Source organism: Nicotiana tabacum, chromosome 1 (assembly GCF_000715075.1).
Source record: "Nicotiana tabacum cultivar K326 chromosome 1, ASM71507v2, whole genome shotgun sequence".
NCBI classification, from domain to species: Eukaryota; Viridiplantae; Streptophyta; class Magnoliopsida; order Solanales; family Solanaceae; genus Nicotiana; species Nicotiana tabacum.
In genome coordinates this window covers 200722833-200794921 of record NC_134080.1, presented here as the reverse complement: position 1 = coordinate 200794921, position 72089 = coordinate 200722833, and the positions used below count along the sequence as shown (strand labels likewise).

Sequence of the window (72089 nt, the reverse complement as noted above, 5' to 3'; positions counted from 1 at the left end):
AGGCGACTTGCCAGTGGTTTCTTCCTTAATAGGGAAATTCTATACAAGAGGACCCCAGATTTAAACTTGTTGAGATGCATAGATGCTACATAAGCAAAGCGGATCATGAGTGAAGTGCATTCAGGGGTATGCGGACCTCACAAGAATGGATATGTTTTGGCGAAGAAGATTCTACGGACAGGGTATTACTGGCTTACCATGGAGAGAGATTTCTTTAGATTTGTTTGCAAATGTCACCAGTGCCAGATTCACGGTGACCTCATTCACTCGCCTCCTTCGGAGTTGCATCCCATGTCCTCTCCTTGGCCTTTCGTTGCTTGGGGAATGGATGTTATGGGGCCGATCGAGCCAAAGGCTTCAAATGGCCATAGATTCATTTTGGTTGCAATTGATTACTTCACCAAATGGGTGGAAGCCGTCACTTTCAAAGCAGTCACCAAGAAAGCAGTGGTAGACTTTGTTCACTCCAACATCATTTGTCGTTTTGGTATCCCAAAGACCATTATCACTGACAATGCAACCAATCTAAATAGTCATTTGATGAAGGAGGTATGCGAACAATTTAAAATCATGCATCGCCATTCTACCCCTTACCGGCCAAAAGCCAATGGAGCAGTCGAAGCGGCAAACAAGAACATCAAGAAGATTCTTAGGAAGATGATCCAAGGTTCCAGGCAATGGCATGAAAAGTTGCCTTTTGCTCTTTTGGGATACCGTACGACTGTTCGCACATCTGTTGGCACAACTCCGTATCTGCTTGTATACGGAACTGAAGTTGTAATAACCTCTGAAGTCGAAATTCCCTCTCTCCGAATTATTGTGGAATCAGAGATTGAAGACACTGAGTGGGTCAAGACCCGATTAGAACAACTGATGTTGATCGATGAAAAATGGCTAGCAGCAGTGTGTTTTGGCCAGTTATACCAACAAAGAATGGCACGCGCTTACAATAAGAAGGTGTGCCCAAGGCAGTTTGAGGTAGGCCAGCTGATTTTGAAACGCATCCTTCCGCACCAGGTAGAAGCTAAAGGAATGTTTGCCCCGAACTACCAAGGACCCTACATCATCAGGAAAGTGTTACCAAAAGGGGTCTTGTACTTGGTAGATGAAGAAGGACGGGTACCAGACATGACTATTAATGCAGATGCAGTCAAAAGATATTATGTCTGATATATACACATTGTAAAATTTTCACGCATTGATTTTCTCAGATTGAAGTGGCGAAGGCTATCATTTGCTCGCTATTCCAAATAGGTGTCACCCTTTTTGTTAATCCTTTTGAGCCGTATTTGTATTCCTTGTTTCTCACTTCTTGGAACTTGTGTACTTGTAAAAAACAACAACAACAACAACAACAACAACAACAACAACAACAATAACAACAACAACAACAACAACAACAAATCTCTGAGTCATTGAACTACGTCCGACCTGATTTCGAAAGGATATGTAGGCAGCCTTACCCTGGGTTCGGTCCCATCAGAACAAAAAATCCATATTCCCAATACTCCAAAACTGGGGCAGAAGTTTGTTTTATTTCACGGTTTTTTCTGTAAAAATGATTCCAAAAGTTGTAATTCAGTTCAAGGTTCATTTCGCCTTTTTATCTTTCAAGAACTTCTGATCGATGTTTCTTAAGAATGATTGAAGTCCCCATGCCAAAGGCATTGGATAACCTCCCTCATACTGTATCTTAGTCAAAAAAAAAAGAAATGAGAGAGTCTTATCAGTGAAAACCCGTACGGGCACTATAAGGCGATAGTGAGCAGAGAAATGAGAGAGTCTTATTGGTGAAAACCCAGATGGGCACCATAAGGTGACAGTTAGTAGAGAAATGAGAGAGGTTAGTTAGCGAAAACCTGTAATGGGCACTACTAGCCGAATAAGGGTCTTTGATTCTCCGGCATGAGCACAACCAAGATAAATTCAAGATGAACATTTGCGGCGGATTTTTAGAATTAGACAGCTCAGACAGATCAAGCATTCAGTCCAAAATGCATGTCATGGCTCATTAAAGTCGGCACATACCTCCAGATAAGTCTCCTTATTCCTTTTCCCGAAAGGGACACCTTTTGTTTAAGCACAATTCTTTTTTGCTTCCAATTATTATCCTATTTTTACCCATAATTTTTCTTTGCGTCCCCTTCGGTCTAATCCTGCATCAAAATCGAAGCAAAGAAAGGGCTGCAAAACTGGCTACAGATTCCCCGTAATGTCGAGCACAATTTGGTCCATATATGGCATTGACGAAGGCACGAATCCATCTCTGATCTCATTCGATAAGACAAACAAAGTGTCTAAAAAAGAGCTGAAAAGGTCGCCTAAGCAAGACCTGCTTTATGAGAAAAGTTGATGAGCACTACGGACACAAACTGATACTGGGGTAAGACAACTGAGTTTGATTTTAGAGAAAAATGCATTGCCTTAGAGACAAGGGTAGCGGTACCATGGACATCTGGGTATGAAACAGTTGGGGTCAATATTGTGAAGCCAAGGTCTCTAGAAAATGATCCAGAGCGGCATAACATCTCGGTACCACGCTGACAAAATCGGTTCTTCGACAGCAGTGGTCGTGAATCAAGCTACTCAGGGCATCAAGGCCACAAACCAACCACCACTTTAAAAACTCACAAGTTTTTTTTTGTTTAAAAAAGGAACAAAGGAGTGCATAATGTCGGTCCTAGTTCAGGGTGTTTTACGTAGCTTAACCCAGGTAGAACCATTTCGCCTAAGGGGATCTAGTTCGACATTCCAGGTAGAAGTAATCTTCGCTTAGGTTGTTTAAATACAATTTAACTCAGATCGAACTGTTTCGCCTAGGGGGATTCAACACTTTATCGATAATACATGGTGTTAACACCCGATTTTATTTCCTTCCAGTAAGAGAGGGTACCAGCTTATGATTACATTTCCTTTCAGTTGCACAAGGTACCGATCCTTGGTTAAACTATCCTTCGTTACCAAATTTTATCTCTTTCAGCTAGTTTATACTACTGTTTCTATCTGCCTTTTCAATAAATTAGATAATTTACAGATTTCTCTAATAACTCACAGAATTTTCCTAGTGCCAGACTGGGGAAGAAAAATTTTGTTCATTTTTGTTTGTCTTTGATGGCTTTGCAGGATCTGCTGTATAGCACAAGTGATGATTAAAGCTTGCAGTTTCAGTTTCTCATCAGAAGAAAGAAATCCTTCGATCACAAGATAGTCGGAGTTTAGCTTTGATAATGTGTCAGCAGCCCAGCTTCTCAAGATTCATCTTCTCAAATTCTGATCCAGAAAGCAAGCCATCGAGATTGAGTCATAATCTTTTCTTCAAAAGAATTAAGATCCAATCTAATGTCAACACAAGCGAGCAGGTCAAGAATCAAGATTTGACTCTAGAAGACACGTGGATAGGAATTTTTGTACTCTTAGTTTGTAGACAAATGTAGTGCTCTTCTCTTTTTCTTTTGATGTAAGAAGCAGTAACGGTAAGAGTAACAGCAACAGCGGCAGCAATAGCAGTCTTAACTCCAGTGTCTGGTAGTCCCACCTACCAAATTTTCCCAAACTACACTGACCTGATTCCTTTATAGCCAAAGATATGTAGGCAACCTCGGAAACAAGGTTCGGTCACCACCTTTTTCAAAATGCTTCCACTAGAGTGAATGTGAGTAAAAAATTATTCATGGCATTTATTTGTCTTTGCACGAAAACTTTTCATGTTCTCGAGCAAAGAGGGGCAGCTATAAATGCCTAATTATCGCGTTATATATATATATATAAAATATGTATGTGTGTGTGTGTTTGTTCTTATTTGTGTATGTATAGGTTTTAAGAGTTGAGTAATGGTTTGATAAATGGGGTGGGGTTTGGGCTAGTGTAATTTAATTAAAATTGTGCCAAAATTGGCCCAAAATTTGAGCCCAAAGAGCCCAAACCTGATCCAAAAGGGAGCTGCCAAGAAGAGCTAAAAACGACGTAGTTTTGTCTTGAAACTACGTCGTTTTGGTTAAGTGACAAGATTCAATCTCATCCACCCATTTTGATTTAATCCAACGGTCCTAGTTTGATCTTCATCCTAGGTATTTAAAGCCTAAAATCCCCAAAATTTTCTCCATTTCCCCCTTATTTCCTCTCTCTTCTTTCCCTCTCCTTCTTCTCTCCTCTCTCTCTTCACTCTCTCTACGCCGCCCCAGCTCCGCCCACCGTCGCCTGCCGGAAATCGCTGCCGCCGGCGAACCACCTCCAAACACCTCCAAATTCACACCACGTAATCTCCACACCTTCCTCTTTCCATATCTCCAAACCAAATCCTAAAAAAATCCCTCAAACTCCTTGAATCTTAGATCTGGAAAACTTTCCCGTCACTTTTTTGCCCAAATTCTTGAAGCTCCAACCACTACCACCCCAAAATACCTACATCAATGGATAGAGCTCCTCAAGACCAAACTATTGATGTCAATTCTACCCCAAAAATCGGGCGACCAAAATCCGGCCTAATTCCGGCGACCTCCCGGAACACCCTCTTTGGAATACCACCATTTTTTCGGCCTTTTGATGTGTAAAATGGTAAAATACTATTCTTTTTCATGGCTGATTTTTTTATTTTTATTTTTAATTTTCAGATTTATTTTTGCCTATTATTAATTATTTTAGCATTAGTTTTTGAAGTTTGAAATATTAAATTTTCTATTTTTGCACTTGTTGAAGTAGTAAAATAGCTTTGTATTGATAAAAGTGAGGTAATGAAAAATACTTAAGAGTATATGGTACTTGTTTGGTTGTTTGTTTACTGCTTCAAGACTCTTTGAGTACAACACTCAAAAGTCAAATTGTTTGGTAAGAAAATGTAGACCTTTGGACATTATTTGAATAAAGTCTATCTTTGAATAGTGGAGAGCAGATTTTGTTTGAAATACTTGACAAGATTTGAACTAGAAAGTCTTGCTTTTTGAATTTAAGAGCAGATTTTGTAGAAAAATCTGTCAAAAAGATTGATTTTTAATTTTTTGAAATAGCTGGTTGTTTTGATATATAGAGGGGACTCCATCACACTTCCTCGGGGGCATTTTTTATAATTGCTTTGTCACAAAAACCAAAAAAAATTCAGCAGTTGAACACATGAAAAGTAAGCTAAAATGGTGAGCTTTGGGAGTGAATCTTAGAGTGAAAACTTTTAAAAAAATATAAGTCCTCTTTAGAGTTCGTTTCTGGGTTCCCTCTCTAAGTTTTCGGTTTGTTTTAACACGGATTTGCTGCTGGTTTTGCTGTTGTTTTTATGCTGCTTTAGTTGCTGAACTACTGTTTATTCTTTTGCTACCAAGTAATCCTTTAAGACTCGTAATGTACGTATTTTCAGCAATGGGAACAACTTGAACATGCTGCACCATTTAAATGTGTTTGATGTGATGAATAGTTTGACAACAAAAGAGCTTGTATGTTATTGTTATGTATCAAGCATGTGATAATGTGAATATAGTCCTTCATAATACTTAAATATTGAGTTGTAAGTTTTTGAATGTGATATGTAAGTCGTTTATGGATTTTGTTTAAGCATGTTTTCAAGCTATTATATCCGAGTAACAATTGCTAAGTATGCCATGAATCACTTTAGGTGTATAACATATAGCATGAGTTCGTTTTAGTTGCTGAAATTTCACTGCCAACATATGCTTCTAGGAATGCTGTGATAATATCTTTGTGAATCTGGCCATTTTGCCGGATTTGCAAAAATGGCTATTTTTGTAAAGTGGGCGTTTATACAATTGTGACTATGTAGTTAATGGTCATGAACTCAAACTATGTAAAGAGCTAAGATTGTATCAACTTTGGGCCTTATTGAATCAAAGATAAAAGTTGGCCCATTTACCTTTAAACAACAAAATTACCCTTTTTCTTCTATATAGCATTGGGCCAATTGAAATTCATTTCTTGGCCCATTTTAATAATAAATTCCAGCAGCCCAAAAGCTTCATACAAGCTAGCCCATTTTTTTAACAAGAAGTTGGCTCATTTCTTTTAAAATAGATAAAGTTGGTCCAACATTTATTTGCATAATTTTTTCCAACTATAAAGCTCGAAAAAATAATAATAATATCAGATTTTTCTGCTATTTTAATTAACTTGTTTCCCTTTAATTAATTTAAATGTTAGGCAAATAGTAGGTGCGCTTTAACTTCACGGACTCACTTGTGTAGCGTGACCCTTAACTTTTAATAAGTTAATTCATCAATTTCATGTCATATTCAATAGTTTTAATTAATTTATAAATCTTTTGTCATAATTACGGATTCGCTTGCGTAGCGTGGTAGTGACATTTAATAAATTTTCTGGAAAAAAAGAGGGTTAATGTTTCCTCCAACACAATTGCAGCAATTTTTCAAAAGTAAATAACGTGCTAACAATCGTCTGTCATGACTGCGGATTCACTTGCGTAGCGCCGTTATGACTAAATAATAAATTTCGTCGATCGCGCATTCGCTTTCGTAGTGTGGTTATGACATCTTATTATTCAAAAATATTCTTTAATTTTTTCTAATAATCAAGAGATAAAAGAGGATAGGTAAAACATGAAAATAATATAAATCACAGTTTGTCCAAAATTAATTCAAGCCAAGTTTAAGTCAATAAAGCGACCGTGCTAGAACCACGGGACTTGGGGAATGCCTTATACCTTCTCCCCGGTCAACAGAATTCCTTACCCGAACTTTGTTTTCGCGGACCGATTAAAATAGAGTCAAACCTTCCTTTGACTAGGGATCCAAATAAATGGTGACCTTGGAACACCGAAAAACTCAATTCTAAGTGGCGACTCTGAACAATAAAATAATCCCTATTCAAATTTTGTCACTTTAATTGGAAAAACTCTTTGACTCATACACATACTATTATTATTTTGAGAGGTAGAAAAGGAGGTGTGACAAACATATTTCTCAAGCAGGTCTCTAGCTATCGCCTTTGTAAAAGAATCAGCTATCATGCTTCGCATATGAATGTAGTGTAAATTTATCTCTCTACTTGTTACCATGTCTCTCACAAAGTTATACTTGATGTCAATGTGTTTGGTCTTGCTATAATAGTTACGATCTTTTGTGTATGCAATAGCCGCTTGACTATCACAATATAGAGTCAGGGGACCCTGAGAGTTCTTTATAATATCCAAATGATTAAAGAATCTCTTCAACCAAATAGCTTCTTGTACTGCAGACGCACAAGCCATAAACTCATCTTCCATCATCGAAAGGGCTGTACAAGTTTGTTTCTTACTTTTCCACGAAAATGCACCACCATTAAGTAAGAAAGTATTACCAGATGTTGATTTTCTATCATTCCATTCACCAGCCCAATCAACATCTATATATCCTCTCAAGTATAAATCATTTCAATTATAACATAGTGAATAATCTGCAGTTCCCTTCAAGTATCTGAAAATTCTATTCACAACTTTCCAATGATCTCTTCCAGGATTGGATTTATACGTGCTAACCAGACCTATGGCATTATAAATGTCTGGGCGAGTACATATCGTAGCATACATCAAGCTCCCAACAACACTTGAATATGGAACTCGAGACATGTCTTCCTTTTAATTTTCAGTGGGAGAAATTCCAAGGCTCAAAGTTTCACCTCTCACTATAGGAGTATCCATGGATTTGCAACTATTCATGCGAAAAAGCTCCAAAATTTTCTTTATATAAGTTTCTTGAGATAGACTCAATAACTTTTTGGAACGGTCTCTTTGGATCTTAACTCCAAGGATATAGTCTGTATCACCCATATCTTTCATGTCAAATGACTTTGAAAGCCATGACTTGATGGTTTTCTTACTCTAAATTATTTTCGGACAATAAAATATCATCCACATACAGAGAAAGAATTACAAACATCTCATTGGACTTCTTCACATAAATGTAATTGTTGGCCTAAGTAAAGGTGAAGTTTTGAAGACTGACTAAGGAACTCAGACATGGACCAGGTCCATATTGTGAAGCACAGTTATGATCAACTCAAACATGTGAGATGCATGTGAAGGAGATAAACCTAACTTAACAGAAATGATATCTTCGGATCATGATCGAAAAGGTTGCATATTGGATAAGGAGAAAGACTCCTTACACAAAGAGAACACGGTTTAGGAAAAGGATAGAGTTAGAGTATGAGATCAACTAGAACTCTTCCACCATGGAAGAGTAGCATCTGTATCCTAGTCAATCTCTAATTACTAACTCCTTAAATATTAGTGTTGTTCTCTTTTACAGTAATGCACATAAGCAGAAGTTAAACGTGAATTGAGAGCAAAACAGCAAGGCAATTTTGCAAGCAATTTATGTGTGATTAAAACGTGCAATCCTGAAGCTACTTGAACTAGATAGAAGAACCAGTTCCAAGTGTCTATATTTTATTCTAGTTCAATTGTAGTAGGTGATTTTACATTGTACCTTTCAACTTATATAGAAGCAATTGTATTAGGTAATTAGAGTTTTCAAGTTAGAGTTAACTTAAAGTTGTTTCAACAGTTAAGACTGTGTGCCATAATGGGATTAGAGTTAATCCTAGGTTTACAAAAGAGTTTTTGTAAATGCAGTGTTTGGCTTAGTGATTTTAGTGGAGAGTTTCGAAAAATCCTACTGGAAGGTAGGTCGTGGTTTTTTCACCTTTTGAGCCAGGTGTTTTCCACGTAAAATCTCTGTGTTCTTTGTTTTTTGTATTTATTATTCCGCAACAGTAGTAGTTGGAACATATAGAAGAACCAGGTCCTTCTATAATCAAGTTAAGCAAAAATTTGGTACCATACTAATCACCCCACCCTCCTTGTGCGGTATTGAAGTATAAAACATCAATTGGTATCAGAGCAGGTTATCCTTTAAAAGGCTAACACCTTAAGAACAGATCAAGATGATTACACCACTTGGAAACTGGGAAGGACAATCCACTGCTAGGCCTCCACTCTTTAATAACCAGTGCTATTCATGGTGGAAGAACAGGATGAGAGACCACATCATAGGAGAAGACTATGAACTTTAGGACATTATTACTGATAGTCTCCTGGATACTACAAAGAAGAATGCTGAAGGAGTGGAAAAGAATGCCAAGGCCAAGAAATGGCTTGTGTGTGGACTAGGCCCAGACGAGTACAACAGAATTCAAAGCTGTACTACTGCTAAGGAGGGACACTCTACAAGTGGCCCATGAAGGAACTCCTCAAGTAAAGAGATCAAGAGGAACAGTGTTGTATTCTCAATATGAAAATTTCACCATGAAGGAAGAAGAAACCATCCAAGAAATGTACACAAAGTTTATAACACTGACAAATGAACTTAAGTCTCTTGGAAGAATTATTCTTGAAGAAGACAAGGTTGAGAAAATCTTGACAAGGGTCTTGCCAGTAACTTGGGAAAGCAAAATCACTGCTATTCAGGAATCAAAGAACATTGCCACTCTCAAGTTGGATGAGCTGATTGGAAATCTCATTGCCTATGAACTGAAAAGGCAAACCATGAAGATGGATGCACCAAAGAAGGAAAGAATCCTAGCTCTTAGAATAGATGAAGGTGCAGACTTAGAGGATGGTGAAATGGCTATGGTCACAAGGAATTTCAAGAAGTACCTAATGAGAGGAAAGGGTTATTCAAGAGGTGCAACCTTCAACAAGACAAGGTCCCCTAAAAAATATACCAACGAGGGCTACTACAAATGTGGTAAGACTGACCACATGATCAAGAATTGTCCTCAGCGGGAAATTGAATGGAAGAAAGAAAGGGCTTAACGAAGAAACAGGAAGAAGAAACAGGCTCAACCCAAGAAGAACAAAGGATAAACAAAGGCTATGGTTGCTACTTGGGAAGAAAGCTCAGATGAAGATTCAGAAGATGAAGCTGGAGATGAACAAGCACTTATGGCCATTAGAGAATCAGACGATGAATAAGAGGTAAGTGTGATTCATCTCAATGACAAGATTAAATTTTTGTCTAAATAAAAGCTATCTAAATTACTACTAGACTTCATTGATGAGACTGAGGTCATAAACAATGAGAAGGAACAGATGTCTAGGGAATGTGTTATCCTAAAAACCAAGTGCAAAAATATGGAACTCAAGGTAGTGAAAGTGATAGTAAAAATACTGAGTTGAAGAACCAGGTTCTTGAACTTGACACCACTATCTTAGAACTTAGATCTGAAAATTTAAAACTGAATTTAGGAATAGGTAAAAAGAAAGCTGATCATACACATCTCACCTTAGAAGAAAATCTAGGAAAAATGAAGGATGAGTTGTACAATGAGAGATGAGTAGATAAGAGTCCTAAAAGTAGATCTAGGCAAGGTGAAACATGAACTAGAAAGAACTTGCCAATGGAATAAGTCCTCTGATGCACTATCATAGCTGCAAGAGCACCACAGTAGCAATAAGAGAGGACATGGCTATGGGACCCCAACACCTAAGTGGGACCCCAATATGATGTACATCACACTTCCTGAGAACAAAATTTGCACACACTGTGACAAGACAGATCATTACAAAAGTTAATGTAATGCAAAAGAAAAGGCCATTCAAAAGAACAAAATCTTTGTTCAAGAGAAAAATAGGCTGCCTAGATGGGCTAAAAGGAATTTAATTCACCCCTTTGCCTATAGAATGGGACCAAACAAGTTTGGGTTCCTAAGACTAACCCCTGATTTTGTTTTGCAGGTCCAAGTAAAGGGAAGTAGCCAAATATGGTACATGCATAGTGGTTTCTCAAAGCATATGACTGGAATTAAGAACCAGTTCCTTTCACTTGAGGACCTAAAAGGAGGTAATGTCTCCTTTGGAAATGGGAAGAAAGGTGAGATCATTGGGGTTGGAAAGGTAGGTAAGACAGACTCACATTCCATTGAGAATGTCTACTTGAAAGATGGCTTGAAATATAGCCTAATCAGTGTATCACAACTGTGTGACAGAGGTAACCTGGTAGCATTCACCTCGACCAAATATTTTATGATTAATCTTACCACCGACAAGATTGTTTTGTAGGGAAAAAGAGTAAACAATATTTACATTGTAGATTTTTCCACTCTTTCAGAAAACGAACTCACTTGCCTAAGTATGTTGGACAATGATCCCTTCCTATGGTACAAAAGAATTGGTCATGAAAGTCTAAATCAACTCAACAAATTAGTCTCCAAGGACCTGGTGATAGGGTTTTCTAACATCAAGTTCAAGGAAGACAAAGTTTGTGAGGCTTGTGCAAGGGGAAAGAAGGTAAGATCCTCTTTTAAAAGCAAGAAAGTGGAAAGCACGACCAGGTCGATGGAACTGGTTCATATGGATCTTTGTGGTCCAATGAGAACATTGAGTAGAATGTGGTAAGAAATATGTGATGATACTTGTTGATGATTACTCTAGGTTTACTTGGGTATTGTTTTTAACATCTAAGGATGAAGCATTTGACATGTTTACTGCCTTTGTTAAAACTTAGAAACAACTAGGCAATCAACTTGCATCAATTAGGTCTGATTATGGAATTGAATTTAAAAATGCTAAGTTTGCTGAATTTTGTGATGAGCATGGTATATATTATAATTTCTCTGTCTCTAGGAATCCTCAACAAAATGGAGTAGTTGAAAGAAAGAATAGGACTCTTGAAGATATGGCTAGGACTATGCTTCTTTCTAGTAAACTACCCCATAGCTTCTGGGCAGAGGCTGTAAATACTACATGTTACATTATTAATAGGTGCATGACTAGACCTCTTGTAGAGAAGACCCCCTATAAGTTACGTAAAGGTAGAAAACCAAATATATCCCATCTTAAGGCATTTGGATGCAAGTGCTTTGTGTACAATAATGGAAAGGACTCCCTAGGTAAGTTTGATCCCAGAAGTGATGAGGGAGTATTCTTGGGATATTCTTCACATAAAAAAGCTCATTAAGTGTACAACAAAAGAACTTTGTGTGTAGAAGAAAGTGAACATTTAGTTTTTGATTAAACTAACTTTTTTCTGAGAGATAAGAACATGAAGATGAAGCTATTGGGCTGGTAAAAGAATTAAGTGAAGTCACAGCTCAAGCTGAAACTACACCAAAAGAAGGAACAGGTAATGGAACAAGTTCTTCCATCCAGGGCAATCTAACAGGGGGAACTGAATAAAGAAGAAGTGAATCTAACTCCCAAATGGAACCTGTCCATGAGCCTATTCCTCAGCTACAGAACATGGGAGAAACTCCAAATAGAAATCAGTTGGTTGTGAAACCTTACAAGTATCAAAGTTCTCATCCCATTGAGAACATCCATACTGGCCCAACTTCTGGAGTTAAAACCAGATCTTAATTAAAGAATCTGTGTGCTTTTTGATTTATTCTTATCTCTTATTGAACCTAAAAATGTTGCTAAAGCTTTGCAGGATGCAAACTGGGTGAATGGAATGCAAGATGAACTCAATCAATTTGAAAGAAGTCAAGTGTGGAATCTGGTCACAAGACCCAAGGACAGATAAGTCATTGGCACTAAATGGGTCTTCAGAAACAAACTTGATGAAGATGGAATGGTTACAAGAAACAAGGCAAGATTTGTGGTCTAAGGTTATAGCCAAGAGGAACGCATAGATTATGATGAGACCTTTGCTCCGGTTGCAAGACTGGAGGCAATAAGACTCCTCATAGCCTTTGTAGCACACATGGAATTTACCCTTCACCAAATGGATGTGAGAGTGCCTTCCTAAATGGCTACTTAAAGGAAGAAGTCTTTGTCAAACAACCTCCAGGGTTCGAAATTAAGGAGTGTCCAAATCATGTATACAAACTGGACAAGGCCCTATATGGACTGAAGCAGGCTCCTAGAGCATGGCATGAACACCTATCCAAATTCCTGCTTGAACATGGATACAAAAGAGGTAAGATTGACAGCACTCTATTCTTGAGGGAAAAAGGTAAAGATCTACTAGTAGTTCAAATATATGTCGATGACATAATTTTTAGGGCAACCATTGAAAAACTAACTAAGGAATTTGCTAAATTAATAGGGAGTGAGTTTGAAATGAGTATGATGGGTGAGCTTAACCTCTTATTAGGCTTACAGATCAAACAAAATCCAAATGGAACCATGATTCATTAGCAAAAATATGCAAAAGAGTTGATTACGAAGTTCAAAATGGATAAATAAAAAGAAATAGACACACCCATTGCAACAACTACTAAATTAGACATAGATGAACCTAGTTCATCTCTTGATCGGAAGTTGTATAGGGATATGATTGGTTCACGTTTGTATCTTACTGCTAGCAGACCTAACATAGTTTTCAGTGTAGGGCTTTGTGCTCATTTTCAGGCAAATCCTAAGGAATCCCACTTAACTGCTGTCAAGAGGATACTGAGATATTTGAAAGGCACTACTGATCTTTGCCTTTGGTAACCTAAATGTAGTAACTTTAATCTAGTAGGATATACTGATGCTGATTATGCAGGTTTCCTTGTGGATAGGAAAAACACCTTAGATATGGCTCATTTTCTTGGTTCATGTCTGGTATCATGGGCCACTAAAAAGCAGAATTCAGTGGCCTTATCCAGTACTGAGGCTGAATATGTTGCTACTACCTCTTTTTGTGCTCAGCTGCTGTGGAACAAACAACAACTGATGGATTTTGGTGTTGAAGTTGGTTGCATCCCTATCTTCTGTGATAACACTAGTGCTATAAGTATGACCAAGAACCCAGTTCATCATAAGAGGACTAAGTACATAGATGTTAGACATTACTTCTTAAGGGACAACTATGAGAAACGATTGATTACTATAAAATTATGTGCTACTGATAAACAAATTGCTGGCATCTTTACTAAAGCACTGAGTAGAGAAAGCTTTGAAAGGAACATGTTAGAATTAGAGATGATTAAGATCACCTAATGGGACCAGCTCAGAATGCACAATGAAAAATAATGAATGAAAAAAATTGAAAAAAATGGAAAATGAAAAAAAATGGCTAGGAAATCTGGAACGTGTGTAAATATATAGATTAATTTTTACTCAGTTTCATACTGTAAATAGTATACTCTTGTGACATGTGTTGATATGACTCACTAATCTCTAACAAAATTTTCTCTATTTTGGTAAATTGAGGCATGATCAAGAGAATTCTAAATGAAGAACCTGGTTCATCAGAATAACGAGGTATGTTTTCAATACTCTGCACAATTAGAAATATAAATATTTAAATCATGAGCAGAGTACTACCTATGTTCAAAAACATCAGAAAATCCTATCCGTTTATTCAACCACATAAAATGCCTAAAATCTAGGGAAGTTTAACCATTCATTCAACCTAAAATTTCAGGTTGATTATACCTCTAATTGACTGCTAAAAGCTACCATTAGTCATTAAATAAGTTTCTTTCTTTAAATACCCATCATCACTCTCTACCACTCTTATTATTCCAAACTGTCAAAAATCTCACAAACTCTCTCAAGCCATCCGTTAAAATGTCGAACCCTCAATATAATCTAGGCACTCTTCAACCACCATCCCCTTCTGGTTCCTCTAAACCTCCACAACCCAGCACAAACCCCCAACCTAAGAAAAGATGTGTCAAAATGCTCGCTCGAAAAACTGTAGCCACAGGTGCACTGTCGAAGAGATTAAACGCACAATTGAAGGCTACCTAAGCCTAAGAATCTGAACATTCAGATGATTCCTTCAAGTTGGCAAGTGAGGGGGAAGGACCTGCATCTTCTGACTCTGAGAAGATTCAGAGTTCCCCTGCTGAGGTACGTTCTGTATTGGTTGAAAGTGTAGAAAATAGGTTTTTTCTTGTTGGGATTGTTAGAGATATGGAAATGCCTGAATTGAGAAGGAGAGGAGGTAAAAACAAAAATGAAAAAGAAAAAGAGAGAGATGGTACAAGCAGTGATGTGAAGGGACCATGGGTAGAAGTGGTTGATTCGTCGCCCACCTCTGAGATGATTAGACCAGTAATTTGTAGGGCTGGGGGAGAAATTGTGGGAGAAAATGGCAAGAACACAAGGGGAAGTGGATCAGGGGAGGCTGCTGAAGGTCTGGTAAATTTGAGCTCTCATATGGATGAACCCGCTTCATCTATTGAAGAAACACTAGTAGACCTTCTGAGGAAAGTAGGTGCTAGTTATAATCCCAAGAAAAGGATAACTCCAACGGCCAAGATTCCAAGCACTACAAAGAACTCCAAGAAAAGAAAGGTCAATTCCCCAACAATTGCTGAAATTCCCTTGGCAAAGGGCAGAGCCACAAGAAGTATGGTGAAACAGAGTGAGAGTGAATTACAAAAGGCTTTAGCTGAAAGCAAGAAGAAGCGGATAAATAAAGGAAAAACAAAGGTTGCAGAGACTTCTGAGGCTATTAATGTTGAGGAGATGGAACAGGTCCATCAGGAGGAACATACAACTCTGGAGGTTCAAACTTCCAAGCCTAAAAAGACCAAGTCCTCTTTCAAGAAGTCTTCATCGGGGTCTAAGGCTACTAAATCTTCATTGGATAAGAGGACAAGGTCTGGAATGAAAAACAAACCAGTTAGAATTGTTGAAGATAAGGAATGGAGTGGTGAAGAAGAGAGTGAGCCTAATGGTGAACAAGACAAGTTGGCCAAGTTTGGAAAAAGAAAATTTTTGAACGGTAGATTGCTGAAAGACTTGGTGGAACCAGGAATGGTTCGTTTGGTCGATGCACTAGTTGTTCAGGGCTGGAAGGACATGGTCCTTCAGATGGATGGAAGGCTAGCTAGGAATGAAATCATTGAATTCATGGCCAATGCAAAGGTCAAAGATGGCAGAGTCACCAGCCAAGTGAAAGGAGTTCAAGTGACCTTCGATGCAGAGAAGCTGGGAGAGATTCTTGACATCCCTGCTGAGGGATTTGATGACTACACTAGGCAAAGATGGCCAAGTCTGGATTCCCTTCCTCCTGCCCTTGAAATCACTAGGAGATTATGTGATGTTGAAGAAGTGAATGAGTCCAAGTTTGTGCACAAGAGTGAAATGAAGCTACAACATAAAGTCCTCTTTGAGTTTGTCAACAAGTGCCTACTGCTCAGGCAGGAAAGAAGGCACATTGCTAACTATATGGACTTAGTTCTGATGGAGTGTCTTGAAAGCGGAAGGCAAATCAGCTGGCCTGCATTTATCATCAAGCTACTGGACAGGGTTATCAATGGCTCCAAGGCCCATGCCACCCCTTATGGATTTATTCTAACTACTGTTCTGGATCGGTGCAAGGTGCCTATGAAGAAGTGGGAAATGGCCACAAGCAAGGACCATTTTGGCATTAATACTCTGATTGCTTGTGACTATCTAGTAAATGCCATTCCCAATGAATCTGGTTCATCCAATAAGACACCTATCAACAGTAAAGTCAGGGCTATAGTTCAGGAAAATAGGGCTAAGGATGCTGAGATAGCTAGGCTGAAGGCTCACTTAGCAGAGGTTGAATCTAAGAGAAATGCTCTCAGAACTGAACTTACCAAGGAAAATAAGAAGAATGATGGGATTCTTCACAATATGCTGAATCTTCTCCAAGCCCAAAACCAATCCTCTAGCTCCCCCAAGACTTCATCTCCTAAACCTGTCTAGTACCAACAATGACCTAGATTAGGGATTTTTCTTTATTTTTGCACATGTTTTGAATATTTTTGCTTTCTGTTTGTAGATTGTGGTAGCAACATATCTTCTATCAATGATATCTACTATTTTTGCTCTTGTTGACTGTTAATATTTCCTTGATAGTTTGAATATGTTTGCCTGATTACTGATGATTGATCCATGATTGCATTTGCAGTTGCCCCAGTGGCCATGAGTAATTGTTAAAATTCTGGGACTCACACTTTGTTTATGCAACTTTTCGATGATGCCAAAAGGGGAAAGAGATATTGTGCTTTACATATTCTGAATAAGTGATGTTTATAACCTAATGAACCTGGTCCTTGATGATAAGTAAATTTTTCTAACTTTCTATTGATGAATAAGATGAGTTATGACAGGGCCTAAGTGAGTGAAAAACACATAGTGTATCATCATCAAAAAGGGAGAATTTGTTGACCCAAGTAAAGGTGAAGTTTTGAAGACTGACAAAGAAACACAGACATGGACCAGGTCCATCTTGTGAAGCACAGTTATGATCAACTCAAACATGTGAGATGCACGTGAAGGAAGTAAACCTAACTTATCAGAAGTGATATCTCCTGATCATAATCGAAAAGGTTGCATATTGGATAAGGAGAAAGACTCCTTACACAAAGAGAACACGGTTTTGGAAAAGGATAGAGTTATAGTATGAGATCAACTAGAACTCTTCCGCCATGGAAGAGTAGCATCTGTATCCTAGTCAATCTATAATTACTAACTCCTTAAATATTAGAGTTGTTCTCTTTTACAGGTAATGAAAATAAGAAGAAGTTAAACGTGAATTGAGAGCAAAATAGTAAGGCAATTTTGCAAGCAATTTATGTGTGATTGAAGCGTGCAATCCTGAAGCTACTTGAACCAGATAGAAGAACCAGTTCCAAGTGTCTATCTTTTATTCTAGTTCAATAGTAGTAGGTGATTTTACATTGTACCTTTTAGCTTATATAGAAGCAATTATATTAGGTACTTATAGTTTTTAAGTTAGAGTTAACTTGAAGTTGTCGCAACAGTTGAGACTGTGTACCACAACGCGATTAGAGTTAATCCTAGGTTTACAAAAGAGTTTTTGTAAATGCAGTGTTTGGCTCAGTGATTTTAGTGGAGAGTTTGGAAAAATCCTACTGGAAGGTAGGTCGTGATTTTTTCACCTTTTGAGCCAGGTGTTTTCCACGTAAAATCTTTGTGTTCTTTATTTTCTGTATTTTTTATTCCACAACAGTAGTAGTTGAAACACATAGAAGAACCAGGTTTTTCTATAATCAAGTTAAGCGAAAATTAGGTACCACACAAATCACCCCCCCCCTCTTGTGTGGTATTGAAGTATAAAACATCAGCAATGATCTTCATTGATCATGGTGAAATTATACGAGATCACCTCCTTGTGAAATCTCAAATACCATTGCCTTGAAGATTGCTTCAGGCCATAAATAGATCTTTTCGATTTACATACCTTCTTTTCTTGGCCGTTAACAATGAACCCTACAAGCTATTCCATGTAGATTTCTTCATTTACTTCTCCATTGACAAAAACTATCTCCATGTCTATTTGGTGTAATTCCAAATCCAAACGTGCAACAATGGCCAAAAGTAAGCGAATTGAGGTAAACTTTACAACTGGTAAATGTAAATGCATAATTTTTGCCTATATATATATATATATATATATATATATATATATATATATATATATATATATATATATATATATGTATGTGTGTGTGTTTGTTTGTTCTTATTTGTGTATGTATAGGTTTTAAGAGTTGAGTAATGGTTTGATAAATGGGATAGGGTTTGGGCTAGTGTAATTTAATTAAAATTGTGCCAAAATTGGCCCAAAATTTGAGCCCAAAGAGCCCAAACCCGGTCCAAAATGGGGCTGCCAAGAAGAGCATAAAACGACGTAGTTTTGTCTTGAACTACGTCGTTTTGGTTAAGTGACAATATTCAAACTCATCCACCCAACTTGATTTAAACCAACGGTCCTAGTTTGATCTTCATCCTAGGTATTTAAAGCCTAAAATCCCCAAAATATTTCCCCATTTCCCCATTATTTCCTCTCTCTTCTTTCCCTCTCATCACTCTCTCTTCTCTCTCCCCCCAAGCCACTGTCGCCGCCCCACCGCTGCCGGCCGGAAATCGCCGCCGCCGGTGGACCACCTCCAAACACCTCCAAATTCACACCATGTAATCTCCACAACTTCCTCTTTCCATATTTCCAAACCAAATCCTTCAAAAATCCCTCAAACTCCTTGAATCTTAGATCTAGGAAGCTTTCCCGTCACTTTTATGCCCAAATTATTGAAGCTCCAACCACTACCACCCCACAATACCTACATCAATGGATAGAGCTCCTCAAGACCTAGCTATTGATGCCAATTTCACCCTGAAAATCCGCTGACCAAAATCCGGCCAAATTCCGGCGACCTCCCCGAACACCCTCTTTTGGCATACCACCATTTTTTCGGCCACTTGAATTGTAAAATGGTAAAATCCTATTCTTTTTCATGGCTGATTTTTTATTTTTATTTATATTTTTCAGATTTTATTTATTATTATTAATTATTTTAGCATTAGTTTTTGAAGTTTTGGAATGTTAAATTTTCTGTTTTTGCACTTGTTGAAGCAGTAAAATAGCTTTGTGTTGATTAAAGTGAGGTAGTGAGGAAATGCTTGAGAGTATATGGTAAAATCGTAATCCTGCCCCGTTATTAATTTTTTGATTTTTTTAGTTAAAGTTAGTTTCTATCTTGTTTCTTCATTTAATCCATTTTTGATTATGTTTGTCTAGTTGGTTTTATTAAATCTCTCCAGCGATAGCGTGCATTTCGTTTGGCTTTAATAGTTAATTTTTGTTTGCTTACGATTGGTTCATAACACATGTGTGAAGTTTAATTACATGTTTTAATACTTGGTTTAGTTTGAATCAACAGGGTGATATTGATGTTGTTAAAATCTAAAGTTTATGTTATTTTATCACAAAATAGGGTGCTAGTAGCCTACTTTTACTAGTTAGGGTGGTTGAAATGATATTTTTTTTTCTCTTTGTTTCTGACATAGTATATTTCCTTTGACCTTTGGACATATTTTGAACAGTGTTTAGCACACAATGTCAATTTTTGTCGGACAGACATTTGGTGAACCAAAATCTGTCCAAATTTGCCTATTTAAGGGCTGCCCTTTCCTCACTTTGGGGGAACTCCATCAAACTTCCAGGGGGCATTTTTTATAATTGCTTTGTCACCAAAAAATAAAATTCAGCAGTTGAACACATGAAAAGTAAGCTGAAATGGTGAGCTTTGGGAGTGAATCTTAGAGTGCAAACTTTTAAAAAGTATAAGTCCTCTTTAGAGTTCGTTTCTGGGTTCCCTCTCTAAGTTTTCGGGTTGTTTTAACACGGATTTGTTGCTGGTTTTGCTACTGTTTTTATGCTGCTTTAGTTGCTGAACTACTGTTTATTCTTTTGCTATCAGGTAATCCTTTAAGACTCGTAATGTACGTATTTTCAGCAATGGGAACAACTTGAACATGCTGCACCATTGAAATGTGTTTGACGTGATGAATAGTTTGACAACAAAAGAGCTTGTATGTTATTGTTATGTATCAAGCATATGATAATGTGAATATAGTCCTTCATAATACTTGAATATTGAGTTGTAAGTTTTTGAATGTGATATGTAAGTCGTTTATGAATTTTTTATGCATGTTTTCAAGCTATTATATCCGAGTAACAATGTTAAGTATGCCATGAATGACTTTAGGTGTATAACACCTAGCATGAGTTCGTTTTAGTTGCTGAAATTTCACTGCCAACATATGCTTCTAGGAATGTTGTGATAATATCTTTGTGAATCTGGCCATATTGTCGGATTTGCAAAAATGGCTATTTTTGTAAAGTGGGCATTTATACAATTGTGACTATGTAGTTAATGGTCATTCCCAAGAGGGGTAGTTTGAAGTACCTTGGATCGGTTATTCAGGGGATCGGGAAGATTGACGAGGATGTCACACACCGTATAGGGGTGGGGTGGATGAAGTGGAGGTTAGCGTCGGGAGTCTTGTGTGACAAGAAAGTGCCACCGTTACTAAAAGGTAAGTTTTATAGAGCAGTGGTTAGGTCTGCCATGTTATATGGAACTGAATGTTGGCCTGTAAAGAACTCACACATTCAGAAGATGAAAGTAGCAGAGATGAGGATGTTGAGGTGGATGTGCGGGCATACAAGGATGGATAAGATTAGGAATGAAGATATTCGAGAGAAGGTGGGCGTGGCCCCCATGGAGGACAAGATGCGGGAAGTAAGACTCAGATGGTTCGGGCACATTCAGAGGAGGAGCACTGATGTACCGGTGAGGAGGTATGAGCGATTGGCTGTAGTGGGCACGCGGAGAGGTAGAGGGCGACCTAAGAAGTATTGGGGAGAGGTGATCAGACAGGACATGGCGCGACTTAGGATTACTGAGGACATGGCCCTTGACAGGGAATTATGGAGGTCGAGCATTAAGGTTGTAGGTTAGGGGAAAGTGTGAATATTTCTACAGCACAATAGAGTGAGACTAGCCAGTTAGGAGTTAGACTAAGAATGTCATTGGTCGTCTATTGATGCAGGGCTTTACCTGCTAGTTTTACTATACCAGCCATCTATTTCGTATTTCGTATTCTGTATTTCATATCTCTTATATTGCTGTTATTTTATTATGCATTTTTATGGTACTAATATATCGGCTCCTGTTGCTTTTTTGAGCCGAGGGTCTCCTGGAAACAGCCTCTCTACCCTTCGGGGTAGGGGTAAGGTCTGCGTACATATTACCCTCCCCAGACCCCACTTGTGGGATTATACTGGTTCGTTGTTGTTGTTGTTGTTGTAGTTAATGGTCATGAACTCAAACTAAGTAAAGAGCTAAGATTGTATCAATTTTGGGCCTTATTGAATCAAAGATAAAAGTTGACCCATTTACCTTTAAACAACAAAATTACCCCTTTTCTTCTATATAGCATTGAGCCAATTGAAATTCATTTCTTGGCCCATTTTAATAATAAATTCCAGCAGCCCAAAAGCTCCATACAAGCTGACCCATTTTTTTTAACAAGAAGTTGGCTCATTTCTTTTAAAATAGATAAAGTTGGTCCAACATTTATTTGCATAATTTTTCCCAACTATAAAGCTCAAAAACAAAATAATAATATCAGATTTTTCTACTATTTTAATTAACTAGTTTCCCTTTGATTAATTTAAACATTAGGCAAATAGTAGGTCCGCTTTAACTTCACAGACTCACTTGTGTACCGTGACGCTTAACTTTTAATAAGTTAATTCATTAATTTCATGTCATATTCAATAGTTTTAATTAATTTATAAATCTTTTGTCATAATCACGGATTCGCTTGCGTAGCGTGGTAGTGACATTTAATAAATTTTCTGAAAAAAGAGGGTTAATGTTTCCTCCAACACAATTGCAGTAATTTTTCAAAAGTAAATAACGTGCTAACAATCGTCTGTCATGACTGCGGATTCGCTTGCGTAGCGCCGTTATGACTAAATAATAAATTTTGTCGATCATGTATTCGCTTGCGTAGTGTGGTTATGACATCTTATTATTCAAAAATATTCTTTAATCTTTTCTAATAATCAAGAGATAAAAGAGGATAGATAAAACATGAAAATAATATAAATCACAGTTTGTCCAAAATTAATTCAAGCCAAGTTTAAGTCAATAAAGCAACAGTGCTAGAACCGCGGGACTCGGGGAATGCCTTATACTTTCTCCCCGGTCAACAGAATTCCTTACCCGAACTTTGTTTTCCCGGACCGATTAAAATAGAGTCAAACCTTCCTTTGACTAGGGATCCAAATAAATGGTGACTTGGAACACCGAAAAAATCAATTCTTAGTGGCGACTCTGAACAATAAAATTATCCCTATTCAAATTTTGTAACTTTAATTGGAAAAACTCTTTGGCCCATACACATATTATTATTATTTTGATGGGTAGAAAAGGAGTGTGACAGCTCTGGCGACTCTGCTGGGAAATTACATAAGAATTTGAGCTTGTACATGTTGACTTTTTATTTGGCTTTATTAATTTTGTAAATATTGTGATTTATTTGTGCCTAATGTGCTACCTCTTCGCTTTTTATCATTTTGATATTGTTGAATTGTACATATAAACTGTTTTCTCACGCACCCCCTCTGAGTTTTTTTGAAATTAAAAATTGGGCATTTGCTTGACATAGCCTGCTTTCTTTGAGATAGCCGAGGTGTTCGTCCCCCGGTGAAGGATTTTAGTCACACCTGTTTTAGGTGGGGAGCACCACCAGTTAAGCCGGAAAGCAATGCTACCGGTACACTGACCCTCCTCGGCTCGAGTTGTCCGCTCGAGTAAGCCAGTCTAGATACCTTCTCCAATAGGATCTAAACCTAGAAGAACAAGCCTCATGCCGGATATCCCTAGTAGGTTCGCTTTATTTGCATCACGTGCATTTGACTTAGCAAAACTCGGCACAGGGGTCGGGTCCGTATAAGACAGGTATCCTCTTTGAGACCATCATGTTCACGTATGTGCTACTTGATATATCATTTGGAAGGCTTACTTGCATTGTCGACCGGTTTTTAAAAAACAATTAGTGTAATTATTAAAAATGAAAAAAAAAAGAGAATAATTCTCCTAGTTTAGTGCAAATAAACCTTTTTTTAAATATATATATATATATATATATATATATATATATATATATATATATATATATATATATATATATATATATATATATATTTTGTAGTAGTAGTCTGGTGAGAGTTGTAAAGATTAATTTTCATTAAAAAACAAAAGCGGAGAGTACCCTGTTTTACTGAACTATGCGGGTTTGATTCTCACCGGATATGAGATACGTAGGCAACCTCCATCGGGTTCAGCCCACATGTTTCAAAAAAAAAAAGGAGCATAAAATTTTCAAAAAAAAAGGCCTATTTTGGTCACCTTTTACTATCTGGCCCTCATGTTCCAGCTATTTTGCCAAGACAGCCTTAAAATTTTCCTGGGAAGTGTTGAAGGGCAATTTTTGTAAAAATAGTTACTTTATCCATATTTATTCACCTTTTACCATTTTGCCCTTATGTCTGGCCATTTTTGTCGAAGCAACTTTAAACCTTTCCGGAAAGATTGTTTTTGCAAAAAGTAGCTATTTTTATCTGGTTATACTCATATTGCAAAGGGTCATTTTTGTAAAAATAGTTTTTTTATTTATTATTTTGTCTATTTTTATTGTTTTGTTCCTGTGTTTGGCTGTTTTTGCAGAGACATCCTTTATGCCTTCTATGGAAGTATTAAAGGGCCGTTTTTATAATAATAGCCATTTTTCGCTTTCATCATCTCAACTTTTGTGTCCGGTAATTTCAAAATATATATTGTAATTAAAAAAAATAGATCGAGTCCTAAATTGACCAAAAAATAAAATAAAATAATGAATGATCATAATTTGTATATAGTTTAGGTAAGTCCTAACCCTTTTTTATCTTATTCTTAGGATCACCATGAGTTCTCCACAAAGAAGCAGTCAGAAAAGGGTAAGGAACGAGACACCTCCTATGTTCTTGATCAGAGATAAGACCCTGAGTAGTCTCTGTAATTGGTGGGCTAGTTTTGCTACATGGGAACAGAATCGAGTATTTAAGCACCTCAAGTTCCTCATCAACATCATGGAAATTAATCCTAATAGAGATTTAATCGAGGCTCTAGTAGGTTTTTGGGACCCCGCGAACAATGTCTTCCGGTTCAAAGATTGTGAAATGACACCCACATTGGAAGAATTAGGTGGGTTCACCGGATTGGGGAGAGACCTTCGTGGGAAAAGGCCTACTCCTCCGAGAAAAGTTGGTGTGAACAACTTTTTAAAGAAGTTATGCCTTCGTCGAATTGCAATGGTTTGCTTAAACGAAGGTTGGGTTCCGTCGGAATATTTTTATGACAGATTTGGGGACGAAAAAGGGTTTGAGAACTTCTCGGGCACAGAATTCGTCAACCAGTTGAGTTACGACGCTTGGAGGGAGTTGAGAATCTTCGCGTTCATGATATCATTTCTAGGGATCATGGTCTTTTCGGAGCATGGTGGGCGCATCAGAATTCGATTGGTTGCGGTAGTCTCGTATTTCCAAAGTAGCGAGGATCATACCATTCTTCCTATGATTTTGGGAGATATTTTTCGGGCTTTGACCCGTTGTCAAGAAGGTGAAGATTACTTTGAGGGATGCAACATTCTGCTGCATATGTGGTTCATAGAGCACCTTTATCATCATCCAATAGTAGTAAATTTCAATGATGATTGGCTGAATTACATTGGATGTCACCCAGACAGAGCTGCGAGTTGTAATCTTCTAGAGGGGGTGAGGGCTTGGCAGACATTACTTGGTTCATTGAGTGCTGGTAGAATCACTTGGAACTATTACTGGTTCCCTTCTGCTAGGGTCATGCATATGTCGACGTATCGCCCATTCTTCATACTCGTGGGTTTTAGGGGTTTCCAACCCTACGCGCCTTAACGCGTCATGCGCCAGTTAGGGAGAGAGCAAAAGAGGCCCCCGATTGAGGACATGCGCCCGTTCATGTGGGAATTCAAGGGAGAGGAACCTCCAAGGGAGTCATATGCACAGAAGATTTCGTTTGGTAGTTGATTTTCTGATTTAGACGAGATGGTAGCTGATCGTGAACGTGGGGAGGTAAGCCTCGCATACCTTGAGTGGTTTCACAACCAGGCTATCCCCGAGCAAAGGACAGAGAGATCCATACTGCACGCAGTTGATTGGGAGAGAGAGATCAAGGTCAAAGTTAGAGAAACCAGAAGGGAAGTGGCGCAAGAGTTCCAATCTCGTATTGACACTTTACAAGAAGATAAGGGCATTCTGGAGACAGCCATTAACGTACAACAAGCTGATTTTGAGCGGGAAAAGGCTCAGTGGGCACGAGAGAAGCAAGCACTCAAAGCCCAAATTCGAAAGAAGAACATAGTCACAACCGCTCAGCAGCAAGAAGAGAAAGAAGCTCAGTTCAGGGTAGTCCGTGATCATGAACGTAGAGGTTTCGCTCCATTAATCCAAGGTCTGAGGGATCAGATAGGGGGAGTTGAGTCAAGAAAAGAGAGCCAGATCGTGGAGTTTGAAATAGAAAGACACCACTACCAAAAGGTGATCAATCAATTAGAAGCGGAGTCGCTAGAAGTTCGGCGCCAGAAAGATATGGCCTTGGACCGCGAGCGTGATGCACTAGATCTAGCTGAGACCCGTGGTCGGCAGAATCAAGAACTTCACGTGGCTCAGGAATACATTAAGGGAAAGATCCTTGAGGTAGCCACATATACCTCAAGAGCATGTAGGAATTTCCAGGGCATGACGCCCGAGCGATTTGCAGAAGTATCATTAAACGTTGCTCGTCATATATCTGCAGACTTGGAGAGGATATACCGCAATGGTGGGGGTCAGCTGCAGGAACAAGAGCCTTGATTACAGTAATGCTGGTGGATTCTACTGCAGAGATCAAAGTCTTCTTTTAGTTATCAGTCCTTTTCATTATGCTTTTGTTGTTTCTAAGTCTATAAGAGTCTTTTGGTGTTGTTTTGACTTTTATTCTAAAAAGACTATTTGAGTCAGGTTTGGTCTCGTTTATCTTTATGTAACTCTTGATTTTTGAGTCTTGTATCAAAATATTATATCAAAAATCAATGAAAAGTTTTTGATGTTTGTTTTGTAAAAAAAATCAAGTGTCTTGCATATCTGAACTACGTAATGATCTGATTCATGCGGCGACATGATACGTAGACAACCCACAAAAGGCTCGATCAAGTATTCATTTTAAAATGGCTCTAAAGTAAGGGATCAAATATGGTGAGTGAAAAATAATAATAATAATAAAAGGAAAAAAAGAAGAAGGAAATAACAGTGTCAATAAGCAACAAGCTGATAGGCCGGAATGAAACATTGAAGCCTTCCAAAAGCATTTTAGAAATGGTGGCGATGTTAGGAGCATGACATATTACGTGTAATTCATATCTATAAAATGCCTAACCCTAACACGTTTGTTGTCTCTTAAACCAGTAAGTTTAAGGTGGTTGGTTTGTGGTAAATCTGGAAGCACATCATTACTTCACAAGATCTAAGGGACCAGTAGTAATGGATAACAGTGATGAAATCGAGTTGGCCAGTGACAATCCGCAGGGTCAGTCAGTTGAGCAAGAGTCTGAGGAGATAAGAAAATTGAGACAACAACTGTCAGATGTATATCAAGCTTGGGTTTCCGGTCGACCTCCACCCCAGGGTCCCTTAGAGGGAACTTACACCATACCCCAGGCTACTCAACTACCGCTCCATGTAACGAGCGACCCCATTCTATCGCCGGGGTATGTGCCGAACTACAGCCTCCATGCTGCCACCAGTACCTCTAATATGCGACCTCCAGTTGTTCCGGTCAGGAGCACCCCTCTCGTCGTGTCTGGCGCACCGGTATATACAATCCCGACACCACCTTCTGTGACGAGGCCAAATAATGAGCCACCATCTCATGCTTATGATGGACAATATTATTCTCCGAATATGGATTTTGGGGTCTCGGATCCATACAATCAGACTCCTCGATACGAATCACTAGTGGAAAATGAAATTCTTGCCACGAGGATTGAGCTAGATGAGATGGCCAGGAAAATGAAAAGTCTTGAACAGAATATAAAGAACATATAAGGACTAGGTGGTCACAAAAGTGTTTCATTCGGTGATCTATGCATGTTCCCTCATATCCATTTGCCACGAGGGTTCAAAACCCCAAAATTTGAGAAATATGATGGACACGACGACCCTATCGCCCACTTGAAAAGGTACCGCAACCAGCTGAGGGGTGCAGGAGGAAAGGAAGAGCTGCTGATCGCTTACTTTGGGGAAAGCCTTGTGGGGGTAGCTTCCGAATGGTTCATTGACCAAGACATCTCTCACTGGCATGTTTGGGATGACATGGCCCAAGACTTCGTCAAGCAATTCCAATACAACATTGATATTGCACCAGACCACAATTCCCTATCCAATATGAAGAAAAAGCCGACGGAAAGCTTTAGGGAGTACGCCATCAAGTGGAGGGAGCAAGCGGCCAGAGTTAAGCCGCCCATGGATAATCATGAGTTGATCACTGTCTTTTTGGAGGCTCAAGAGCCTGATTATTTCCAAAACATGATGTCTGCAATGTGTAGGCCTTTTGCTGAAGCAATCAAGATAGGGGAAATGATCGAAAATGGCCTAAAGACTGGCAGAATTGTAAGTCAGGCTACTCTCAAAGCCACCACCCAAGCGATCCAAAATGGGTCGGGAAGTTTTGCAAATAGGAAAAAGAGAGATGAAGGTTCTATGATGACCTCGGGATCTAGGGAAGTTCAAAGAGGGGCATCGTACCCTTATGTGCAAGTTCAGCAGGGGCGATCCAGCTACCCTCAACATTACTATCCCCCGCCAATTCCTCAATACTCTGTGGGCCCACCACAATATACAGTGTTCAATGCTCAATCATATGCTCGGCCTCCCAATTAGCAGGTACGTCACCAGCTCCAAGGGGCCCCCAACCTCAGCAACAAAATTTTCAGGCACCCTACAATGCTCGTCCAAGGAAGGATTATGGTCGAGAGCAGAGGCCAGCAGAAAAATTCACTCCATTGGCTGAATCATACTCTAGTCTATTCCAAAAGCTGAAGCAAATGGGCGTGATTGGACCCATCGCTCCCCACCACATGCATCCGAATTCACATGAATTTCAAGCAAATGCTAGATGTGAATATCATTCAGGTGCCCCGGGGCATAGCACCGATGACTGTTGGACTCTGAAATGTGCCATAGAAAGACTCATTTCTGAAAAATTAATTGTAGTAATGAATGGCGAGGACCCTCCTAATGTGACAAACAACCCGTTGCCGGAACACAATGATGTTCATTTCGTGGGAATGATTTGTCGAGATCAGTAATACAAGCCGGTCGACCAAACAGAAATGACAGTGGGAGCAATTCAAGAAGGAACAAGTCTGGAAGTAAGACCAAGCCGAGATGTGCCGTTGATTGTGAAAGGCGCCCCGAACTCAAAAAAGGTAACTTTATTTGTGCCCAAGGTCTCGAGGTTAGAGGTTCGCTCCAATGTTCCAAGCCCAAGGTTGTATGTCCTTGGAGGCCACCCCATCACAAGGTAGAATCGGCGGTACGAATGGCATAACAGAGCCGATCATAATCAAACCTGCTGTGCAACCCCATGTGATAAACACAAAAATTGTTCCTTGGAACTACAACAAAACTGTGATGACAAGGGTCCATCAAGGCAGATGTACAGTTTGTAGGGCTGAAAGCAAAAATCAACAATTGGACGGCTACTCCTCTTCCTATCTGAAGGGAGTCTTGGTAGTGGGCTCTGATTTTTTTTCTTGTTTTGGATTATTGCAGAGTTGTAATCCAGGTTTGTTTTGAAAAGTGTGAAACTCTCTTATCCCGTATTTTTATAAAGTGAAAGTTTTTCTCTTCTTATTTTGTTTTAAGTTTGTTTTCTTCTTTTTCTCTTCCTAAACAATGCTCTTTATATTGATTCCAATGACATGGCATGCACAACGGATCTTCAACTTGGTCTAAAATATCAATTTGATTCCGAACTAATTGTACAAAAGGTCAATCATGATGACGAATCGAAATACGGTGATGATGAAGCCTTCGAAGAGACAAATAGAGAGTTAAGCTAGTTGGAAGAGAAGTCCAAGCCCAACTTAAATGACACAGAAGCTATCAATTTAGGGGATGCAGACGATATCAGGAAATTTACAGGGGGACAACAAGTGTTGAAACGGATCCTCCCACATCAGGCTAAAGCAAAATGGCAAATTTGTCCCGAATTGGCAAGGGCCGTCTATTGTGACCAAGATGTTATCCAGTTGTGCTTTATGTCAGACAGATGTCGAGGGAAGATGCATCGACATGGCTATTAATTGTAATTGTTGTTTGTTTGTTTATACTTGGCATTTATCGGAGAATGAAATGACGGAGGCAATTCTTTCTTCTATCCAAACACTTTTAACCTTTGCTTTACCCCTTTGAGCCTTACTTATTCCTTCATACCCCTCTCTTGGAATCGTTAATGAAAACGAAAAAAAAATATAAAAAAAAAATAAAAGAATATAAAAAAATATAAAAGAAGGAAAATAATAACAAAAATAGAGGAATTGGGAACTACGTTTGACCTGATTCCTCAAAGAAGGATACGTAGGCGCCTCACGGCTCGGTCATAGTGTAACAAAAAATAAGAATCCCCAAGCAAGAAAAACTGGGGCAGAAGTTATGTTTGTAATGTTGGGAAAGAAGTTCGATTCCAAGAGTTGTAATAGTTTTTACCCATCAGAATTATTTTGAACCCTTTTGATGCCCCCTTTTCTTTTAGCCATAAACAAAAACCCATGTTGATGTCCAAAAAAGACCTCCCGATCAGAATCCGAGGAGTGCCAAGTCGGGCAAATGAAAGCAGAGAAAAGTCGGCGACGAATTGATAACCTAAAGAATCCCTAGGAAAGAGTCATATCAGTAACACTCCAATCTCCAGCTTAGAAAAATAAAGTGAGAAGAGTCTTATCGGTGAAAACCTTCACATGCACTATAAGGCGACGGGAGTTGAGAGAAATGAGAGAGCCTCATCAGTGAAAACCCCTCGAAGGGCACTATGAGGCGACAAGGATATAAAGGGGGCTAGCAAGATAAGATTGGCAAAAATGATCCGCATCCAGCGAGAGTTAGGCTTCTGCACATCCCCAGTAAAGTAAGGCCGTCAGAAAAATTGATTGATATAAATAGACTGGGTTGGTTAATCCGGAAATGCATGACATGATCATTGGGATTGATTATACCATTCAGATAAGTTCTTTTCTTTTTCTTTCCCCAACATTTGTTCAGAAAGACTTTTTTTTTTTATCTTTTTGAAGTCATCACTTTTCATTTCTTGGTTTAAAGTGTTTTTCTCCAGTAGTTTGTTTTTAGAAGGATTTTTTTCAGAGCTTACTACTAATTGCCAAAATGGTGCGAAGCAAAAGGCGAGGAGGACATGCCGAATATAAGGCAATGAAACGGAAAAGACGTTTGTTGCAAGACCAAATGATGAGTTGGTCTAAATGTCAAGGGGGTATAATGATAAAAAATAAAAATAAAAAAAAACAAAAAAAAAAACTGAAAAGCAACAATTGAGAAATCTGAGGATGAAGTTCCATGAAAATCCACAGCAGATCATCGAGATGCAAGAGCATCCTTGGCCGATCATCGACCAAGTTCCAAAAGGGTCGGACAACGAAGAGCGAGGAAAGAAGAGGGGGAAAACCACCCCCAGCGGGAATGTGATCACCAGCAGGAATGTGATCCCCAGCAGTAATATCATCCCAAATAAATAGTATCATCCCCAGCAAGTTCTGCTAGTGTAATGGAACACCGAGCAGGGAAGGGAGAAAGGAAAAAACCATCCCCAGCAGGAGTGGCACGACCACTCACCATGTTTTTTAAACTAACAAAATCTTTCTTTGATTTGAAGCATGGAAAAGAAATGTTACAGATGGCGGAAAGACAGGCCATAAAGAAGATCATCAAACCGGGGCAGAAAATTTTCTCATTGCGAAAATTTTCTCAAAAAATCAAGTACCCACTTGGGGAAGGAAGGAAGGCAACGCAGGTCTAGATAAAGTGATATCCCCAGCAGTTTTCGGAGGAATGAAACACTAATTTTGAGGAAAGAAGTTCTAAAGGGAGATGATTCAAGTAAGAGGAAAAATGACTAAGGAGGCAGGAAAGAATAACGCCAACAGAAGGTTATACTTTAAGGAGTGTTGAAGTTGGGAGCTCGCCCATATAACAGAGGAATACATTCAGCATTACATTTCAAGTGTTGAAGTTGGGAGTCCGCCCATATAATAGAGGAATACGTTTCAGTTTTTACATTTCAAGCAGTTGGGAGCCCGCCCATAGAATAGAGGAATACATTTCAGTCTTTTTATTTCAAGTGTTGAAGTTGGGAGCCCGCCCATAGAACAGAGGAATACATTTCAGTCTTTTCATTTCAAGTGTTGAAGTTGGGAGCCCGCCCATAGAACAGAGGAATACATTTCAGTCTTTTCATTTCAAGTGTTGAAGTTGGGAGCCCGCCCATAGAACAGAGGAATACATTTCAGTATTACATTTCAAGTGTTGAAGTTGGGAGCCCGCCCATAGAACAGAGGAATACATTCAGTCTTTTCATTTCAAGTGTTGAAGTTGGGAGCCCGCCCATAGAACAGAGGAATACATTTCAGTCTTTTCATTTCAAGTGTTGAAGTTGGGAGCCCGCCCATAGAACAGAGGAATACATTTCAGTCTTTTCATTTCAAGTGTTGAAGTTGGGAGCCCGCCCATAGAACAGAGGAATACATTTCAGTCTTTTTATTTCAAGTGTTGAAGTTGGGAGCCCGCCCATAGAACAGAGGAATACATTTCAGTCTTTTCATTTCAAGTGTTGAAGTTGGGAGCCCGCCCATAGAACAGAGGAATACATTTCAGTCTTTTCATTTCGAGTGTTGAAGTTGGGAGCCCGCCCATATAATAGAGGAATACGTTTCAGTCTTTACATTTCAAGAAGTTGGGAGCCCGCCCATAGAACAGAGGAATACATTTCAGTCTTTTTATTTCAAGTGTTGAAGTTGGGAGCCCGCCCATAGAACAGAGGAATACATTTCAGTCTTTTCATTTCAAGTGTTGAAGTTGGGAGCCCGCCCATAGAACAGAGGAATACATTTCAGTCTTTTCATTTCAAGTGTTGAAGTTGGGAGCCCGCCCATAGAACAGAGGAATACATTTCAGTATTACATTTCAAGTGTTGAAGTTGGGAGCCCGCCCATAGAACAGAGGAATACATTTCAGTCTTTTCATTTCAAGTGTTGAAGTTGGGAGCCCGCCCATAGAACAGAGGAATACATTTCAGTCTTTTCATTTCAAGTGTTGAAGTTGGGAGCCCGCCCATAGAACAGAGGAATACATTTCAGTATTACATTTCAAGTGTTGAAGTTGGGCGCCCGCCCATAGAACAGAGGAATACATTTCAGTCTTTTCATTTCAAGTGTTGAAGTTGGGAGCCCGCCCATATAACAGAGGAATACATTTCAGTATTACTTTTCAAGTATTGAAGTTGGGAGCCCGCCCATACAACAGAGGAATACATTTCAAGATCAAGTCAGAAGACAGTAAAACAGAGGGTTACAACAGGAATCCCCAGCAGGAAACAATAAAAATCCCCAGCACCGGGAAGCAGAAGGTTGCAACAAGAGGTCCCAGCACAAATTCAAGCGCCTGAGTCAAAAGGAAGAAAGGACGCATCTTAAAAGAAGCGGCTGGAGAACATTAAATCATGCCCAGCATAACAAATCTAATGAAGAAAGCCATGTCCCCATCGGACCGAACAAAATGATGAAAACTGGTATTCAGAAAAGCAAAGGGCCAGAAGCCTCGAAAGAAAAGCATCGGAAGAAAAGCACCAGAAGAAACGCAAGCAGACAAGAAAGCAGGGCAACAAGAACAAATTGAAGTATAGCCTAGCTTCTTGTTTTCTTTTAAGCACGGTGTAACAAGGAGATCGGTAAGCAGTGGTAATAGCATGCAACAACAGTAACATTGCAGTCCCACGGTAGTCCCAGCTACCAAAACTTCCCGAACTACATTGACCTGATTCCTGTTTAGCCCAGGATATGTAGGAAACCTTTGAAGCAAAGGTTCGGTTAAATCTTTTTCAAAAAATGCTTCACACGGAGTACTCGGATGGGCAAAAATCACTCGCTTTATCTTTGCACGAAAATCCTTCGTGTCTTCGGGCAAAGAGGGGCAGCTGTAAGCATGTGATTTTTGCCCTATATGAGAATTACTCCCAAAAAATTCAAAAATAAAATGATTTTCCTTGGTGTGCAATTTTGTGGTATTTTTGTGTAATTATTTGTATGTTTGTCTATGCATATTTATTTGTTAAATTATTAAAAATACAAAAATATGTCGCATTTTTGCATGTAGGATTTAATTCTACAATTGTTAGTAATTAAGTTTGTTTTACAAAAATTAAAAATTACAAAAATAGGCATCTTTTGCATTTTTAGCATTTAATGTCCAAATATACAATTTTATGCCTAATTATTACTTAATTGTGCGTTAATTGTTATTGGGAGTTAATTTGCGCTTTTATAACTTAGTTTAGTTCTTAATAATAATTTAAGTATTTTTATAATTTAGTTTTAGAAAAATAAAAGAAGAAAAGAGATCAAAAATACAAAGAAAAATCGGAATTGGGCCTCTTCTTCAAATTCAAGCCACAGGCCCAAAAATTGCCCAACCTTCCCCATGACCCGGTCCATTTTAAACCGGGTCGACCCGGTCCGCCCCATAACTAAACCTTCCGCCCAACCCCCTCCCATTTTTCATTTTTTCTTGTTGAAACCCAAAAACAAAAACCCTAAAAGAAAAAACCTAAGAGATCCCCCCCCCCTCTTTCTCTCTTCTTCTTCTCCAACTCCCCGAGCAAGCAACCATGGCAGCTACCCTTTCCCCCTCTGCCTCACCTTCGCACACACGCACAGCCCCTCGTCGGACCACCCAAGTCGACCCCCCGTCCGCCATTAAAACCAAACGACCACCTTCAAGCTTCGACATCCATGGCTGCCCCCCTTGTTTCTTCGTCGTCTTCTCCACCACGTCCAGTCATGGACGGCCACAACAGCCCCAAGCAGCCATGAACGAGTAGCCATGACGAGCAACAATGACTCCCAGCAGCTACACCATCGTCGTCGCGTCCAAACGGCCATTGTCGCAGCTGTTTCTGCGTCGTCCATGTCGCTGATGCTGCGTCCTTTTCTCTTCGCCACTGCTGCTGCTTTTTTTCCTCCATTGTTGCTGCGTTTCCACTGCTCCATCGACGACGAACAGCTCGTCGACCTTCACCAAACATGCTTCCCGCTGCTGCTGTTTCTGCCTTCATCTTCTCCATCGAAATTCTCCAGCTGCTACTGTTTCCTTTTTTCGCTACATCCAAACAGACCCCAGTTGCTGCGTCTTCTTCACATCCAAGTGTTGCTGCTGCTCACCATAGCAACTTCCACAACTACACGCACACACACGGAGGAAAAGCAAAGCAGTCCGGTTAAAGTCCGGCAAAGTTCTGTCAAAGTTTTATTGGCTTCGTTTAAAATTCGTTCGAGTTCGTCGTTGGTCATTTACGGTTAGTTGTTCTAAGTTTATTTTCGTCCGTAATTTGTTTGATATTTTCAGATTTGAAATTAGTATAAGTTTGCTTTATTTTTCTTATTTATTTTAGATAAAAATTGCTAGTTTAATTATATTGTTGTTAGATTTAAGTTGAAGATTCAATTTAATTATGTTCCAGTTTGTTTTATTAATTTTAAGAGGATTTAGTTTTAATATAGAAAGGTGTTAGTTTAAATCGTTTAAATCCATCGTTTGTTGTTAATATAGATTTAGTTCGTGTTCATCTTGTTTGAAGTTCGTTTTTAATTCAGTAATTTAATGTGAAGTTATGTTTTGGTTTTTAATTTTTTTTGGAATCACGTATCTTTGTTATAATTTTGTTGGATTTAATTTTAAAAGATCAATTGATTATTTGAAGTTTAGTGATTTGAATAAGTTTATTTGTTTTGTTTAAGCTTAATACAAGTTTAATTCAAATTTGAATAAAACTTGCTTGTTATTGTTGTTGAATCTTTTCATTTATGTCCATACTTTGTTGATTGTTCTTGAATCCGAAATTAGTATAAGCTTGATTTTTCTTGTTTATTATTTATCATTTATGATTATTTCTTGAGTTTGTCTCATAATCTTGTTTAAGTTTAATATAGGAATTGTTGGTTGTAATGTTGTTAGATTTGATTTTAAGTTCAAATGATTATTGAATTTAGAAATCTGAATATACTTGTTTGTTGTTGTTGTTGTTGAATCTGAAAGTAGGTTTGTTTGTTGCTAAAAATATTGTTCAATCAAAATTTTAGTTGTTCATCATTTAGTTTGAATTTGTTGTTCGAATTTGTGTAGAAATTGGTCATATTGGCTATATTTTGTTTAAGTTTGATTAATTGATTGGTTATAGCTGATGAGGGTAGTTTGATAAATTGCAGTACGTGCAGGGGTAAAATTGTAATTGTAATAAGGTCGGAGGGTTAGTTTAGGAATTGTACATTTTGTAATTCTTTATGTTAAGCATGGGGGACAAAATGTAATGGGGTGTGGGTGATATAGTTGTTTAATATAAATGGGGGACAAGACAAAATGTAGTGGAGGGGAATATGGTAATTGTTTATGGTAGGCATGGGGGACAAGATGTAATGGGTTGGTTTGATATATTAGTTTAATGTAGTGGGGGATGAGTGGGAAGATAATGAGTTTGGTAGGAGAAAGTGTGGTTTTATTAATGGATTAAAGGGTTTGGGATGAGAAATAAATAAGAGGTCTTGAATCAGAATAAGGAGGAAGAGAATAAGAAAAAGAACGGACAGAGAGAATAAGGGAGAGAAAAAAAAAGAGCTGAATATTTAAGAGAGAAAGAAAAATTCCAAAAAATATTTAAACTTTCAAAAATAAAAATAAAAAATAAAAAAAAATCTTCTGCTTTCTTTCATTGTTTGAAATCAGCATTAATTGTTGTTGTTTCATCGAAGCTTGAAGTTTTTGTTTTGGGATTACTACTCCACCGGTTTGCAAACTCGGTTCCTGGGTTGTTACTGTTGCTGGACTGTTGTTGCTGTGCTGTATTGTTATTACTGCTGCTGATTCTCATCTTCATCTTCTTTTGTTTCCAATACCAGGTACACGACTGTAATACAAGCTATTGCAAGCTAATAATGTGGAAGCATGAATACATATGAAGAATGAAATTTTGAAGTTTTAATTTTGTTTTTCTTTGTTCCTTTTGTTGATTGTATTTAAGCTATTTCATGTATTACTGAATAATAATTGGAATAAGAAAAAATATCATAAGTTAGTCTTTAATGAATCGGTTTGGCAAAACGGGTTAATTCACTAGTTATGAAGGTTTCAAGATTATCAACAGTAGGTTAATCACGAATAAGTAACTAAATTTAGCTAAGGCATGAATTTAAATTAAATTTCGTAAATTAGGCATTAAGGCATGATTTGAGTTCAAGCAAGATTAGAAGAACGTTTAAGCCTAATAAACTTTCTAATAAGCTTTAGTAATTATGGTTAAATCTAGTTTCAAATGGTTGTGAATAATTAATCTCAATAATTTTTTTATAACAATGCTGAGTTGTATTTGATTCTTTTGGATATTAGTTGTCGAATTTTTATTTTATTTATAATTTCGAAAATTTGAGTAAAATTCCTTTTTCATCGATATTTGTATTAATCTAGCAATTAACATGCCATGTTTTCTTAAAATAATAAAAAAAAAGCTAGTAATTAATTAGGATTTTCTTTCTTTATTTTAAAGACTAATTTTTATAGAAAAATGTAATCGCTTTAAGATTTGTCCATTTAAAATAAATGAGATGAGCCTCGCTTAATAAAATGTATAGATTGCGGGGCCCTCAATAAATGTACATTTAATTGCTTAGAATTCGGGAGGAGCCGTTTTAGCAAATTTCACGGCCCTACCCAAAATAATGATACGCTAGTCGCTTTAGGCGCGTACTTAATAATGTTATCTTCTTAAACTCGGGTGCGTATTTCATGCGACCCAAATCCAAATCCCAAAACATTGAATAAAAATGTGTTCCGGATTGCGGATGCATTTCATGTGACATAATCCAAAGACATGTTTTAAACAATGTTCACATTCTTGTAAAAATAATAATAACAATTATGAAAGCGGTAAAAGATAAAATTTGCACATAAGTTCATATTTGTATAAAAATAGATAATCAAGCCGAATATAACAGTTGAGCGACCGTGCTAGAACCACGGAACTCGGGAATGCCTAACACCTTCTCCCGGGTTAACAGAATTCCTTATCCGGATTTCTGGTACGCAGACTGTAATATGGAGTCATTCTTTTCCTCGATTCGGGATTAAAATTGGTGACTTGGGACACCCTAAATATCCCAAGTGGCGACTCTGAAATAAACAAACAAATCCCGTTTCGATTGTCCTTTAATTGGAAAAAACTCCTTCACCCCTCGGGGGGGCGGAAAAAGGAGGTGTGACATGTGTAAGGTCACGGATCAGTTCTGAAAGGAAGGTCACAACTCTTAGGCAGCGGGCAGTTTCGGACAATTAGAGAAATGAGCTTTAGATAATTAGAGAAAGGGTCTTCGGATGATTAAGAAAATGGTATTGCTAATTTGGGGTGATTTTATGGGGGTATATGTTTCAAAAAAGGGCAATGTGATTAAGTTGATGGTACTTCGGTAGTATTGCAGCACTTCTTGTCAGATCGGCTGTTGATATTCGAGTTTGCTTGACAGCACAGAAGAATTTTAAAGTATCTCTCGTGGAATGATTGAGTACTAGAGGTGTGCTATATATGCGAGCGGCAGAATTGGGATCAGATATGGTATTTTGTGTGCTTTATGGACTTAGAGACTGAAAGTTTTCATATACAGGTTAGCTCGTGGTTGTGGACGGCAAGGATGTGGGTAAGTTAATCAAATGATAGTATGTGCTATGATTCAGTCATTGTGAACTTTCGGAGGATTTTTTTTATCTGTTGTGTGTGACTAGAGTTGATGTGTGATTCATTGATAGACCTATATGGATGTGTGTTTTGCATCGAGACGACTTTATTGACTTCGAGTTGCCATTGGTGAGGGATGTGTTGATTCGGTTATTATCGAGCTATTAGTAATCAGGGGGATCTATGAGTTACCTTTCCGTGTTGCGAGCCGTTAGGATTTGTTGATTATAGGCGCATGTGGCACGGTGTTATTAGGGCCTCTCAGCGAAATTCGAGCGGGAAGAGCATGGGGTATTGCTCGGTGGATGGCATATCGGTTATGTCCTTTTGGGTTGTGTGGTGTTATGTAATTGCCTCGCGGTGGTTATGATGATTGCTTTGGTTTTAGATATCATATTGCGCACGGTTGTCGATTTTGAGCATAGTAACTTAAGGTGTCTCATGTGGACCAGGGTTTAGATGAGGTCGCGCATTGGAGCGAAGTTATGTAGAGGTATGACCTTGCAGGTTAGATTCGTGTGTTCTGTTTCTATGATGTGTGAAGGGTTCTCAACCTTGTGTTGTGGTGGTACTAGTGAGCTTGTGGTACAACTCTTTCATTTGAGTCATTTTCATAATTGAGTAAGTTCGGATTGTGGCTTATGGGTGCATGGATTGCACAAGTTGTGGCTTTAGTCTGTATTGATATGTCAATGTCACCAGAGTAGTTGGGTTAGATTAGATGGGATCATCGGGATCTTTAATGACTGCAAACGGACTTGATTTCAGCATGTTGGAAGGATAATATCGAGGTTCAGCTCAGAAATTTGCTATGGTCTCTGCCAAAGGAGAAGTGGCTTCGTGAATGGTTGATCTAAGAAAACGGTTATGGCTTACTGCGTGTTTTATTTATCATTAGTAGTATATGAAAGTGTTGGAATAAGACTTTAGCTGATAAGAGGTTTCCTACCGGTATTCAATTGTTGTGTGCAGTTGTTGTGATTAGAAGTTATCGCTACAAGTGTTTGAGTTATGTGGTATATCATGTAATTGCACCTGAGGTTGCAAGTATGGGTTATTACAGCTGATACGGACTTATTCAGAGTATAGATGTGAGATTCTTATCTTGTGGATGATTTCAGAAGTGTAAATGTGGTTCCAAGGTTAATAGGCTAGGTTGGACTATGAAATTTCAGTTACATTGTGTCATCGGACCTATATGAGATAGGGTGACATGGGATCACTCCCGGGTATATGCATGGTAAGGTTAGTCAGCGATTGGTTGGCTTTTGGAACAACTCTGGGCACGTTCGAGGACGAACGTATGTTTAAGTGGGGAATGATATAACGACCCGACCGATTGTTTTGAGCTTTTGCACTTTGCTCGTTAGTTCTCGAGTGTGACCTACCCCGTGCGATGTATTATGACTTATGCAAATCGTTGGTTTTGGTTCTCAGGGTAATCAAAATGAATTTGGAAGAAACAATGCTCAGTTGAAGCTTGAAATTTGAAAGGTTTGACCAAGATTTGACTTGTTTGTATATGATCTCGGATCGGAATTTTTATGATTTGGTTAGCTCCGTTGTGTGATTTGGGACTTAGGAGCGTGATCGGAATGCAATTTGGAAGCTCGTGGAAGGTTTAGGCTTGAATTGGCGAAACTAAGGTTTTGGCGTTTTCCGGTTGGTAGGCGAGATTTTGATGTAGGGGCCGGAATGGAATTCTGAGAGTTGCAGTAGTTCCGTTGTGTCATTTGGGATGTGTGTGCAAAATTTCAGGTCATTCGGACGTGGTTTGGTTGGGTTTTTGATCAAAAGCGGAATTTGGAAGAATTTAGAAACTTAGGCTTGAATCCGTGCAGATTTTGAGTTCCAGAAGTTGTAGACATTTTGGTCTTCGCGTTCGCGAGAGGACCCTCGCGTTCGCAAAGAGTTTGCTGAGGGAGGTGGAAGTTTAGCCTTCGCGTTCGCAAGGCAGGTGATGCGTTCGCGAAGGGGTGCGAGGTTGTGCATCGCGTTCGCGGGCATGTAGTCGCGTTCACATAGAAGGAATTGAAAGGTCAAGCTTCAGTGGAAATTAACCCATCGCGTTCGTAAAGGTTCATCTGGGAAAACCATCGCGTTCGCGTAGGTTGTATCGCGTTCGCGTAAGAGGATTATGTTCAACGTTATTTTTGTGCTTCGCAAATGCGAGGCTTTGACCGCGTTCGCGAAGAAGGAAATTAAGGCCTGGGCAGAATGTTTTAACTCGTCTTGTCCGCGATTTTGGGACTCATTTCCTCCATAGTTGGTCGTTTTTGGAGATTTTTGAAGGAGATTGAAGAGGGGTTCGAGGGGAATCACTTTGAGGTAAGATTTTTGAACTCTATACTTGATCCTATGCTGATTCCTACTTGTTTAATCATGAAATATGTGGAAATTAAAGCCTAAAATTGGGGAATTAGGGCTTGTAATTAGAGACCTAGAAATTGGGATTTGAGGGGCCATTTAAGGTTCGATTTTGATGTTCTTGGTATTTATAGACTCGTGTGAGGATAAGAATTCCATTGATGTTAATTTTATCGGATTCTGAGACGTGGGCCCGGGGGGCAGGTTTGAGCAATTTCGGGATTTTGATGTAAAATTGGATATTTTCGAGTGGGCTTCGTTCCCTTTGCATATTTTAATGATTATGTAATGATTGCGGCTAGATTTGGAGCATCCGGAGGCCGATTCGTGGGGGAAAGGCATCGCGGGCTAGAGTTTGGACCGGATCGAGGTATGTAAGAATTGTAAATACTGTCTTGAGGGTTTGAAACCCCGAATTTACACATTGTTGTGTTACTTTGAGGTGACGCACACGCTAGATGACTAGCGTGGAGTGGTGAACCATTGGGGATTGTGACTTGGTCCGTCCCGTACGACTATTAAGTCGTGTATTTGATTTGAAATCTTATGATATTCCATGTTCTAGAGATTTATATTATATTTTGGGTTGTATGCCATGTTTTGGGCCTTGTGCCGATCTGCTGAGACCCTTAGGGGAACTTTTACTATTTTTTCTCACTTTATTTGTTTTGAAAGCATATCCTCAGTCATGTTTTACGGTCTCTCTGCCCTTCCAAGGTAGGGGTAAGGTTGCGTACATCCTACCCTCCCCAGACCCCACTTGTGGGACCACACTAGGTTGTTGTTGTTGTTGTTGTATCCTCAGTCATGTTTTACCTGTTTATTGTTTAAACCTGGTTTTATCACTTTATTTCTTAAAAATATGAAAACTGTTTGGGCTGAGTTCCCTGTTTTACTGATGGTCCGAGTGATCGTGAGGTTGATGACTGAGATAGACCGAGAGTCTGATTGTGAGGTTGATGACTGAGATAGACCGAGAGTCTGATTGTGAGGTTAATGACTGAGAGAGGCCGAGGGCCTGGTTGTGAGGATTATATATATATATATATGGATTGGGCTGCAGGCCGCAGCGATATAGCGCTTGGGTTGTAAGAGCCCCTCCGGAGTCTGCACACCCCCAATGAGTGCAGTCGACCATATATATGGATCGGGCTGTACGCCGCAACGATATATGGATCGGGCTGCACGCCGTAGCGGTTACTATATGGTACCTATTGAGTATGAGTGCTAAGTGTGAGCGTTGATTGGTAAGAATTGAGTCACGAGTGACAGAGAGGCTCGCTCGAGGGGCTACATAGATATACATGTACATGAGTGATGCTTTGCGTGAGGGGCTGGTTTATGAACTTACTGTTTTCACTCCTCTTTAAGCGAGTTTCTATTGAACATGTTGATTTGATTACTGCTTTCACTCATCTTTAAACCGAGCCTCTATTGAAAATGTCGAACAAACGTTTTAAATAATCTTTCATTTAAACTAAAGTTTCTAAGTTATGAAAAGGGTTGTGAAATTTCTGTTTTGCTCGAGGGGCGGTATGCGAACTATGTTTTGCCCTAGGGGCCGATTATGGTTTTCATCTCTTTTATTATAAATGGTATTGAATCCCTACTGAAACTGTTGGGAGGCATTTTCAAATGATTTTTACCGAAAGCTGGGTTTAAAATGAGACGATTGACTCGTATTCCGATTTGAAAGTCTGTTGAGCTTATTGAGTTTATCATAAATGTAGATTCATCGTTTCCTACTGCTCAGTCTTTATTTACTCTTATTACTTACTGGGTTGGAGTACTCACATTACTCTCTGCACCTCGTGTGCAGATTCAGGTATTTCGGAACCCGGTAACGGGTGTTGATTGCTCAGACGCGGAGTCACCAGAGTTAGCAAGGTGGTTGCACGACGTTCGCAGCACTGCTTCCTTCCTCTCATTTTATTACTGTATTTAGTACACTTTTAGACTCTTGTTGTATTAAGACCTTGGTAGATGCTCATGACTAGTGATACCCCGATGTCGGGCTTGTGTAATTATTCCGCATTTTTCTTTTAAATGTTCATTATGAGATTATTGGTTTATAAATGGTATAAAAACAACTTTTAATGGAAAATGGTTGATTTCGGAATTGTGTCGGATGGCCTTGTCTTCACGAGAGGCGCCATCACGACCAGGTTCGGTTTGGGGTCGTGACATGACACCAAGCAAAGCAAGCAATGTGAGATGGAATAGAAGAAGACGTAAAGTAAAGCACACACTAATTAGTAATTTCAAAACTGCATTGCCCGGCAACATTGCCGAAATTTGATACGCTCAAATTACACTTAAATAAATAGTGTAAGGCTATCGGTGTCAAATATAATAATTGAACAAGGTTGGGGTCGAATCCCATAGGAAATATGTGTGAAAAGGTTACTTGAATCGTGTGAAACTTGACTTAAGTAGTAATTCTACTCCATTAGCTTAAAAAGAGAATGTTGTAATTGTGAATTAGCAAGATAATTATTTTGTTATGAGAGTGTAATTAATTTCATTAAGAAAATCAAGGTTATGTCCCCATTAATGGAATATAATGCTATCAGTGTTAATAAGATATATTTCTAATTGAAGGTCATTTGATATGCAAATGGTTCCTAAATGACTATCCAATATTTCCCAATAGTTAGGTAGTATTTCCTCTTTGTAATTTTTCCAAAATATAAAAGAGTTGCAATTAAGGACAACTAATTTATGCCAAATAAAACTCACTTATTCCTAAGTGATTCTATTAAACAAGGTTTAAAACCTTGAGTTTTTGTTATTCAGCTCTATCAAACCCTAACCCACTTTTCCAAGTTAAGATAGAGTGAAATGGCATTAGTCAATGTTTGCAACCATCAACATTAAATGAAGCATGAGAAATGAATAAATACCAACCAACCATTATATTTATATTCAATAGTAAATACCCATTAACATTACATATATATATATATATATATATATAGTAAACACACATTAACATTACACCCATTTAGGGTCCACAACCTTAGTATTTAAAGCTAGCTACTCATACTAGAATCCAAGAACAAAGCAATAAATAAAGCCATAAAACTTACAAAGATGACAAGATTCTCTCTTCAAAAGCTTCCAAAATAATGGTGTATTCAATGCCTCTTTTTCAGACAAGATGCCACATAAAAACCCTAGTTATTCTATTTATAATGGGCTAAAAGTCGGGGTCAAGATGTGTCAAAAATACCCCTGCAGATCACATCTGCGACCGCAGAACACGTTTGCGTCCCGCAGATTCACCATTTCCATCGCGGAATTGAATCTCCAATTTCTCAGTTCTCCATCGCAGAACCATTCTACGGTCCGCATATTGATTGTGCGATCCAATGTGACGCCGCGTAATTACTCTCGCAGAAATTTCCTTTGCAACTCTGCGATCATTATGCGGTCCGCATAAGTGTTATGCGACCGCAGAATTGACCGTAAAGTCAATTTTCAAAAGCTGAGTTTATCTGTTTCACTATACAGTTGGTTTGCGGCCCGCACATCACTTCTGCGGTCGCAAACCTGCCGCATTTCTGCCCTTCTATGGATTTTTATCGTCTTTTCCTTGTTCTTGGTTCTTGAAGTCTAGTTTGCTGCAAAATACCAAAAATACATAAGAATTGACTTAATATGCTTTAAAAGACGAGCTACAACCTATGTAATTAGTATCAAAAGTGTTGCAATTCTACGGCACATCAGTGGTATCTCCTGGCTCTTGTTGATGGCATTCCTCTTCTTGTTACGACCCTTCTTGCTAGCAGTATCCTGGATGACGTTGGCTTGGGTGTTGGCAGCGTTAGTTTCTCCGTCATTCGTCATTCCCTTAGTTGCAACCTTTGCTCTGATACCACGTTGTCACGTCCTTAGTCGTTAACTAAGTACACGTGCGGCACTTGACAACTCGCTCACAATCTTGCACAACTTGCTCACATTCTTGCTATGCCAAGTCAGCCTTACTACACTCAAGATCGCTAAGAGAATGGTAGAAAGAACACAAGAGAATTGTTAAAGGAAGCTTTATATTAGAGAGAACTGGAATTGTTTGCTTGGTGAATTACAAATGAGTGGCCCCCTTTATCTACTAGTCTCCTAGGGGCTAATGTGTAAATATTAATTGTTACACAAGTCCTTAATATTTACAAGATAAGAGCTTTCTCTAGAATTCTCTACAAGCCTAGAAGATTCCAAGAACTTTTCTAACAAATCCATAGAGATCTAGGATCTTTCAAAGGAAATGTTCATACTTCTCTAGAATTTTCTCACAAATGCTAGTCTTCCTCATAAATAAGCTTTCACATGGCATTAATATATGCCAAATGGCACCTATGTGGTATGATGAAATGGCGAGTCATCACATAGAGCTATGTAAAAGTTGAATGGAAATTGTCATTACATTGTTCACAAAAATGATGATCTAAGATCTAAATGTTTATGGGTCGTTTGGTTTGAAAACAAGCAATGTGGTGATTAGTTATAGTGAGATTAGTTATTCTGGTATTATTTTTTATTTATTGTTTGGTATGTTGTATTGATCCTGGGATTATCAATTTTACTGTTTTATCTTGGGGTAACTTATCCTGAGATTACTATTCCACTATTTGGCAGGTATGAGATTACTATCCCGCTATTATTTTTATTCATGTGATAATTTATTTTAGGATTAGTAACCAAACAAGAGATATGGCGGTACTAAAAATTTTATCCCATGATTATGATAGAGATGATGATACACTTTAATGGTAAGTAATAGTATTATCTTTCTGCGTAAATAGATACTCTCAGGGGATCTTTTGCCCTTTGACTTAAAAGTTTATGGGGCTAAACTGGAAACACAAGGGGAAAAATGGAGCTTTCCATACAAATAATTCTCAAGCGTACAAAAAATTCACTGATTTCAGATTCTCTGTTACCATCACGTCTCAATTCCTCCTCCGCGCAAGGCCATTTTCGGTGGCCGTCTCTATCCAATCGCCGGACCACTGAACTGCAATTTTCCAATAATCCCTGTATTTATAAATTACTAGCTAAAATTCATGGAGGCTCTGAGAGTACAATCATTGGCAGAAAAGGGTGAGATGTCAGTACCATCTCAGTACATACAACCACCGGAAAGCAGATCACAAAGAGAAAACCCTAACTCTAACCCTAATCCTAACGTAAATTCAATACCAGTAATTGATTTTAGTAATCCAAGAACAAACCTTCTCGAAGAACTTAGAAAAGCGTGCAAAGAATGGGGAGCATTTCACGTGATAAACCATAGGGTTCCGGTTGGTTTGTTGGATGATATGAGGCGCGTCGGTCGGACTTTCTTTGAAGAGCGTCCGATGGAAGAGAAGCTTAGGTATTCATGCGATTCTGGTTCTGCTGCTTCTGAAGGATATGGCAGTCGCATGCTCGTAGCGTCCAATGACACCGTTTTGGACTGGAGAGATTATTTCGATCACCACACTTTGCCCTTATCTCGTCGCAATCCTTCTCGTTGGCCTGACTCTCCTGCCGATTACAGGTTCACTATTCTCTCTTACCGAGCTGACTCTGAACAATATTAGAAAAGGTACTTTGTTACATCCAATATTGTGGGCTAGTGATCAATTAGGTGGATGAAAATCATGAGAGATCAGGATTCAAATCCGGAGATGAAAAACACTAGATGATTCTTTTCATCTATCTAAACTTTGGTGAATAAATTTAATGGGTACAATCAAGGTGCAGGCAAGTTGGCCAAGCCGCTACTGTTATAAAAAGTGTTTAATTTTAGTTGATGATGGCTTTACTTCATCAAGTAGCTCATGATGGCTTTTACTTTATGTAGGCTTTACCATTTAGCATAAAATACTAAGGAAATGCGAGTGTAAAGATTATGCAAATTTTGGAGGTTTACTTATTTGATTAGTAGGGAGAAACTTGAGTCCTTTTAATACCTCTTTAGATTCTCTGTTGGAAATCCTGATGGCACCCAGCACACTACTAGGCAAGCCCGACCATTATTCAACACTTAACCCAATTTATCAAAAATAGCGGAAAGAAGTATCAATTAAGCAAGATTAAAATACTGAAGATTTTAACAAAATACACAATATAATCTCACTAGGACCCGGTGTCACGAATCTGAACCTCTAGAATACAGAATATCATCCTAATACACGGTATATCCAAAGTCCGATAATGCGGAAATAAAGAGATAGGATAGGAGGGAGAAGATCAATGGCTGCGAAAGCCGTGTAGCTACCTCGATACTCCCAGAGGCTGGATCTGCTGATCAACTGGATCTACTGAGCCTGAGACTGCCCTGGATCTGCACACAAGGTGCAAGGAGTAAAGTGAGTACTCCGACCCAGTGAGTAATAAAAGTAACTACACTCCGAAGATAAGAAAATCCAGTAAACACACAAAGTAAGCTACAATCCGAATATACAGCAACATATGGAACTGAGCAGTTAAACACTAGTATAAATACAAATACATGAATGCAATGCAATGCATATGATGGTACATTCCAGTACCCACTGCGGCGTGCAGCCCGAGCCATCCATATTTATTTATCGTCGACGGCGCTCACTGGGGGTGTGTACAGACTCCGGAGGGGCTCCTACAGCCCAAGCGCAATATCTTGGTCAGTCATTGTTACCTGACCGGTCAGCCATTGTTACCTGACCAATTTATATCATACAGTGCCATTGTTACCACTATTTCAAGTATATCACACAGTGTCATTGTTACCACTGTTTCAAGTATATCACACAGTGTCATTGTTACCACTGTTTCAAGTCACTTTATAATCAGTCTAGAAAATAATATAATAAGCCCCTTGGGCATTTACAAAACAGAAGTTCCCAGCCCGGAATACATTTAAAAATATCATTTAAGTTTTCAACACTTAGAATTATGGCTGAGTTTGCAAAACAACATTTAAAACCTTGGACTGAAATTAAATGATATGCAAATCATACTAAGCAATAATATCAATCCTCGAAGGATTTTACAAATCGGCACAAGGCCCCAAACATGGCATCAAACCCAGTAATATCAATGAAGTATGTGTATCAATCACCAGTATAGTATAAACATCACACGGGATGGACCAAGTCACAATCTCCAATAGTATCCGACCCCGCACTCGCCATGGAGTGCGTGTCACGCCTCAATATAGCGTTACGATGTGAAAGTCCGGGGTTTCAAACCCTCAGAACAGCATTTACATCTATTACTCACCTCAAGATGGCCAAAAGTCTACTCCGCGATGCCCTTTCCTTTCGAATCGACCTCCTCGCGCGTCGAATCTTGCCAAAACCACAAGGAATATATTACAATAGGCTAAGAGAATATAACCCAATCGAAAAGACTCGAAAAATATCGAAAATCACGAAATTTGCAAAACCCGAGCCCCGAGCCCACTTCTCGAAAAATTACGAAAGTCACATCACCGGATTCCCCGTCTCGCCACGAGTCCGCACATTTAAAATTTACCAAAATCGGAGTTCATTTGACCCCTCAAATCACCAAATCTTATTTTCAAATTCCTAGGCCTAAATCCTCAATTTTTCTACAATTTTCATGCTCAAATCCATACATAATTGATGTACTTAACTCAAAATAGGTGGGGATAACTTACCTTCACATTGATGATGAAAATCCCCTCTTGAAGCTCCCCAAAAATCGTCCATACTTTGAAGAAATGAAGAAAAGTGAGCTAAATCCGTGTATAAAAGAATCTGCCTGTGCTTCGTCGAGTTGTGCCTTGCACTTGTGCTATACAAGTTGTACATCCTATTAAAATTGTTCCTTGTCAGACACCTTCTGTTTAAACACCCATAACGTCTTGTATAAATATCCAAATGACAAACGGTTTGAAGATTTAGAAACTAGACTCAAAGATCTTTAATTTGATAGGTTGTACACCATATAACTCTTTATATATCCCGAGATATGAGCTTCTAAAGTGCATCGTAAATTCTGCCGAAATTGCTCCATCAGCCCTTTTCGATCCATCGTAACTTTCTGAGATGATATCCAAATCGCGAATGGTTTAACTTTCCGAAAACTAGAATGTATGGGCTACAACTTTCGTGTTTTGCACTTTTTCTGATTTCTTATAGATTACAAGATATGAGCTTCCAAACTGGACTACTCGCACCTAAAATTTTCTGGGCACAGCAGAATTTTCTGCAATTTTTCCTAAGTCCGAAATCACTCCGAGACACCTCCGAAACACTCCCGAGCCCTCGGGGCTCCAAACCAAATATGAACACTGACTCTAAAACATCACACGAACTTGGTCGAGCGATCAAATCGCCAAAATAACATCAAAATCAATGATTTGAGCCTTAAATCCAAGAATTCTTTCAAATTTCATAAACTTTCAAATTTTCCAATTTAAGGCCGAAACCCGTCAAACAACGTCCGTTTGTAACCAAACTTTACAGGAAGCGCTTAACCAACATATGTGACCTGTACCGGGTGTCGAAACCAAAATACGAGCCCGATACCATTACTTTCTGATCAAATTTCATTTTCATTTTCCTTAAACATTTTCAGAAAACAATTTCACGAAAAAATTCATTTCTCGGGCCTGGGACCTCGGAATTCGATTCCGGAAACACGTTCAACTCCCATATTTTTCTATGGACCTTTCGAGACAGAAAAATCATGGGTCCGGGTCCGTTTACCAAAAATGTTGACCAAAGTCAACTTTAACAATATTAAATATCAAAATTTTTCAAATTTTTCCCATAATTCATATATTTCAACACAAAGATATTCCGGACACTCCTAAGTCCCAAATAACCTAACGAAGCTATCCAAACCATAAAATTCGCATTTCGAATCCGATATCAAAATTTCCACTTCCGGCCAAATTTTCTCAAAAACCTTCAATTTTCCATCTTTAGCCGAACGACTCCAAAATGACCTACGGACCTCCGAATTCACTTCCGATCGCGCTCCCAAATCCAGAATCACCATACGGAGCTACTCCCAGTCTCGGAATCCCAAACGGACATCAATAACACTGAAATGCATTTTAAACCAAACTGATGCAATTTCTTCTAAAATGCTATCTTCCACAATAGGCGCCAAAATGCTCCCGGGTTATCCAAAACCCGATCCGGACATACGCCCAAATCCGAAATCATCATACGAACCTGCTGGAACCTTCGGATCCCAATTCCGAGGTCGTTTACTCAAAATTCCAATCCTAGCTCATTTCTTCAATTTTAAGCTTTCAAAATGAGAATTTCCATTTAGATTTGACTCCAAACTTCGTGAATTTTAATTCTGACCATACACACAAGTCAATATACCTGAGATGGAGCCGCTCATGGCCTCAAACTGCTGAATGACGCGCCGGAGCTCAAAACGACCGGTTGAGTCGTTACAATCTCCCCCACTTAAACATACATTCGTCCTCGAACGTGCTGAGAACTACAGTGAAGTAGTCTGAAATCACTTGTTTAACACATCATGCACCTTCCCATGCTACCACTACTCCGTTGAGCACATTAGCTCGATAATTCTGTAGATATACTTATTTATTCAAGCAAATAAGCCATTAGGCCCAATTCCAACATCCTGAATTTCCCTGCCAAGCCTGTTTCCATCATACGACCACCATATCAATCTCCACACGCTGTACCCAAACATGACTGCATAACTTTGCTGAATTCACACTTTGCATCACTTTACTCATAGAACCACAATAACATTCTTTAAACATAATAGTCGAAATTCCACGAATCTGATGCTCCCATTGCATCTCATGATCTACACAGGTCTTGCTCTAGTTTTTTTTTCAACACCGATACGACTGAAGAGATGTGCCGAAATTCACAACCAACTGCTGAATCAACAATTCATTGGATCTACACTCCTGACAAGTTCCATTACCTTGTCCCAAACCAAAGAATGATCTTTGCTCTATAATATACTTCATATAATCAGTTTGCACTGACCCCAAATCTAGTAACCTCGTCTCACCCAGTACGAACTGCTCAGGCAATAAGCCACCTCAGACATAATCAAAAATCCCACAAGACGCCACAATGTGCCAGTATGCTATCAATTCGAACGCGATACAAAAGGAAGGCGAACTCTAGAAGGAACTACTCAACTCGCACACTAACATAGACTTCCTCAGAAAACAGGGAAACAGAACACACAAAAGCAAATATGGGCACTGAACTGAACATCACACTGTTGCGGCGTGCAACCCGATCCAAACAACATACCCATGGCGGCGTGCCACCCGATCCACATATAGAACTCACATAAGGAGATATACGTTGAGCTGAAAAGCTCATCACATCAAAACACCGGATATCGGTCATAAACACACTAAGGTGCATAATACCATTCCCAAGGAAACATATAGCTCTATAGGCTACAAACTCAAGCACAACTGAGGTGCGATACATGATCTAAGTCTCAAGAGCCATCCTACTCATATAATATCACCGCTGAGCAGAACCTCAACACAAAAGGAATTTACCAAGCCGTCTCACAACTCATACGGCGCAATATATCTTTACATAAATTAGCTGACCACGAAATAAGACCGTGACTATCCTTTCATAAAGAGAGCATTGCTGAAATAAACACAACTGGCCTAACGTAAGGCTCACTTCCTCATTTAAATCTATCCACCGACCTCTAGTCGATCCTGATCGTGCCAAGCTAGGCCAATAATATTTCACAGGTCCATAACCCAATAAGCAGAGTGTCCTCCAAGCATAAATTCTCAAATGGATGATATTACCAAAATCCTCATACTTGGTTTAAATTTCTAATTAATCAAGTGACTACATGTCACACTTATACAATATTCCTGTGGGACAAGCTCCCACCATCTTCCGAAATAATTAACGGGTCTGCACATTCAAACCACCGGCTGCACTAACGCTGAAAAGCGATCAAGAATCCCTAACCAGGATGCAAAGCCTTTCTCATAGAACACCGACCTCAGGTGATACTGACGTTAATACCCATCTTACTCAAAACACTGAAACTCATATACTGCTCATCCGAGATCGTGACATCACAGTCATTGACCAAACTGCAACCTTGGTCCTTACTTCAAATTCCATACCACTCACTGCACCTCACGTGCCAATATACGATAGACGCAATTTCCATCACAACTCTGGAACCGCCGATAGGCTAATACTTCATCACATAAGACTTTCCATTTAACTCACTTCAGGAGAACTATAGCATCATACAGGCGAATCCTCATAATCATCGAATATGCCAATCTCTAAGTAGTTGTCCAAGCCACCATAACACTTTCTGGGATCCGCCTACTCATAATAGTCCCTAACAAAAGAATGTTTCATGTTAGCGGAAACGTAAAAGAAAGAACACAAGATTTAACGTGGTTCGGATCAAAATAATCCTACGTCCACCAGAGAACAATTGCCCTTTTAATATTAACAAAGGAAGGGGAGATTTCCCAATTACACTTAAGAGAATTTCTCTCTTAACTCTCTACTCACTACAATGTATTGTATTATTTTGGGATGATTTCTACAAGTGAAGGAGTGCATCTATTTATAGAGGTAAAGACCTCTTGATGTCATTGGTGACATCAAAGGAGGAAGCTTCCTCCTAGCATCCACACCAACTCTTTCCACCAACTCTTCCAATTGGCATGTCATTGTTGACTAAACATAAAACAGCATGCCATTGTTAACTAAACATAAACCAACATTTTCAATCTCCACCTTGGTTTGCGTTTCGAGCGTGTGAACAACTTTGGCCAAAACTTCTAAGCTTACTGGGCAACCCCGTTGTAAGAAACAAGAAGAATCAAACCATTGTTGAACATACCACCTCCACCTAGCAATTGTTCTCTTCGGAGTTGCATCAGTTGATGCACACCCCCGCCAAGTCCTTGCAGTGTGCAAACTTAGCGAGCGGGACTATCTTGGTCAACATATCTGCAGCATTATCGTCTGTGATAACCTTCACGACCTTGATAGTTCCCTCATCAATAACATCTCGAATAAAATGAAATCTGACATCAATGTGTTTAGTGCGCTCATGAAATCTCTGATTTTTCATTAGATGAATAGCACTCTGACTATCACATCTAAGAGTTGATTCCAGCTGAACCAAACTCAATTCCGCTACTAAACTTTTCAACCAGATAGCTTCCTTTACCGCCTCCGCTGCTGCCATGTATTCTGCTTCTGTCGTAGACAAAGCGACAATCGACTGCAAAGTCGACTTCCAACTGACGGCACTGCCAACGAGGGTAAAGATGTATCCAGTTGTGGACCTTCTTCTGTCAAGATCTCCTGCATAGTCAGAATCCACATAACCGAGAATTGAAATACCTGTACCACTTTTTCGAAAGGTAAGACCAACACCAGAAGCTCCTTTGAGATATCTCAATATCCACTTGACAGCTTCCCAATGCCTCTTTCCTGGGTTGGACATGTATCTACTTACCACACTTACAGATTGAGCAATATCTGGACGTGTGCATACCATAGCATACATAATACTACCAACTGCACTGACATAAGGAATCTTTGACATATGCTCCACCTCATCCTCGGACTGAGGCATTTGTGACTCTGAAAGTTTAAAATGAGGAGCTAATGGTGTACTTACAGGCTTGCACGTTTGCATATTGAATCTCTCGAGAACCCTTTCAATATACCTCTTCTGAGAAAGATGTACAACATTGTCTTCTCTTGAAATCTCCATACCAAGGATTTTCTTTGCAGCTCCTAAATCCTTCATGTCAAATTCCTTACTCAATAGTTTCTTCAAAGCATTTATCTCTGTAATGTTGTTAGCAGCAATAAGCATATCATCAACATACAACAGTAAATAAATCATTGAGTTACCAGACATCTTCTTGTGATACACACAACTATCAAATGCACTCCTTGAGAATTCATGTGTAGTCATGAATGCATCAAACCTCTTGTACCACTGTCTAGGGGATTGCTTCAAACCATACAAAGACTTCTTTAGTTGGCATACATGATCTTCTTTTCCCTCAGCTAGGAAACCTTCAGGTTGATCCATATAGATTGTCTCTTCTAGATCACCGTGTAAGAAAGCAGTTTTGACATCAAGCTGTTGAAGCTCCAAGTCAAATTGTGCAACCAATGCTAGTAGCACGCGAATTGAGCTATGCTTCACGACCGGAGAGAAAATCTCATTGTAGTCAATTCCCTCCTTTTGGCTGAAACCTTTTGCAACCAATCTCGCCTTGAACCTAGCATCTTCCACTTCAGGAATTCCCTCTTTCTTTCGGTAGACCCACTTGCATCCAACTGTCCTCTTCCCCTTTTGTCTTTTCACTAAGACCCATGTCTGATTCTTGTGAAGAGACTCCATCTTTTCAGTCATGGCTAACCGCCATTGTGCGGCATCCTTGCAAGAAGTTGCTTCAATATACGAGGAGGGCTCCAGATCTTTAATCTCTTCTTGTGCAGCTACGAACGCATATGCAATCAAGTTTGCTTGATTTATAAGGCGTTCCGGTTCTCGTGTCTGCCTCTTCTCCCTCCCCTTCGCAATTGTGTATGGTTCATTGACAGCAAGTTCTTCAACGCCTACATCTTCTGACTCATAGAGTCTCTTGATCCTTTTCCTTGGCAAGCTCCACCGGAAGCTCCACCTGCTTGTTGTTCTTGTTTCCTGAAAACTCCACGGAAACTTTACGGGGATCAAGTATAGAGGATTCATCGAAGGTGACATTTTTACTAACTATAAATTTGAGTAAAGACAAACACCAAAGTTTGTACCCTTTTACTCCATCCACATACCCTACGAATATGGCCTTCTTAGCCCTTGGTTCAAGCTTTCCTTCATTAACGTGATAATAAGCTGGACACCCAAATACTCGTAAGTATGAATAGTTAGAGGGTTCACCTGACCATACCTCATTCGGAGTCTTAAAGTCAATTGCCGATGCTGGAGATCGATTGACAATATGAGCAGCAGTGTGAACTGCTTCAGCCCAAAATACTTTGGACATTTTGGCTTGTAGGAGCATACAACGAGCCTTTTCAAGAAGAGTTCTGTTCATTCTCTCGGCAACTCCATTCTGCTGTGGGGTATGCCTGGCAGTCCTATGTCTTGAGATCCCATGAACCTTGCAGAATTCATTAAACTCTTCATTGCAAAACACCAAGCCATTGTCTGTGCGAAGATACTTGATTTTCCGCCCCATTTGATTTTCAACCAAAATCTTCCACTCTTTAAATGCTTCAAAAGCATCACTTTTTGCCTTCAAAAAATACACCTTAACCTTTCGTGAGAAATCATCAATAAAAATGAGAAGATACCTCTTTCCGCCCTTCGATGGAAGTTTAGAAGGACCCCATAAATCTGAATGGATGTAGTCTAGCACTCCTCTTGTCTTGTGTTTGCCAGTGCTGAAGCTGACCTTCTTCTGCTTCCCTAGAACGCAGTGCTCACAGAAGTCAAGCGTGCTGATCTTCTCACCTTCCAAAAGTTTACGATTGCTCAACATCTCCAGTCCACGTGCGCTCATATGACCCAGTCTCATGTGTCATAGTCTTGCCTTGTCATCATTAGATAACTGCACTGTAGATGCATTTGCAGAGCCAACAATGGTGCTTCCGGCCAATGTGTAAAGGCCGTTCTCCAGCTTGCCTTTCAGCATGACTAAAGAACCTTTAGTCACCTTCATAGTTCCTGCTTCGCTTATGTACCTGTAGCCTTGTTCATCCAGAGTACCCAAAGAGATCAAATTCTTCTTCAGATCAGGAACACGACGGACTTGTGTAATAGTCCTCACGATTCCATCATGGCAACGAACCCGAACTGAGCCAATGCCAACTATTGCACAAGTTGCATTATTGCCCATTACTACGGTTCCTCCACTTTTCTCGTAGCTGCTAAACCAGTCCTTTCGGAACGTCATATGCAGAGTACAAGCAGAGTCTAACACCCATTTGTTTTCATAACTACTATTATTATTACACGATATTGTTAGTACATAATCATTATCAAAATTATGTACCTGTTCAACTGTAGATGCACTCGCCTTTTCCTTGGACTTTGACATTGGGCAATCTCGTTCAAAGTGCCCCTTCTTGCCACAACCCCAACACTCTGTATTCTTCTTGTTCACACGAGACTTTGATCTGTGCTTTGATTTGGTCTTTCCCTGTTGGCTAGTCCGGCCTCTTACAAAGAGGCCACTTGCCTGGTCATCTCTATCTCCTTCAATGTGCCTCCGCACATCACTAGAGTTAAGTGCCTGCCGCACTTGCTCAAGCTTGATAGGCTCCTTGCTATACATCATTGAATTCTCAATATCACGATATCCTGAAGTCAATGAAAATAGCAAAGCACATGCAAGCGTCTCCTCCTCCCTTTTAATTCCTGCAATATGTAAGTCCATGACAAGTTTATTAAATGCATCTAAATGATCTTGTAACGAAGTACCTGACCCCATCTTAAATGTGTGAAGACGTCGTTGTAACAACATTCTTGTTGTCACTGATCGGTCTTGGTATAGCCCTTCTAGCTTTTCCCACAACTGTTTGGCCGTCTCTTCGGTACCCGTACTCACTTCACAAAGCACGTTAGGTGCAAGGGATAGTTGGATTGCACTCAATGCATCCCCTTCAATCTTCTCCTTGTCGGGAGCTGATATATCCGTAGGATACTTTCCGTCAATAGCATGGATTGAACCTTCCCTCCGCAGTAACGCCATCATCTGGATCTTCCAGATATTGAAGTTGTTGCGTCCATTGAATCTATCAATTTCAAACTTCATGGAACTCATATTTGCTTGTTCTTTCTCCTTGGATCGTTAAAGAATCCTGTCGCTCTGATACCAATTGTTAGCGGAAACGTAAAAGAAAGAACACAAGATTTAACGTGGTTCGGATCAAAATAATCCTACGTCCATCAGAGAACAATTGCCCTTTTAATATTAACAAAGGAAGGGGAGATTTCCCAATTACACTTAAGAGAATTTCTCTGTTAACTCTCTACTCACTACAATGTATTGTATTATTTTAGGATGATTTCTACAAGTGAAGGAGTGCATCTATTTATAGAGGTAAAGACCTCCTCTTGATGTCATTGGTGACATCAAAGGAGGAAGCTTCCTCCTAGCATCCACACCAACTCTTTCCACCAACTCTTCCAATTGGCATGCCATTGTTGACTAAACATAAACCAACATTTTCAGCATGCCATTGTTAACTAAACATAAACCAACATTTCCACTTCAGAATAACATCAATCACTGCGGCCGACAAGCCTCACATGCATAACTCGATCACGCTGAACGAACCGATCACTGACACCAGTATACCAACTCAACTATGGCTAATCAATCTACTTCCTTCCAATTTATCCTTGATTGCCTTAGAAATAATAATATCTCCCTTTAACACCTAACTTATTTCAACCAAACTCACCCCGAGTGACCTTAAATCACGAGACCATGTTGTCTCAAATACCATGACCATTTCATGTCTCTCAAATGCTACACCGCAAGTCAAAACATCATAGAACATTCTGTGCCTTTCTTCATAAGCTGCTTCAAAAGCTTGACTCTTAAACGTACTTATAGACTCAAAATCATTAGGCACCACACTTTACCTCTTGAATTAACTAGGACCGCTATTAAGAGCCACCCAACTCTGGCTTGGCCCCGAATGCAACCAACTCTACTGAATTTTATAACATATGAATACCATCTCGATAAAGCACCCAACAGAATCACTTCCCTCGAAGCCTGCACCTATACGAGGCATAAATCATGAATCTTCCCTCAAGTCTGAATATGAGCCAATAAGGCTAACCATAGCATGCATCCAACAATTCATTTACTCAAATTACCACTCATGGTCCTTTTCCGTAGCTGCAATAACCCACCAATACGCCAATAACCAGAATTAACGCAGGTAATAAACCGTGCAATCAGCTAATCAACAGCAAGCTCCCCAACTTGGCTCGAAGCCATAGATCACAATACATATACTCTATTGCTGTCGTAATCATGGTGAGATTAAACTCACTCCATCATAAGCTCGTGGAAACACGAATCATCTGGAATTTTAACTCTTCTGCAATTCTTGCATTTACTCACACAACAGTTAAGCCCACTCTCTAGGCGACTAAATTTTTTTTTTTTTTTACTAAGTCCTAAATTTTTCAAAAATTTCGGCAGAGCCTCCTTTGTAATTGGTCCTATCCACCTGCCAGAGAATCACCAAAACCATCCTAACAACACATCCACAACTTGACAAAGCATCACAATGCATATCAATTACATAAATCTAAATTGATACATGGACATGCGTTGCACCTATTTGAATCATAACACATAGAAAATACCCTTCAACCCTCCATTATTGGGCTATTCAACCAAGTAGGAACATATTCTTCCTTTAATATTTTCGACCTTCAAGGTGGTCTCCTTGACTCAACGATTTCGTCATAATACATTTACGGAAGCGATCTCAGCTCCTAGACTTATCTAACTAGGAGACACGAAAAATATTCTTCACGCGCCCATCACTCGGGCTACTCAACAGATCACAATAAGAAACGAATCACTTAACAGTTCATCTACTATCCAGTAGGCTTCTTCGCCACTACCAAGTCGTACAAATACACCTCGCAACACTAACATACTCATCACGTGGATATCCAACCGCCATTCCGGCTAATAAGGACAATAATGAACATATGAGTTCAAAACACTTGCTCACAAAATCAGCACCTCGGTGCTCAAGCCATTGGCAAAGATTTGGCCTCAAGTCCTCCAGACTGGTCTAACTTCAAACTCACAGAGATTACACCTCGCCCCTCGATCGGGGAATCAAAAGCCATCGAGACACATCTGATACTGAGCGCCCGTTGGTGCATACGATCACGCGGAAGGAATTTCAAAAGTTTCTTTTCAAGCTGAATCAAGGACGCACGATAAGAATTCAAGAATGTGAAGTTTTCCTAAAGGTTCGGCAGCCTCTCGAGGATAAGTACAGACGTCTCCGTACCGATCCGCGAGACTCTACTAAACCGGCTCATGACTCGCGAGACCAAGTAACCTAGGCTCTGATACCAACTTGTCACGACCCAAATCCCGGTCGTGATGGCGCCCAGCACACTACTAGGCAAGTCCGACCATTATTCAACACTTAACCCAATTTATCAAAAATAGCGGAAAGAAATATCAATTAAGCAAGATTAAAATACTGAAGATTTTAACAAAATACACAATATAATCTCACTAGGACCCGGTGTCACGAATCTGAGCCTCTAGAATACAGAATATCATCCTAATACACGGTATATCCAAAGTCCGATAAGGCAGAAATAAAGAGATAGGATAGGAGGGAGAAGATCAATGGCTGCGAACGCCGTGCAGCTACCTCGATACTCCCAGAGGCTGGATCTGCTGATCAACTGGATCTACTGAGCCTGAGACTGCCCTGGATCTGCACACAAGGTGCAGGGAGTAAAGTGAGTACTCCGACCCAGTGAGTAATAAAAGTAACTACAGTCCGAAGATAAGAAAATCTAGTAAACACACAAAGTAAGCTACAATCCGAATATACAGCAACATATGGAACTGAGCAGCTAAACACCAGTATAAATACAAATACATGAATGCAATGCAATGCATATGATGGTACATTCCAGTACCCACTGCGGCGTGCAGCCCGAGCCATCCATATTTATTTATCGTCGACGGCGGCTCACTGGGGGTGTGTACAGACTCCGGAGGGGCTCCTACAGCCCAAGCGCAATATCTTGGTCAGTCATTGTTACCTGACCAATTTATATCATACAGTGCCATTGTTACCACTGTTCAAGTATATCATCCAGTGTCATTGTTACCACTATTTCAAGTATATCACAGTGTCATTGTTACCACTGTTTCAAGTATATCACACAGTGTCATTGTTACCATTGTTTCAAGTCACTTTATAATCAGTCCAGAAAATAATATAATAAGCCCCTTGGGCATTTACAAAACAGAAGTTCCCAGCCCGGAATACATTTAAAAATATCATTTAAGTTTTCAACACTTAGAATTATGGCTGAGTTTGCAAAACAGCATTTAAAACCTTGGACTGAAATTAAATGATATGCAAATCATGCTAAGCAATAATATCAATCCTCGAAGGATTTTACAAATCGGCACAAGGCCCCAAACATGGCATCAAGCCCAGTAATATCAATGAAGTATGTGTATCAATCACCAGTATAGTATAAACATCACACGGGATGGACCAAGTCACAATCTCCAATAATATCCGACCCCGCACTCGCCATGGAGTGCGTGTCACGCCTCAATATAGCGTTACGATGTGAAAGTCCGGGGTTTCAAACCCTCAGAACAGCATTTACATCTATTACTCACCTCAAGATGGCCAAAAGTCTACTCCGCGATGCCCTTTCCTTTCGAATCGACCTCCTCGCGCGTCGAATCTTGCCAAAACCACAAGTAATATATTACAATAGGCTAAGAGAATATAACTCAATCGAAAAGACTCGAAAAATATCGAAAATCACGAAATTTGCAAAACCCGAGCCCCGGGCCCACTTCTCGAAAAATTACGAAAGTCACATCACCGGATTCCCCGTCTCGCCACGAGTCCGCACATATAAAATTTACCAAAATCGAAGTTCATTTGACCCCTCAAATCACCAAATCTTATTTTCAAATCCCTAGGCCTAAATCCTCAATTTTTCTACAATTTTCATGCTCAAATCCATACATAATTGATGTACTTAACTCAAAATAGGTGGGGATAACTTACCTTCACATTGATGATGAAAATCCCCTCTTGAAGCTCCCCAAAAATCGTCCATACTTTGAAGAAATGAAGAAAAGTGAGCTAAATCCGTGTATAAAAGAATCTGCCTGTGCTTCGTCGATTTGTGCCTTGCACTTGTGCTATACAAGTTGTACATCCTATTAAAATTGTTCCTTGTCGGACACCTTCTGTTTAAACACCCATAACGTCTTGTATAAATATCCAAATGACAAACGGTTTGAAGATTTAGAAACTGGACTCAAAGATCTTTAATTTGATAGGTTGTACACCATATAACTCTTTATATATCCCGAGATATGAGCTTCTAAAGTGCATCGTAAATTTTGCCGAAATTGCTCCAGCAGCCCTTTTCGATCCATCGTAACTTTCTGAGATGATATCCAAATCGCGAATGGTTTAACTTTCCGAAAACTAGAATGTATGGGCTACAACTTTCGTGTTTTGCACTTTTTCTGATTTCTTATAGATTACAAGATATGAGCTTCCAAACTGGACTACTCGCACCTAAAATTTTCTGGGCACAGCAGAATTTTCTGCAATTTTTCCTAAGTCCGAAATCACTCCGAGACACCTCCGAAACACTCCCGAGCCCTCGGGGCTCCAAACCAAATATGAACACTGACTCTAAAACATCACACGAACTTGGTCGAGCGATCAAATCGCCAAAATAACATCAAAATCAATGATTTGAGCCTTAAATCCAAGAATTCTTTCAAATTTCATTAACTTTCAAATTTTCCAATTTAAGGCCGAAACCCGTCAAACAACGTCCGTTTGTTACCAAACTTTACAGGAAGCGCTTAACCAACATATGTGACCTGTACCGGGTGTCGAAACCAAAATACGAGCCCGATACCATTACTTTCTGATCAAATTTCATTTTCATTTTCCTTAAACATTTTCAGAAAACAATTTCACGAAAAAATTCATTTCTCGGGCCTGGGACCTCGGAATTCAATTCCGGAAACACGTTCAACTCCCATATTTTTCTATGGACCTTTCGAGACCGAAAAATCATGGGTCCGGGTCCGTTTACCAAAAATGTTGACCAAAGTCAACTTTAACAATATTAAATATCAAAATTTTTCAAATTTTTCCCATAATTCATATATTTCAACACAAAGATATTCCGGACACTCCTAAGTCCCAAATAACCTAACGAAGCTATCCAAACCATAAAATTCGCATTTCGAATCCGATATCAAAATTTCCACTTCCGGCCAAATTTTCTCAAAAACCTTCAATTTTCCATCTTTAGCCGAACGACTCCAAAATGACCTACGAACCTCCGAATTCACTTCCGATCGCGCTCCCAAATCCAGAATCACCATACGGAGCTACTCCCAGTCTCGGAATCCCAAACGGACATCAATAACACTGAAATGCATTTTAAACCAAACTGATGCAATTTCTTCTAAAATGCTATCTTCCACAATAGGCGCCAAAACGCTCCCAGGTTATCCAAAACCCGATCCGGGCATACGCCCAAATCCGAAATCATCATACGAACCTGCTGGACCCTTCGGATCCCAATTCCGAGGTCGTTTACTCAAAATTCCAATCCTAGTTTGTTTCTTCAATTTTAAGCTTTCAAAATGAGAATTTCCATTTAGATTTGACTCCAAACTTCCTGAATTTTAATTCTGACCATACACACAAGTCAATATACCTGAGATGGAGCCGCTCATGGCCTCAAACTGCTGAATGACGCGCCGGAGCTCAAAACGACCGGTTGGGTCGTTACATCTTTAGATTCTGTATTAGGCCTCATTTGTTTTGTTTTTTAAGATTAAGACGTCTGAATCTGAATACACATCTGAATATCAAGATATGTATTAAGATTAAAACATCTGAATTTGAATACACATCTGAATATATTAAGATGTGTATTAAGATCTGAATACTAAATAATTAATACTGTTTGATTTTTAACATCTGAATGTATAAAATTTATCTTTATTTAAAAATTAATAAACATAAAATTCAAATAAAATACTAACTAATCTAAATCAATAAAATATATAGTTTTTTAAAATATGATAGTTGTTGGTGGTTTGGGCACCACCAAACCAGATATTCGAGAGAAGGTGGGTGTGGCCCCCATGGAGGACAAGATGCGGGAAGTAAGACTCAGATGGTTTGGGCACATTCAGAGGAGGAGCACTGATGCACCGGTGAGGAGGTGTGAGCGACTGGCTGTAGTGGGCACGCGGAGAGGTAGAGGGAGACCTAAGAAGTATTGGGGAGAGGTGATCAGGCAGGACATGACGCGACTTAGGATTACGGAGGACATGGCCCTTGATAGGGAATTATGGAGGTCGAGCATTAAGGTTGTAGGTTAGGGGAGAGGGTGAATATTTCTACAGCACAACTGAGAGAGACTATCTAGTTAGGAGTTAGACTAGGAATGTCAGTGGTCGTCTATTGATGCAGGGCTTTACCTTCTAGTTGTACTATACCAGCCATCTAATTCGTAGTTCGTATTTCGTATCCTGTATTTCATATTTCGTATCCCCTATATATTGTTGTTATTTTATTACGCATTTTTATGGTACTAATATATTATATCCTATTGCTTTTTTTGAGCCGAGGGTCTCCTGGAAACAGCCTCTCTACCCTTCGGGGTAGGGGTAAGGTCTGCGTACATATTACTCTCCCCAGACCCCACTTGTGGGATTATACTGGGTCGTTGTTGTTGTTGTTGTTGATAGTTGTTGGTGGTGATGGCTAACGGGTGAATGCCAACTAGAGGCGGTGGTTGGTGGTAGTTTTGGTTGATGGTGGTGGTTCATGCTAGTAGCTAGTAGTGATTAGTAGTGGTGGCGATTATGATTGAGGATAGTGGTGGTGGGTGGTGATAGTTAATAATGGCGGATGGTAGTAGTAGTTGTGACTGAAGAAGGTGGTGGCTGGGTGGTGGTAAGTTATAATGGTGGGCAGTGCCGGCTGTGGTTGTTGATGGTGATGGGGTGGTCAGTTGTGGTAGTTGAGGTGGATGAGTGTTGATTGTAATGATGGTGGTCGGAGTGGTGGGGATAGTAGGTGGTGATGATCGATAATGGTGGCGGTTATGATTGAGGATGATCGTGGCGTGGTGGTGGTGGAGGTGGTGGTGGTGGTGGTGGGGTGGTAGTGGTGGTTGAGTATAGTGGTGGTGGTGGCATGGTGGTAGTTGATAATGGTAGGCGGTGGCGGCAGTTAATAATGAATATGTGATAGCATCTTAATGAAAATAAGTCTCTGTTATAGATCTTAATCATACAGACCTATTCAGACCCATTAAGTGGTTATGAAGTAAAAAAACAAACACACTTAATGATTAAGATCTGAATAATTAAGATTCAAACTTTAAAAACAAACGCACTTAATGTCTGAGATCTGAATGATTAAGATTCAGACCTCCATTAAGTGCAAACAAATGAGGTCTTAGAGTCCGTTATGGGTATCTTATGCTTTTAAGATTGCTTTTTTAGAATATTCATTTTCTTTTTATAAAGATAACAACAACAACAATAACAAACCCAGTATGTTCCCACCAGGTGGGGTCTGGGGAGGGTAGTATGTACGCAGACCTTACCCCTACCTATCAGGTAGAGAGGTTGTTTCCAATAGACCCTCGCAGGGGATCATAAAGTAATTGATAATTTCCCAGAATTCCTGCAGCGTTAAGCTGTAGAATTGTTAATCTATTCTTGAATGAAAACTAGTTGAAGTAATAGTAACTGGAAGTTGTTCAGAATAGGAGTATAAAAAATTTCATTTCTTAGCTCGTATCATGCTTAAAGATCTTCTAAGCTATTACCACAATTAGAACACCTTTAATACAACAATTTCCTACCCGTTTGAACCCTGATCTGCATTATTTTGACCCTAAAAGCTCCTGCGCACTTTGTCCCAAGTCACCATCATCAAGTTGCTTTTGTGTACTGGTGTTCCTACATTTTTTCCATGCCAAACTAAATGCGAGTGACTTAAGCCTCAAGATCCTCTTTGTACTACCAAAATTGTTTTTGTATTTTGCTGACTTGGTGTGCATCATACTGTTGTCTTTTTTTTTTTTTGCTCGAAGGGATGTTGCTCTGTCTAAATGTGCACGTCTGCTCCTGGTGCTTGGTTAAGGATTTATTTATTTAGAAGAGCAATATTAAGCTCAATTATGTAATAAATAGCCCTTAAGATACCTTTTTTTAGTAAGGCCCCTTAAAAGGTACTTATAGAAAAATAGCCCATTAATCTGTATGATATAACTTATTTGAGCCAAAGTTACAGCCAGTTCAATTTAGAATTCTAAATGAGAGGAAAACAAAATTGAAGAGGAAAAAAGAAAGAAATAAAGGGACTTGAAAATTAAATCCTGTTTGGCCTTATCAACCTTACATAATAATTCTTTCATCTGGCTTGCTATAACCATGTTGAACAGGTGTGACTTTGGTGAGTATTATTGCCTCAAAATAAAAGATTCCCTCTGTTTCATTTTTTTGTGTATTAGTTTGAATGGGTACAAAGTTTAAGAAACGTAAGGAAGACTTTTGAATGTTGTGGTTTTAAACTAAAGATGTGTGTAATGTACCTAGATGCCTTGAATCGTGTGGTCTTAAATATGTCATGTGGAATGTTTGATTTAGGGAGTTACTAAACACAGGAAGAGGCATTCGTTTTGAGTGTCCCTCTCTTCATGGGATTTCTTCTTCATAAGTTCTCCAATTTTCACTAAATGATGTAATCACTAACAATGTCAATTTATTGCAGAAAAGTTGTGACAGCATATAGCGATCACATGAAAGCCCTTGCGCAGGAACTTCTGGGTTTAGTCTCTGAGAGTCTAGGCTTGACATGTCAGTCCATGGAAAATGTTGTTGGCGACTTCTACCAAAACATCACTATTAGTTACTATCCACCCTGCCCTCAACCGGAGCTTACTCTTGGTCTGCAATCACATTCTGACATGGGTATCATTACTCTTCTCATCCAAGATGATGTAGGGGGTCTTGAGGTTTTCAACAATGGAGAATGGGTTACCGTAAATCCAATGTCAGATGCTATTTGTGTCATCTTAGCGGACCAAACTGAGGTACTGTTTCTCGTTATAGTTAGTGATTAATTCATAGCTTCTTGCACTGATTTTTCTGTGTTTTCTGTAAGTTCTTAAATAATACTACCATACTGTTATTTCTTTAAATCATCTTAAGAAAGATTTTTAGACAACAAGTCTCCCAAGCTCAGGGAAGATTCAAATGCTCTTCAAATACCATTTGTCTTTGGAAAGGAGTTCTTTGGATGTGAAAACAAATTCATTTACAAGAAAACAAAACAAAACAATTCGACAAACTTTTCCAAAGAGCTGTCCAAACACCACAGAAGAAAGAGTGAAAAGAAAATAAATGTTCAATAGATTTATACTTAAATAAAAATAATTGTCAATTGGTATCTGAGCCTAGCGTGCAAGCTCTTGACATGGCATAGGGATGTTGATTTGGTTTAATTGACCAAAAGGCTATCCCATTTACGAATACTGTAGGTTCAAGTTACTGTTACTTTCTTTATAAAAAAAATACTATAGGTTCAAGTTAGTATCTACATGGCCTATCATATCATCTATACATGTAGAGATTTGGAAGCTCCAAAAAGTCTACAAAGAACTTCACAATCCTATGAATATGGACAGCACTGTTTTCTTTAGCTTCAAAAGTTCTTCAAGTTTCTGCTTCCCATACAGTCCACATAATTGTCCAGTTATATCGACAATTTCCCAGCTTTCTGCCCCTGCTTCTTCTTGGGCATTTTTAAATTTATCACCTTTGACTCGTACCCCATAGTATTCACGTACAAGCAGCATTTGTTAGCAGCCCTAAATGTAAAATACGAGAGGTAAATACGTCAACTACTTAGTTGGTGCTAATGATATGTGAAAAGGTTAGTTCATGGAGAGATAGAGAGAGAGAGATGAGATTCAGTTGAGTGATAGAATGAGAGGGTTTTTTTTGGGGGGAGGAGGGTCGTTTGGGTTTAGTGTGCGGTTCTTTGTATTCTATTTGGAATGTTATAGCTGTTACTTGAACTATTTTATTTCTATCTTCCAAGTTCAGACTAAACTGGTAATATAATTTGTATTTGTGATTCTCTGTAACTTCTTTTCCTAAACTTTTCCTAATTTATTCAGCTTCTTATTATCTAAGCTAGCTTTTCATTTGGGATCATGCCATCTTCTACTATAGTATTATTTTCATCCTTTTAAAAAAAAAAGAAAAAAAGAAGGCTAATTGAAACCTTTATCTTTTCTATTTTTATTGGTAAAAGAAATTCTCCCTCTAATACTAACTGATTCAAATATGCAGACAGCAAAGCTTTAAAAAATATTTTACCCAGAAGATCCTTGTCTGTATTGTAAATGAAATATATAAATGGTTAAAGACATCAAGCTTTCATCTCCTACAAACCCAGCTATCTGCAGTGCATTTTTTTAGATTCTTCTTACAACTCACCTCATAGCCTTTTTCATTGTATTTCGAATAATATTTTTCATTTAGGGATTTATATTCTTTATCTTCTGCAAATTACTCTGTATCAAAAGAACTATTTTTCCACATATAAGTATTTCTGCTTAGATAAATGAGCAGATTGAATAACGTTCTTATTTTTCCTTTTTGAATAGCAAGTGTTTGAGTGTTTATTATACTTATCAATGTATGTATATGTATGTATGTACGTATGTACATATGTACGTACGCGAGAGAACATGTTTTGAGTTGCATGCTAGTAAAAGCGAACAGTCTGATTGAGTTAGTGTTGTCAAAGGCGCACTCAAAGCGCGCTTAAGGGCCTGAAGAGCAAAAAACATGTTGAGCGCTTCGCCTCGCTTAGCGGGCACTTCAGTATCGTGATCAAGGTTCTAAGGCATACTTTTCCTTGCCAATAAGCGTAGCCCTGAAGAGGTGACATTAAACAATTGATATATCTCTTTATCCTAATTTGATTTTTAATTTCTTTATCGATATCTTTGTTATTCATGCTTATAGTTATTACTGTTGGGTAAGACATAATCTATTTGTATTTTTTCTCTATTGCGCCTTTCTTCATTAAAACCCACACTTTATTTGCATTTTGCGATTAAAGCCCTAATAAACCTTAGAGCTTTTTTGCGCTTTTCGCTTTTGATAACACTCAACAAACAAAGCATACCACAGGATAGCCACGACTTATGGAGAATGGGGATGGGGAATAATGGAGCATTCTCTGTCCTATTAAGAAAAGCTTTTGATTTGTGAGGAGGTCTACTTCCCACATGGTTTGATTTGCATCTGAAAAATACCGAGAAAGGTGTTTTTTTTTTTTTACTTAGTTAGCTACAAGAGGGTTGATCTTGACGATAGAGAATTTGAGAAAAAGGAGGTTGCCTATGCCAAATATTGTTTTATGTATAAGGGTTCGGATGAAGATATTGACCACCTACTCATACATTGTCCGGTAGTATCGAGGTTGAGGTGGGATAGTCTGGTATATCTTGGGTGATGCCAGGCATGGTGAAAGAGGTAATGTTCAGCAGGAATTATGGCAGAAGGAGAAGACACATGGTGTAGAAGAGTGCGCCGATAGCGCTTATGTGAGTCGTTTGGAAGGAAAGAAATAGGAAGCTTTAAGGGTGTTGAGATGAACTTTGTTCAGTTGAGGTGTTGTCTCTTTTCACTTATTTCTTTTTGGTGCGCCTATAGGGTTCCTTATGTATAGAGGATTGAGTGTCTTTCATAGAAAATCATCTTTTTATCTACGTTTTTGGTATACTTCTTGCTTATGTGAATGTCTTTTTCCCCATTACAATAACAACAACCCAGTGTAATCCCACAAGTAGGATCTGTGGAGGGTAGGATGTACGCAGCCTTACCCCTACCCTGGAAAGGCAGAGAGATTGGTTTCGACATACCTCGGCTAAAGAAGATGGAAGAAGCACTGATAGCAAGTAATAGCAAGACAATATATTTAGAAAACTAAATCGAAGAGAGCAATAGAGAATGTGAAAGAAATACCGATAGCAAGTAATAGCTAGACAATATATAGAAAACTAAATCCAAGATAGGAATAGAGGATATGAAAGAAGTACTGCTAGCAAACTAAGGAAGTATTGATGGCAAGTAATAACAGAACAAGATATGCGACAATAGCAAACTAAGGATAAAAGGGTACTATACTAACACTAATACTATCGAACTAATCCTCTACTAGGGTACCATACTAACACGTCTACCTACTAACCTTCTACCCTAATCCTCAACCTCCACACCCTTCTATCCAGGGTCATGTCCTCGGCTAGCTCAAGTTGCGTCATATTCCGCCTGATCACCTCTCCCCAAGACTTCTTTAGCCTACCTCTACCTTTCCTCTTACCCCAAGGCCAGCCCCTCACACCTTCTGACTGGGGCATCTGTGCTTCTCCTTTTAACATGCCCGAACCATTTCTGCCTCGCCTCTCGCATCTTTTCCTCCATAGGAGTCACTCCCACCTTTCCCCATTCATTAATAAAATTTTACTTACTTTATCAACAATAAAACTAACACTTTTATTTATTGATCAAAGAAGAAAAAACTGTACATCTGAAGCTGAAATCATTTTCAATAACTATTGTGTATAGACGAATCTGTTGGTGCATGTGCTACTGTTGTTTGTGACTTTATGGTTTCCTTTTTCACCACTCCGTTCCATTCCACCCTCCAACCATGTGAAGGGCTGGTTATGGGGTTAACCTTAATCTAGTTGACTTTCAAATGGAGAAATACACTGTCTACCAGAATCCAGAGGAAAGGGATGAGTACCTGGTGCTTAAGGGATCATTAATAAAGGCGTATGCCATTTGTTGAAGAACATTTTCTAAGTGTCTGTTGCAGCTATTAACCCTAATCCAGCTGACTTTCTATGAGAGAGTCATGGTCTTGGACCAAAATCCTGACGATAGGGATGGGTATCTGATGCTTAAGGGGCCACTAATAAAGGCCAATGCCATTTTTTTTCAAGTGGCATTTTCGAAAATGTCTGTTAGTAGCTGTGCTAATGTTTCCTAAATCATCCTATTGAGTGATTCATGGTCCTGGACCAAAATCCTGAAGAAAGGGATGGGTATCTGATACTTAAGGGACCACTAATGAAGGCCAATGCCACTTTTCAAGCGGCATTTTTAAATGTCTGTTAGTAGCTGTGCTGATGTTTCCTAAATCCCAAGGGGTCATGTTTGCGATGATCTTAATAATATAAGTGCTCTTTCTCGCAGATCATATCTAACGGTGGGTATAGAAGTGCTCAACATCGGGCAGTGACGAATGCTAGAAAAGCCCGGCTTTCAGTTGCCACTTTTCACGACCCTGCAAAGACGAGGCAAATTTCTCCATCTCCAGCCTTCCACCCGCCTAAATATCGCCCGGTGATTTACGGTGACTATGTCTCATCATGGTACACAAAAGGGCCCGAGGGAAAGCGGAACCTTGATGCACTTCTATGTTAATTGCCAACTCAATTAGTCTGTTTTGTGCGCATTCATTCAATATAGGAAGAACGATCAGATTTGTATTACTTTGACCAAACATTTATGGTTCCAGCAGATTTTAAAGAATAATAGGGAGCTGTTGATCAGAAGGGCTATCGATTATCATAATCCTCCACAAGCTATAAGCATATTGGTGCAGAAAAAAGATCTGTACCATGTAATTATTCCTGTGTTAAATTAGCTGAACGTTGTTTTAGTGTTTTTTATTCCATATCTTAGTAAAGATAACTGTAAAATTGTCAGTGGAACATTCCTCCCACAAAATGTGAATAAGATGTTACCAAAATAGCTTTCACTTAACATAGCAAGTTCGTCACATTGGTTGGCTCAGTGTAAATTTATGGGACAACAGTTACAATCTGTTAAAATTTTGACAATTCCTAATTGGAGCGACGGAAGTGTATATATCAATTAATTGAGTTAAAATAGCACGGGCTAGCCATTTTTCGGACTGGTCATTCAAAAATAATCGGCGTTTGTCAAGTCATTGAAAAATAGCCACTATTTTACTGCAACAGAGTTTGGTCCAGCATAATATATTGAAGTCCGGTGCATCTGTGTATGAACTTCCAGCATTTTATGCTGGACTGGTATACTTTGCTGGTATATTGGAGTTCCAGTATATTATATTGGAATTCCAGTATATTATGCTGGAGTAATTTCCGGATTTTGTACTGTGTTTTCGTTCAGATTTATCTTTTCATGAAAAGTAGCTAAATTTCGATGACTTTTGAAATTGTAGCTATTTTTGAATGATCACTTGTAAATCTGGCTATTTTTGAATTTCCCCATTAATTGAAGATTAAACTGATTACTTGGATATTGCAACATCTGAAATATTTTAGATATTGCAAAAATTAAAAATATATTTCAGATTGATGCATCCAAATTTTTGTAACCTATTTGGGTATACAAAAAAAGTAGATTTAAAACACGAAACCAAGTTAAAGTTCATTACTTTGGATTTGTTATTTCAATTGGCCAATCATCTTTCTCCAACTCCGTCACTCTGATGTGCCTTACTTCGTAAAGAATATAAGCAGCACCTTAATGAAAGTCAGTACCATCCCGTTAAGTAGGGGTGTACAAAGGAAACCGACAAACCGTATCAACCAGATAATTTGAGTCAAACCAAGAAAAAAAAACTCGACTATGGTTTGGTTTGATTCGGTTTGGTGTTGGAAAAAAAATTCAACCATAATTGATTTGGTTTAGTTTTAACTAAAGAAAGTCAAACCGAAACCAAACCAACCCGACATTATATATATAAAAGTTTTAGATATATTTAATTTATAAATATACTTATTGTGATGTAATTTATAAATATTTCTTAAAATTTTTTATAATTTTATCTTTTAAGGTATTATTCCAAGGTTGGACTTAGAACTTTTGAATGTTCCAATAAGTTTTATAGCCATTAATATTAGTAAATTAAATAATGCTAACAAAAGCCCTAACCAAAATCAAATTAATACTAATGCTAACAAAAGACATTCAATTCAATACTACGAACGGGAATGTACTGAATATCTATTTTTTGTTTTGCAATAATTTAAATAAAAATGCATAATCTATTTTTATTTTTTCTTTAGATTTTAGTTATGTAATTAATACTCCCTTATTAGTCTACTTCTTTTAGCATGACTTAGTATTTTTAGATTATGTTTATTTTTATTATGGCCTTTTAATTAGCAATATTTATATTACATAATTTTATTGTCTTTATTGTTGAATATTTTAGGATAAGTCATGACACATCTCATATTTTGTATATTTTTTCTTGAAAAATACTTTATATTATTGTATCTTACTAGGATTAAAGAAATATTTTGAGCACAAGTTATATGTTTTGTTCTACGAAGATTTTACCGGAAAAACCCCCGAAAAAACCCGAATAACCGAGAAAAATCGAGATTGAAAAATCCGAGTTTTATTGGTTTGGTTTGGTCTTTAGATTTAATAAGCCGACACAATTGGTTTGGTTTGGTTTGGTAATTGTAAAATCTGAACCAACCCGACCTATGTACACCCCTACCGTTAAGCATAGGTTTTCTAGTTGGGGCAATGAACAATTAGTTGTTATACTAAC

At 38.8% G+C, this 72089-nt stretch overlaps 1 protein-coding gene across 1 annotated transcript; it reads left to right on the top strand.

Moving 5' to 3' along the window:
• Positions 1-45568: 45568 nt before the first annotated feature.
• On the top strand, positions 45569-70304 carry LOC107777162 (jasmonate-induced oxygenase 4). The gene is made up of 3 exons (XM_075255875.1): positions 45569-46186; positions 65220-65541; positions 69728-70304. Exons 1-3 carry the CDS (start codon positions 45711-45713, stop codon positions 69956-69958), a joined length of 1029 nt encoding a protein of 342 aa, XP_075111976.1. The 5' UTR covers positions 45569-45710; the 3' UTR covers positions 69959-70304.
• Positions 70305-72089: the final 1785 nt, after the last annotated feature.

Coding starts and splice junctions, on each gene's coding strand:
- LOC107777162 (XM_075255875.1), top strand. CDS start 45,711: ATGGAGGCTCTGAGAGTACAATCATTGGCAGAAAAGGGTGAGATGTCA. Junction 46,187..65,219: donor GACTCTCCTGCCGATTACAG/GTTCACTATTCT, acceptor AATTTATTGCAG/AAAAGTTGTGACAGCATATA. Junction 65,542..69,727: donor TCTTAGCGGACCAAACTGAG/GTACTGTTTCTC, acceptor TCTTTCTCGCAG/ATCATATCTAACGGTGGGTA.